Source organism: Castanea sativa, chromosome 6, assembly GCF_040712315.1.
Source record: "Castanea sativa cultivar Marrone di Chiusa Pesio chromosome 6, ASM4071231v1".
Classification (NCBI taxonomy): Eukaryota; Viridiplantae; Streptophyta; class Magnoliopsida; order Fagales; family Fagaceae; genus Castanea; species Castanea sativa.
Window position 1 is genome coordinate 55,942,736 of NC_134018.1, and position 72,089 is coordinate 56,014,824.

General features: G+C 34.7%; 3 protein-coding genes and 2 pseudogenes across 5 annotated transcripts; all 5 read left to right on the forward strand.

The window, feature by feature from the left end:
• The first annotated feature begins 597 nt into the window (after nt 1-597).
• LOC142640219 (short-chain dehydrogenase/reductase 1-like) lies at nt 598-6,192 on the forward strand (annotated as a pseudogene).
• A 13,553-nt stretch (nt 6,193-19,745) lies between these two features.
• Nucleotides 19,746-22,609, forward strand: LOC142640425 ((+)-neomenthol dehydrogenase-like). 2 transcript variants are annotated; one of them, XM_075814509.1, is made up of 5 exons: nt 19,746-19,893; nt 19,994-20,240; nt 20,612-20,659; nt 21,272-21,445; nt 22,076-22,609. In XM_075814509.1, the coding sequence occupies exons 1-5, from the start codon at nt 19,820-19,822 to the stop codon at nt 22,451-22,453; spliced, it is 921 nt and encodes a 306-aa protein (XP_075670624.1). In that variant the 5' UTR covers nt 19,746-19,819; the 3' UTR covers nt 22,454-22,609. The 2 variants fall into 2 exon arrangements, with proteins under 2 accessions (XP_075670624.1, XP_075670625.1); XM_075814510.1 differs by having other exon boundaries at nt 19,751-19,893; nt 21,245-21,445.
• A 10,540-nt stretch (nt 22,610-33,149) lies between these two features.
• On the forward strand, nt 33,150-43,258 carry LOC142640220 (uncharacterized). The gene is made up of 10 exons (XM_075814301.1): nt 33,150-33,229; nt 33,362-33,608; nt 33,981-34,028; nt 34,640-34,813; nt 35,446-35,818; nt 39,183-39,312; nt 39,393-39,639; nt 40,279-40,347; nt 41,016-41,198; nt 42,565-43,258. The coding sequence occupies exons 1-10, from the start codon at nt 33,210-33,212 to the stop codon at nt 42,943-42,945; spliced, it is 1,872 nt and encodes a 623-aa protein (XP_075670416.1). The 5' UTR covers nt 33,150-33,209; the 3' UTR covers nt 42,946-43,258.
• A 2,780-nt stretch (nt 43,259-46,038) lies between these two features.
• Nucleotides 46,039-49,002, forward strand: LOC142640423 (short-chain dehydrogenase/reductase 1-like). 2 transcript variants are annotated; one of them, XM_075814507.1, is made up of 5 exons: nt 46,039-46,161; nt 46,277-46,523; nt 46,962-47,030; nt 47,640-47,816; nt 48,414-49,002. In XM_075814507.1, the coding sequence occupies exons 1-5, from the start codon at nt 46,142-46,144 to the stop codon at nt 48,792-48,794; spliced, it is 894 nt and encodes a 297-aa protein (XP_075670622.1). In that variant the 5' UTR covers nt 46,039-46,141; the 3' UTR covers nt 48,795-49,002. The 2 variants fall into 2 exon arrangements, with proteins under 2 accessions (XP_075670622.1, XP_075670621.1); XM_075814506.1 differs by lacking the exon at nt 46,039-46,161 and having other exon boundaries at nt 46,168-46,523.
• A 2,287-nt stretch (nt 49,003-51,289) lies between these two features.
• LOC142640221 (short-chain dehydrogenase/reductase 1-like) lies at nt 51,290-69,910 on the forward strand (annotated as a pseudogene).
• The last annotated feature ends 2,179 nt before the right edge of the window (nt 69,911-72,089 follow it).

Here is a 72,089-nt window from a genome sequence, read left to right on the forward strand (position 1 = left end):
GTGGGTAGGTCAGTGTCAGAAAAATCTGATAGAATGACTTGGCGTTCCGAATGAATGCCTCTTCGTGAAAAGTTCTCCAAAAAGTCCTTGCGGGCTTTATCATCACGGAACTGAATATGAGATGGAGTGGGGTCGAAAGGAGATGAAGATGAAGATGCCCTGGAATGAAGAGGGTCCTGAGACAGAGTGGATTTACGTTTAGGTGTCATGATGCAACTAATGTAAGAGAGAGAGAGAGAGAGAGAGAGAGAGAGAGAGAGAGGGGGGAGACAATCAGAAAAGTACCAAGCAACACATATATCAAAATATATAGAATTGAAGGTACGTATGCATGAGAATTTATGAATATGTGACGTGCAAATATAAATTCATTATGGGCTCAACCCAAGCTAAACCTACCAGCACACAAAACAGCAACAAGGTAAACACACATCTAAAATGCATGAAACATTGTTATAATGCACATGTGATGCAATGCATGAAGTTTAAAGATCATTTTAACAAAAACCCATCCCAAAATTTTAACAAAAACTCAAAAGTTTTGAAAAATCTCAAACAATTTCAAAAACCCCAAAAGTTAGGTCAAAGATCATGAAAATGCATGATAAAGATGATGAAGGTATCATACCAAATGAGGAACAAGGATCTTGGGACTAAAACTGAAGTGAGGAAGAAGTTTGGAGTGCTTGAGAAGTGTTTTGGGAGGTGAAGAGGCTGAAGGTATTGAGAGAGATCGAGGGAATGAGATCTAAAATCGCGATGCCTCTTTATATAGAAACTTCATAAAGCTCGATGGATCGAGAGCTATCGAGCTTTAAAGAGGCATTTTTCAGCTGTCGAACCAGTTATCGAGGATCTAACGAGAGGTTTTCTCAACAAAGAAGCTCGATGGATCGAGGTAGCTATCAAGGAGGCAGAAAGTTTCTCGATTGATCGAACTAGCTATCGAGAGCTATCAAGATTGCAATAAAGAGAAGCTGAAGGGTCTCAATAGATAGCCTAGCTGTCGAGACCTATCGAGATTGCTTAAAAACAGTTTTTCATGGAAGAGAAAAACACAAATATGAATGTAATCAAACATGCTACTCAACCAAAGATCCAAACAGCATTTTAAGCTCTCAAAATCATCTCTCAATCAAGATAAATGTCATGCATTTAGATCCAAAACACACACACACACACACACACTAAACAAGTCTAACCAATTTTATATTTCAAAAACAAGTTAAGATAGTTTAGTGAGTATACATTAACACAAGTAAACCTTGTAATGACCAAATCACATTGTACCTGCACATGTATCAAGTGTAGCAAAGAACATTGCGTGTTGTGTGTGAAAACATTGCAAGATTGCATCAGTGTCAACATTGTATGACGACTTGAGATATGAGAAAATCACTTTAACTCACACATAATCAAAACTGTTTCATGGGGACTATCACCTTTGAGGTACATCCTATAACTCCCACATCTCCTAGAATACACACTTGCAATCATATATAAAGCATTTTGATCTTTTTGCTTTTATTTTTCTTTGCATGTTTTTCTTTTATTGAGCATATCATGCATAGGTATATAAGAGAGAGAAAAGAAATGCCCAATTATGTTAAACTTTTTGACATTGCACTTTTGCTATGCCGAAGCATACAGATGTCATTTCATGATTGGTGGGCAATAATGGTGATATGGTTATTTATGCCTTTCTCTTAGGATTTTCTAATCCTTCTCATCAAAAAGAGTGATATGAGTGTTAAGTACAAGAGATCACTTAATCTTACTCATCAAAAACATGAGCCACAAAGCTCACCTGCTTAGTTGTGCATATAGATGCTCATCTAAGCTATAAGAGATACAAAGTTTGCTTCAATGGCCATTCAAGGTACACAAGTACCAATGTACACAAACACACACTGTTTTTGTATTTTTCTGATTTTTCAATTTTTTATTTATTTTATGAATGAAAAACAAAATAAAAACAAAACTGAAAATAACCAAACAAAAACATGTCAAATAAAGCAATGCATAAAAACTAGACTGTCTCAAAATAAGAAAGCAAAACATACAGGTAATGCAAATATAACAAAAAGAGAGAGAGAAAGAGAAAAAGTGACATAATCACTTGGAGCCTTTTTCCTTCCATACTTTGGAGGAACCTTTCCTTTGAGCAAAACCTTGAACCGACGGTGAGGGGGAAGAATTGAAACCGTTTAAGTTTGAAAGGAACATGAGGGCTTTGAGTAGATATCTAAGAGGAGCAAGGGAGGATGGAAGTTGATTCTGGTTTCCCGACGAAATCATCCTGTTGCTCTATTGAATGGCTAACCACTTATAGCAATTAGGTCGAGTATGTCCAACTGCTCCGCAGTATAGACAGTGCTGCTGCTTCTTCTCTTTAGACTTTTGAGCATCACTCTTCTTAGCCCTAGGGTTTTTGGTTTCTTTTTTAACAAGCTTAGGAGGTGCTCTTAAGATAGATTTGCCCTTGTCTATGTTCTCACTAGCTCTTACAGCTTTAGCATCATTATTCTCAGAATCAATATTGTTAGCTGGTGAAACAAAAATAGTAGTACTAGAAGAAGAAATATTAGGAGAAGAAAAATCATACCCTAAACCAGATTGATCGGAGGCATATTTTTGCATGCTGAGCATCTCATCAAGCTTTGTACTTGAGGTCCTCTCCAACTAGGCTCTAACTTGGAACAGTTCCGCCTCAAGCTTCTTGATCTTCTCAGCCAAGAAATTGTTTTCAAACTTCAGTTCTCCAATAGTCTGATTTGCTTCATCAAACTTTGTGGAGAGTTGTTCTTGTTCAAGCTCCACATCACTGAGCTTCTTGGTGGCCAACCTATACAACTTCTCATGTTTTTTCGAGACCTTATATAACTTTGCATAGGCTGTGTGGATGTCATCTTGCTCAACCATCTTCTTAAATTTTGATTCCACCAAGCCTTCTTCTTCATCCACATCTTCCACAATCCCCTCAGTAGGATTGAAATTGGCGGTGAAGGCATGTAGAATTCTGTGATCCTCATTTTCAGAATCACCTTCAGGTTCAGTCTTGCTCAAAGTTGCAACAAGTGCCTTACTTTTCCCAATGGAATTGAGATAGGTAGGGAACTCTTGTTTCATGTGATCGAAACCTTGACACCCGAAACACTTGGGTCCTGAGGGAACAATGTACTAACCGCCATCCCTAGCATCCTTCTTCCCTTTGTCTTGGCTCTTAGACTGAGAAGAACTTGATTGCCTACAGTCCTTGTCGAAGCCCTTTGCATTTGCATTTTTCATGAATTTCTTAAATTCCTTAGTGATATAAAACTTCATTTTAGAATCTTCATCGTCGGAAGACTCGTCCGTATCACTGTTCTTGGCCTTCAATGCCATGCTTTTGCCCTTACTTGACTTGCCAATCCTTGTCAAACCTAACTCATAAGGGTGCAGATTACCAACGAGCTCTGTCAAAGGAATCTTGTCAATATCATTTGATTCCTCAATAGCGGTGAGCTTGGCATGAAATCTCTCGGGCAGAGATCTGAGAACCTTTCTCACAATCTTGGGTTTGGGAATGGTTTTCCCAAGATTGAAAGCTGAGTTCACTATGTTCTTAAGCTTGACATAGAACTCATCAAATGACTCATCCTCCTCCATCTTGATTTCTTCGAAGCTAGTAGTGAACCTCTGAAATTTCGAATCCTTGACAGCCTTGGTTCCTTCATAGGTTTTCTGGAGAATGGTTCATACCTCCTTTGTAGTTTTAGTGAAGGAGATCTTCTTGAAATCCTCATCTGTGACTGCACTGAATAAAGCATTCAATGCCCTACTGCTGAAGTTTGTCACCTTGATCTTTGCATCATTCCAATCGGCCGGCACTTCCTTCGGCTTGGTCCAGCCTATCTCCACAGCTTGCCACACTTTCTTATCTAATGACTGCAAGAAAGCTCTCATGCGTACTTTCCAGTATGCATAGTTAGTTCCATCAAATAAAGGAGATACGATGACAGACTGTCCTCTATCCATGACAAACAGAGGTCAATGGATCACATAGTAAAGATTAAACCCTAATCAGAGTGTGCCTGCTTTGATACCACTTGATAGGCCAAAAACATATTGACCCCTTGTGATAGATTAATTGATTAATTAGCCAAGTTTAATTAATTAATCAAATTAACAAGAAAAATACGCAGCGGCACAAACAAATCACCAAAAAACTAAATATATAGTGGAAATTAAATGACACGGTGATTTTTTTATGAATGTGAAAAACTTCCAAGGCAAAAATCCCACCAGGTGATTTTAAGGTCACCATTCCCGAGAATTCACTATTATCACAATAAGCGGTTACAAGTAAAAGAATCTCAGTACCTCATACCAACCTACAGTTGAACCCTTACCCCAATACCTAATTGAACTTGTTCTGTAGTGACAATCTCTCCTTGTATTGCACGGCTCCCAATACGTGACTAACCAAAAGATGAGCGGATCCCAGTACGCGACTTTATCACCAATTTGAGAAGGACATTGGCTGCAAAGTTCTTCTGTTCATCACACAATAAAGATCATGAAGTTCCTTAGTCACAAAACCCTACGGTGTATAAACACAATAGTTTCTTCAAGATGAACTAGGGCAACTAGGTTTCCAATCACATTTGTGGAATTATGCTCTTGTGCAACTATGCTCTTGACTGTACAACCTGTAACGGCCCTTAAAATAATCCTTATATATGTTTAGGCTTGTGAGAAAAGAAAACCCAAACACATACTCACGGATTGGATGAAAAACAGTTCTGAAAAATTGCGTTTCATAAACCTCAATTGATAGCCATCTATCGAGCCACGAGCTTCAGCAGCTTTTAAACCTCGATAGATACTAGCTGTCGAGATTTAAAATCCAGCACTTCCTTACTTGATTCTTGGACAAATTTGCATGGCTTTAACACTTGAACTTGAAACCTTGTTTCTTGAAGTATTAAACATATCCTAGATCTACCCAATTATAAATAAAGTGTGTTTTGTCAAAGGATTAGCCAATTACATTAAATGTTGACATATATTCCTAACATCAAATCACATATGTCCTAACACTTATCTTTTTAGAATCACAATATCAACGGTTGGCTTGGAGATAGTAGGTGATGAGGACAGATAGTAAGTAGACTGATAGTAAGCGGAAATAGTAGGTGATGAGGACAGATAGTAAGAGCCTAAAAAACCTACTCAAACATATGAGTCAGTAAAAGCATGTGTGGAAACAAACTACTATGGTGCTAAGAGGACAACAGAGGCTCTTATTCCCCTCCTCTAATTATTTGACTTGCCAAGAATTGTTAATGTGTCCTCCACTGCAGTGAAATTTTTGGTGGTATGTTAGCAACACAAGCCTCCATCAAAAATAAATTGTTAGCACCCATTGGTAGATCTAGGATTTGATTTTAGAAGAACAAAATTTTTATAACTCACATACAAATATTTTCATACATTTGCGGACACACAATATATTGTACATGATTACTACACATGACCTTGTCAAGAAACTTTATTGAGTTTGATAATAGTAGATTTCAAGGCTAATCCACTAGTATCAATTTTTACTATATTAATGAATTTGATTGAAATGCTCAATATTTTCATCAGTAATCTCACACAAACCTAGTATATATTTAAGAATTTAATTTTGAATTATATTCATAGAATAGTGGTTGATCTTAATTTTGCTTGTCCTATTAATTCAGGACATACCTAACGAATTGGCGAGAGGAGTATTTACTGATCCAAAGAGCCTTACAAAAGAGAATGTGGAAGAGCTTTTGAGTGAGTTTCTAAAAGACTTCAAGGAGGGTTCCTTGGAAACCAAAGGATGGGGTCATTCATCTTCTTATGTACTCTCCAAAGCAGCTCTGAATGCCGACATTAAAATTCTAGCCAAGAGGTATCCGAGTTTCTGCATTAATTGTGTCTGTCCTGGCTTCATTAAAACTGACATAAACTGGAACACCGTTATGGTACCTGTTGAGGAAGGTGCTGCAGATCCTGAGGTTAGCGCTACTGCCCAAAGGCGGTCCTTCTAGCCCTTTCTTTGTTCAGCAAGAAGTGTCACCTTTCTTATCCGTGATAATCCATTTATGTAGATTAATAAGAAAACACACAAGTTGTGATCTGCGGTTTTCAGTGAACTTTCCGGTAATTTATGTGTAAGATTACGAATTTCTTGTTGAAGCTAAAAGTACCAATTTGAGGGTTTTTCATATTAGAATATGTGATGTAATAAGCTTGCAAATATTTCCGTGGTGTGAAAAATTGTTGTTTGCGTGATACAGTATTAATAATGCTGAAATTTCTTTGTAACACTACTAGTCATGCAAGAATGTTTAGAAGAAAAACTAAGAAATGTTAGTGTTAGTGAGATGAAATTCCGTGAGCATAGAAATTACATGCATAAAGAGCTGCACTTTTTTTGAAAGGTTGTGGCCACATGGGCTGATATGGCCAAAATACAAAGTCTTTAGAAGAGTCATGTATGTAACTCCAAGGAGTTGGCTCATAATTAGTAATACCTCATTATATTCATGAGGTCATGTTTTCAAACTTTCTAGCTAGCATCTAGGAGTTTCTCACAAGGGATTTTTCCCTATAGTAATCTAGTGTATGTGACTATGTGGGACACCTGGACTACACACACTTGAAGGAATACTCAAGTACTCGAATATGTTTAAATACCGTTATCTTGAAGAGAAAAAGAAAGTGTCAAATATGTTCACAAGAGAAACTAAATGCAAGAGAAGTTATTATCATGTCTCTAAAAGAAAATGTAGGGTTTATTTATTTTTTGGAAAAAAATGTGTACGTTAAACGAACAGGATTTGGTACCTCCTTTGAAAAATGTGTGGGGACTAAAAGGACTTAAGCAAGTGTTTGGGCATTGGGCTTTGTTGATGGACGCTAGTTTGTTTAGACTAAAAGCCCCTTAGAACTGTAACTCGGCCCATGAGTCGATCGTCCGAGGACGAATATCACCTCGGACAGACCCGCGATGACCTTGAGATTCGCCTTAAAAGGGGGACTTAGGCGCCCTCCAGACACAACGGTGAGAGGGAAATATCTTATGAAAATGCTGCTACCTCCACATTAAAGACCCTACACCTGCCTCCTTGGCCGCATTAATGGGGAAGTGACCCCTGAATAGTAGAAGTCAACCTTCTTGCTATCATCTGAAGCCTTTCAGAGGGTGGTGGATGGGACAGGTGTCTAATATGGTGATTTGCATTACACGTGGAAAAAGAGGGAGGAAGGAGAAGTATTTAAGGAGGGAAGAGAGTAAAGAAAGGGGTGGCAAAAAAAACAAACCCTAAGAACTGTAACCTTTGAGAGAAAACAAAGAGAAATAATACATAAATCGTCCTCGGCTTACATCCGAGGAGGCTTATTTGCCTTATTCATCCGTTGTTTGCAAATACTGTTACAAGCTAGCATGTTCATCAAGCTTCGAATATCCTTGAACTAGATTGCGAGCCCACACTCTACAAATTTCATTGTTTAAGGCTCATTGGGCCTGAGCCCACGTGTGTTTTTGGGTCCAGGCGCAATTGTGCACTTACAATATGTATGTTGAATGTACAGAAATGTGTATATTCAACGTGCACACTTTTAAAAATTTACATTATTCTATATATTATTTGAAAATTTATGATCATTGAATATACACAATTTGATGGTACATTCTTTGAAAAAACTGTTCGTTGAATGTACTAAAACGTATACATTAAATATGAACCATGTTGTATAATGTATACAATTGTGTACATGCTATTAACATATAATTGGGAACATTTTTGTGAAAAAAATGTGTACACTGAATGTATAGACTTGTGTATATTGTTTGAGAAATGTGTAATTGATTTTACTGGATTTTGTAAATTCATTGAAAAAATATGTATGTTGAATGTACAAAATTGGGTACATTGAAAAATATGTACATTAAATGTATATATTTTATACATTCTTTGAAAAATTATGTACATTAAATGTGCAAAATTGGGTGTATTCTTTGAAAATTTTATATGTTAAATGTATAAAAATATGTATATTCAACATATTCCATTTCGTCTATCTTCACAGTAAAAAAAAAACATATTCCATTTCATAAAATGTAGACAACTCTATATATTCTTGGAAAAATGTGAACATTGTATTTACATAATTAGGAATATTTTTGTGAAAAATTGTATTGGTTGAATGTACAGAATTGTGTACATGGTTTGAAAAATGTATACGTTGAATGTACAGAATTGTATACATCCTTAAAAAAAATGTGTACTTTAAATGTATAGAATTGTGTGCATTGTTTGAAAATGTGTACTTCAATTTACAAAATCATGTACATTTTTTGAGAAATTGTATAAATTGAATATACATAATTGTGACATTGTTTGAAAAATGTGTAAATTGAATTTACAAAATTGTATATATTCTTTTAAAAAATGTTGAATGTACAAAATTGGATGCAATCTTTGAAAAATGTGTACATTGAATACATACAGAATTAATTGTATACATTGTTTGAAAAATGTGTACATTGAATTATAAATTGTGGAGGTTGAATGTACAAACTCGTGACACTGTTTGAAAAATATATACACTGAATGTTCAAAATTTGTTACATTCTTGGAAAATTGTGTGCTTTGAATATAAAGAAATTTGTAAATTCAACATATACAATTTTGAAAAATATATACAATTCTATACATTCTTTAAATAATGTGTATGTGCAATGTACATAATTTGATATATTCTTTGAAAAATTGTGTATGTTAAATGTGCAAAATTATGTACATTTTTTGAAAAATGTATACAATTCTATACATTTAATATACACAATTTTTAAAGAATGTGAACAGTTCTATAAATTCAATATACACATTTTTCAAAAAATACACACAATTTTGTACATTAAACATACATAATTTTTCAAATAATGTACCCAATTTTGTACATTCCACATACACAATTTTTTGAAAAATGTGTACGTAAATTTATAGAACTGTACACATTTTTAAAAAAATTGTGTACGTGGAATGTACAAAATTGGGTACATTATTTGAAAAATTATGTATGTTTAATGTACAAAATTGTGTGTATTTTTTGAAAAATGTACACAGTTCTGTATATTCTTTTAAAATGTGTACGTTGTGTGCATAGAATTGTAAAAATTTTGTGAAAATTTGTGTGTTTAATGTACACATTTCTATACATTTATGCTATGTTTGGATGTTGGGAGAAGGAGGGGGAGTAGAGTAGAGGGAGGGAGAGTAATTAAATTACCTTGTTTGGATGTTTTTTAATGAAGGGATGGGGAGGGATTTGGAGGGCTTTGAAGGGGTTTGAACTAATTCTAACCCCTCATTTTTAATTCCCCCAAAATTGGAGAGATTTGGAGGGAGAATGGAGCATAAAAATGTTTGACCAAATAAATTACCAAATTTACCCTTATTATATTAACAAAATTACAAATGAAAAGACTAATTAATCCCTTCCTCCTTACTTAATTTTAAAAACATCCAAATAAGGTGGAGGATAATCATTCCCCTTTACTCTCTTCTCCACTACTCTCCTCTCTCTCAAAACTTCTAAACATAGCATTAATGTACACAATAATAAAAAATTTAAAGAATTCTACACATTCTTTTAAAAAATTGTGCACATTGAATGTATAAAAATAAAATATACATTGAATGTTGGATATTGCCAATTTATTCCTCCCTTTTGAACTAGCAATCATCAAATAACTTTCATTAAGTTAGAGCATCAAGAGAGACCTCTTGATTTGGCCAGTCTGTACCAATGGCCAATACTCAGTGTGCTGGAGGTACCGAAATCTACAAGAGGACTAGGCAACACTGTGACTCTAGGACGTCAAAAAGATGAACACAATGTGAAAAGGAGTATGGTTCCTGAGAGTCTCAAATGAGGTCTAAGAAATTTTAATTTACAGCGTGTATCTGTGTATGCAAAAATGCCATCCCTACCCGAGTCAACTTTGTGAAGAGAAAGCTGCTAGTTGAACCAAGTTGTGAGAGCTACAAAGATGCTATAAATGGAGGACTCATTGCATGCATTGTGGTAAATGGTGTGAAGAGTACTACTAGAAAATTGAAACCTAGAGTTGTTTGCAACTATAATTTGAGCATTATGGCAAACAAGGAACCAAGCACATTTGCGCCAAATAATGAGTCCATTAGAGCAAGTGGCTCTGATAGCACGAGAGAACCTTCACATAAGTTTCTTTCTCATCGGATGCACCACCCTATTTCGTCTCTCAGTACTATTCATGCTTGTTAGAAACTACCAGATAAGGGGTATTTCAAAATCAATTTTGATAGAGCTCTATTCAAGGAAGAAGGAAGAGTAGGCTTGGGTGTTGTAATAGGAATTGACAAGGGTTTGGTAAATGCTACCATGGCTAAAAAATTACACTCCCACGCATTGGAGAGGAAGTTGAAGCGCTAGTGTGGTTGGACATGAAGGAAAAATTCTGGTTTTGTATCTCATACAAAACACACAGCGGAAGCAACGAACTAGGGTCTATTTCATTCATGATTGATAACGTGCACTACATAAATTTCAGAATTTAAGAACAAGATAGCATACCTTGGTGCGGAGAAATTCAAAACAAAGATTAGAAGCACTTGGAAACACTTTTAATCTTCACTCCAATTCCACTTTACGCCCAAGATGTGTGGTCTCTCAATCAGTTTTTCAAAGGGAGAATGAAAGTGTGTCTCACACTCTCTCATACACCGTTTCTTTTTCTTTTCTAATCTCACCTCATAAAAATTCTGTGTGTATCTCCCTTTATAACTAACTGATTATCTAATTGGGATGGCCTATTGGGCCTTTCCAATTGGGCTTTAGTGTGTGGCTTGGAGTGGGACCAAAAGGGACCAATAAGACACTAGCTCCAATGGGCCTTGGGCTTTTCCGTCAACTCTTGACAAGTCCAAAGTTACCATTAATTATATTTAATACCACTATATAAATATAATTGCACTCTAGGCCTTATTAATAAATTATATCCCAAGACTTTATTATACACGTAACCCCTTCATAAAATATTCGTAGTAACACAAAGTCATAAATGTAGACTGTCACTTTGTAAATTACTACATCTTATCCTTGAGTACCCGGTTTAATTCTTTAAAGTTATTCATTATATATTTATGAAATCCAATTTCATAAATATATACTTTAGCAATTTCTTACTAAAGTGGTTAGGCCTAACTCTCTGAATAACTGAACCATTAAACTTATCTCAAGGGAATATTTTATATCTCCATCAAGAGACTATGAATTCCATCTTGAGAATATATGTTCCATCAACACTGAATGTGGCTGCCCAACATACTGAGGTTTTGACCGTCACTTCAGATCTCACTCCTGATATATCAAAGCAACCTACATTTCATGATCAGGTCCATTATTCTCTTAGGATTAAGAGTTCATGCAAATAGAAGTCGTGAGTTTTATTATTCATTTGACAGTCGTTAGAGGAATAATAAATCTCACAGCGGTCCAGTTCAATATGTTTCAACTCTTAAAACATATCAACATATCAACTAGAAGTCTCCACTTCCATGATCAAGACAAATCATCGTAGTTGACACGTTATAGTCTTCGCAGATGAAATGCCCAATTTCATCACCGACTACGAACTGTAAATTCTGAGTTTACAAAGAACTTGTGATTTACATCTTCTGTGACTTTTCACATAAATCACATACAATGCATCTCATGGACTATATGATAATGTCCCATATTCATGTTACCATTATTTTAGATAATAATAAAATAACTTTATCAAATACAATATTAAGTCATACATCATGTCATACATAATATCATACATAGCATCATACAATAGGATTTAAGGGCACTAATCCTAACAGGACACGCACTTTAATTTGCAATAGAGATTGGTGTGGATAAAGGTTGTGTTGGAAGGAGACTCAGAGTAGATTATCAAGGCTCTTTCGGTGAAGAACAATCAATTTCCTAGTATGGTTTGGTCATATTCTTCAGGATGCAAAGTCTCTTGCATGCTAACTCAAGTGGTTACTAACTTACTATAAGTGCTTCCATCCCATGCTTAATGTTGTAACTCATATCTTTGCAAGACTAGGGAAATTCACTTCTAGTTTAACAATCTAGATGGCAGAATAAATTTCCACAAGACATTGAGAGTGTAATTCATGCTGATTTGGCTGCTTAATCGTTGATAATATTCGAATATTTCTTCTAAATTGAATTCTATAACATATAAGCAATTTTAAGGACTTAAGGAAATTTAATTCTAAAGAAAAAAGGACTTTAGAAAATTTAATTACCAAGTGTTGATGCCCATTTTGGCAAAGGGCCCAATGATAGAAGAAGGCCAACAATATGAAAAAAGAGTGAGGGAAGAAAAAGCAGCAAAGCAAGAAAATCATTAAGCCCGAATGACAGGAATAATGGTCCGCAGGCCTACAAGAGAGTAAAAGGACCCCAAAGAAAGCAAATGGGCCCAAGGGAGCCCCAAAGAATGAAATAGTAAGCCCACAAGAATCATAAGAAGTAGAAAAAAAGCAAAAAGAGGTTAGAGGGGCCCAAAGAAAGAAATTAGTAAATGAGATTGGTTCAAAGACCAATAACCCCAAAAGTAAAGGATATGGCAATTGGGTTGGGAAAACCCAAAGGATTTAGCAAAAACCCATGAGAATGCAAGAAGTATGAAAGAATGAGATGGGCAAAGGATGCCCTAAGGAATGAAACAGGCTGCAGATGCCCAAATGAATAAAATGGGCTGGAGAAGCCCAAAATGCTATAAGAACTGACCCAGCAAGAGTATTGGGCAACGTAAACTAATGGAAGGAATAATACATGAAACTGGTATTGCAGGCCCAGAGGGAGCCCATCAAACACAAGTTAAACAATATCATGGCAGAAACAATGTAGTGGTGTGGCAAGAGTACCAGTTAATTCATAAACTAGAAGTGAAAGGAGACAGGGGCTGAATTAAAGAAGAAAAAAACCCATACCCAAGCAATACCCAGCTCAAAGAAGAAGCGAGATGCAAAGAATGAAGACCCAATGACTCATCCACGTCACAAAGAGTTAAAGAAGTAGCAGAACACATAGCAGGACCAGACAAATTTGCAAGCAATGACAAAACGCGTGAACACCAGACTAGCAATGGACTCATATAGGAGTGGAGCATGCATAAGGCTTAGGCACCACCTACTTGTACCCAACCAATACAGGGGCGGTGGGTCATGCGTTAGAAATAAGAGAGGGTATGGTCTAGCGGTGGGGAAAAGGGGGAAGCCTATTCTGGGGTTCCCGCTCAAGGACTTTTGGGGGAAATGTCTTGCTGGGATGACATACCACCCAAAAGAGGCAAAGATAAGCTGGAAACTAGGTGTATGCTATAAGGGTTAGTAAGAGAGAAACATAGCCCTTATTCGGATGGGAGTGCCAGGGGAAGCAAGAAAACAAAACAAAACAACTTTTTTCTGGGAATGAAGCGTGGTGCGGCCAACGTAGGGTAGTGGTGGTGGCTGGGCAGCTAGCAGACTAGTGGGTAGTCTGGGAATGACACCCACAACAGGCCAAAAGTAGTTGAGGGGTAAAATGATAAATCTTATCATGATAGACAGTATAAAAAGGCCTTAGCCGTGCACGGTAAACAACAACAAGGAGAAATAGGAAAAAAATACAGAAAAACAGAGAAGTAGGAAACAAAGAAAATAAGATAACCGAGAGGAAGCAAATAGGAGTGTGAGGAATGGAAAGCATGCACCAATAGGCTACCCACTTCTCTCCCTCTCAATAGCCTACTCTCTAGCAAGTCAAGAATCTGAGTTTGGGCCACTTAGGTCAATTTTCTAAAGTAGGTAATTTTTATGGCAAGATCCCCCTGTGAGATTACCCACATTGGAGATTGATTCCCTTCTTGGACTTAAATCTTTCAAGGAGCCAACTTTAGCAGACTAACCCCCTTCCTTCTTTTATTATGATTGTTAAAGTGCTAATGTTATTTTTCTTGTTACTAATTCACTCCTGCCATGCTTATATTATCGCATTTGCCTTTTTGCAAAATTGTTTAAGCATTATCTTTGATTAGTGCAAGTATTTTAGTTAAGATATTTTAGCTATCCTGCTATATTGTGTTTCTCCTGCTATATCGTTTTTGTGATAGTATTTCCTGTCGTGGGCATATGACTCTATCAAGATTTCTACCAAGGGTTCTAACTTGCACACAAATTGGCCTAAGGTGAGCTTCAATTAAGCCAATCCTGACTCTCCTACCCAGAATCATTGGGTCGTAGTGCGGCAGGAGCAGCCTAGCCCTGTACATAAAAAGGCCCACCTCACCGAGTAATTGATAAATTTTTTACATGATGCTAATTGATATACTACAATATATAAAAGCTTTAATTTGAATAGAAAAATCTTAAGAATACCTTAAAAATAAATAAATAAATACAATTTCTTTAAGTAAAATAAATAAATTCGTTTTAAGAAGGAAAAAAAAAATAAAGACTTCACCGTAAAATATCATTTTGCATTTGAAAATAATTTTAATAAAAATATTTTAGTTTTTTGGTGTAACATACAATTTTTCCAGAACTAACCACCAAAACTAGTGCCTCTCGAATACCATCAACCACCAAACCATTGGCCCAATCCATAGGACTATAGTGACCTAGCCATCAGATGGAGAAGGAGAGTCATTGTGTGTTTTTGTAAAATATTTTATGAAGTTTTTGTTGGTAAAATGTTTTACAAAGAATTTTATGGTTAACAGAAAACACTTTCAAGTTTGACCAAATTTTATAACGAAACAAACATGGTAAAATACTCCCATAATAATAATTGATCATATCTCATTGCAATAATGCTAGGAATACAAAAAAAAAAAAAAAAATCATAGCATTCCCAAATTAGTCTATTGCTTCATATATGGATCCACTACAATTTGTAATTTAAAATTTTTTGGAGAAACAATTTATAATTTAATTTTTTTAAATGACATAAAATGCTAATTTGGGAATATTTTAAAACTATTGTGAATTTGTGTCATTTGCATGACTCATCCCGTCATACTTCAGTCATGCTCCCAAAATCATGCACTCTTGCAAGAGTGGATGCTTCTAGGCAAACCTCATGGTTGTCTCTCCACCACTATCTCCTTTATCACTTAGCGGTCATTTAGGGATTGGAATTTTAACATTTGTCACATTGCTCAATGCTTTACATTAATACATATGGCCTACTTAAAAAAAAAAAAAAAAACTTATGGTCCAATTATACGGGATATTGTCAAATGAGTGGACGCCATAGGTTAAAACTCTCTTAAAAAAAAATTAATGCACAAAATTTTCTCCAATCTTAATGTCTTTCTCATTGCTAAACGCATAACATTACTTCATATGGCCCAACCATACCGGATACTATCATGCAATGAATGCCCGAAATATTGTCTCCGTCCATTCCATACTAGTGGTGAAGTCAAGATTTCACTTTAGGGGGCAAGATTAAAAGGCAATATTTAAAAATATACTCCCAAAAAACATTAATCATACTAACAAAAAAAATAAATAAACAAATGTAATTGTTATACTAAATCTACCTAGTTTCAATAAAAATTTGATCTAGACTTTTTTATTACACTTAGGATTTTCTGTAGTTTCAATCAGAGACAAATATGTATTTCATATCATTAAAATAAAGAAAAACAAATCAATTCATAGTTTTTAATAATCAAGTAAGAGATTGGTCTAAATATTTTAAGTTTAGACATCTAATTTGATTCTTTAAATAAATTGAGAGAAATAAATCAATTTAAAAGTATTAAGAATATAGCAATATAGGTGCAAAGTTGTATACACATTACAATCAGTGTACATTTGGCTTCAAAGTATTTAAAATTAGAAAAATGCTAAAAGTACCATAAATTTTACTACATAAAACTTACAAAAACTAATGTAGTAATGAATGTAATTAGTTTAAAATTTTAGTTTATAACAAAATTCTAGAGTTTGAAACTGAAATTTCAAGAGACAGAGAGAGGAAAAAAAAAAAGACATTGAAGGCTTTAGGGTTTTTGTACTATACAAAGGACGTTAGGAAGGTTTTTATTGTTTTTTTTTTTTAAATAACAATAATTTGTGTAAAAAATATAAGACCCATCAATTGAAATATCGTGAGTATTTAAATATAGTTTTTTGTTTTGCTATCCATAAGATGGTGGGTCCCACTCTTGAATTTATTGTTTAGCTAATATTTTCTAAATACAGTTTTCAAAAAATATATCATATTTTCTTGATTTAGAACAGGATTTTGAAAACGGCTAAGGGGTGTTTTCAGGATATAGAAAATGTTTTTAATGACATAGTTGTAAATAAATTGAAAACAGTGAACCCCACATATTTTTCCAAACTCTTTTATCTCTTAAATTAATGAGCTTATATTTATCACAAAAAGAATTTACATACTTCAAATTTGAAATTTATTATTAAAAAAAAAAAGATGAGCTCTATTCCCTTATCATTATCCAAAAATAAAAATAAATTATAGATTCTAAATGTTACTTGTGGGGCCTTGGGCTTCAGCCGAGAGCGTGGAGCTTTCGCCGAGATCGTGAGTAGTTCGAATCCGAGGAGGAATATCTCCTCGGATAAGCTAAACGCGGATCGGGTATAGATCCTAATGATCAAAGTGACCTTCTAGGAAGTTCTAATGATAAGGACGAGCATCATGAACATACAAGAGGGATAAGGACTCAAAAATATCAAAGGGAAAGCTGCTACACCGCATTGAATGCCCTACAGCTAACTTTCTGACCGCATTTATGTGGAAAAGACCCCTGAACAGTGCTACCTCGGCAACCACAACTCACAGAAGGCCATAAAGGTATCTGATGGGACAAGCACTATAGTAGTGGCTCAAAAGATCAACAAATGTAGGATTAAGATCATCCAAAAGGAACTACATAATGGAAGAGGCCCTTCATGAAAAAGGGAGGGAAAAAGGAGAAGAGAAAGCACTGTAGCAATCTCAACAACTCCTGTAACCATTGTCATCCAATATATACTAGAACAGAGCTCCTCGGACTGTGCCGAGGACAAACTTTTTCGCACAAACCGGGTTCAATTCTTATTGGCTCATCATTCAAAACCATATTAACTGTTATCCATGCAAATCTAAAACCTAGCTCTTTGACCCACTCTCTACAAATTTATTGTACTGGGTTCATTGGGTCAAGATCCCTTGCATTTTTGGCTTGGTCTGAAAATCGTATCCCTACATTACTTTTTGTAAATATTTTTTTTTTAAAAATCTCAAATATAGAAATGGTCTTCCAAACAGTTATTTTTTGTTTTTAGTATTTTGAAAATTGATCTTAAAAATGAGATCCAAACACATAAAATATAAAAATTATTACCTAAAAACTAGTTTTAAGTTTAATTTAAAAAAAAATTATTTTTATACTGATTTAGAAACAAAAACAAAAATCCTCTTATCAATCCGGCGCTAAAAGTGGTGAGCATGACTTTGTTTCTTTTCTAAACACGTGACTAAGTGTGTGTTTGTTTCCACTTTTTGAGTTCGGTTATGCGCTTTTATGAAAAATAAAAACTGTTGGCGTGTTTGGTAACACATAAAATTTGGCTTTAATAAAAAGCGCGTTCTCTGATCTGAAGTAAAAGCGCATAAATTTTATGGGTGGAGAATGATCATAATTGAAAACATGGACTGCACTTTTACGAAGCTATCCATTGGACCACAGCTATTTACCCAATTGCCCTTGCTATCCCCAATCTCAAATACCCTGATTTCCTTCTCTCTCTTTTCTCACGCATTCCTCAGTCACAGAGCCTCTCATCTCTCATCTCTCTGCTCTGTGACCCATATGCAAACACACACACATCAGTAAACAAAGCAAATTGAGACCCATATGCAAACACACACACACCCAAATGCAAAATCGGCAGATCGGCGAAGGATGATGGATGAACGGAGTTGGGCTTCGAAGATGGGTGAGGAAGATGATGAATAGGGTCGGCAGTAGTGCGTGGGTTGGCTATGATGCGTGAGCTTTGGTGCGATGGTGCATGAGCTTTGGCGGCGGCAATGAGGATGATGATGAATCGGTGAGGATGATGGATGAATCGGTGAGAGTTTGAGAAGGATGAGAGCTTGATGATTAATCGGTGGAGAGTCTGTCTTCTTCTTCTTCTTCTTTCTTCGTCTTCTTCTTCTTCTTCTTCCATCTGGACTGCGTTGGGGACGAACTAGAATCAAGTAAAAAAAAGAGCGAATGATGAGAGCTGCTGGAATAATGTTCTCAGAGAAAAAGAAAATAAAAGAAGGGGGGTAGAGATAGGATAACGTGTGTGGACTATGGAGGAGAAAAAGAAGAAAAAAAAAGTAGAGAAAAAGAGCTGGAGAAAGAAAGACACAGAAACTTCTGGAATCAAGTGGAAGGTGTAGAGAAAAAAAAGGAGAGGAGGGAGATAATGGGTATATGTGTGTGGTGGAGAAAAATCAAGAGAAAAGAAAAAGAAAAAGAAGAAAAAGGAAACGTGTGGATGATAGAAAGAAAGAAAGAAAAAATAAAATTTAGAAATGCTATCGTAATATTTTCATAATATTTTCACAATAAATTTTAAGTAACATATTGTTATTAGCTAATATTGGTGAGTTAAAATATAATTTTAACGGTGAGTTCAAATTAGAATTAGTAACAACTTTTCACATAAATTTTGTTGTTAAAATATTGCGAAAACTATTGTGAATATTACACTATTTATTGAAAAATATAATTGTTAGGAATGAATATAAGAAGAATAAATGATGATAAAAAATAAAAATAAAGTTTTTAAGTTAGTACTATTTTTCTTTAGAAAAAAAAAATAGTACTATTGACAAAATATTTTTATAACAATTTTATAATAAAGTTTACATAGTAAGTTGTTATTAGTTCTCATCTAGACCTACATTTTTTTTTTCCTACCATTAACAACTTGTTATATAGACTTTATTGTGAAATTTTTGTGAAAATATTGTATCCATAACTTGCATTAAAAGAGGTAATTAAAACAAAGAATTCTATTTATATAGACATTGTCCTTTTAAGTAATTTACCCCTCAAACTGCCACTTTTATATGTGTTAGCCAAACACTCAACTTTTTCAAAAAGTATTTTTTAACAGTTTTTACTAAACAATCAGCTTTTTGAAAAAGTACTTTTTCATACTGTACTTTTTCATACTGCACTTTTTGAAAACTCCACTTTTTCAAAAAGCACAATTTTATAAGCTAAAACAAACTCACCGTAACACTAAAAAGAAGGCATGATTCCATGCATGAATAGCATGAAAAAGATTTAAAAAAAAAAATATATATATATATATATATATATATATATATATATATATATAATGCTTTTGACTCCAGTGTTGTATGGTCTGTTTAAATTGAGAGAGAGGGAGAGGAGGAGAGAGTAGAGTAGAGTAGATTTAGTACAAAATTAGCTTATTTTTAGCTAATTCTACTTTATTCCCTCTACTCTTCCTCATTTCCCTTCATCCAAACAGGCCATTACAGTGATAGGAAATCTTTTTATTTATTTTTTATTTTTTTCGTCTTATTAGGTGTCAAGAAAGTCTTATACAAATAGAGAAGGTTTTTTTTTTTTTTTGGACAAAAAATTGGAGGAAAAACAAATGAAAAGAAGATCTGAAGATGTTAAAAAAATGGTGGTAGTAATTAATTACCCACTCCACTAATGGATAGATTAAACATATCCTCTCATACCAAGTCCCAGCCTCAGAAATCATCAATGGCTGAAGAAACAAAGAGGTAGTCATAAAGCCCTTCCATGGTGTCTCTATGTATAGTCTATATACTAAATTTCCATCTCATCTTCTAACCACAAACATAACACCCATCTCATCTTCAGGTTTGCAGTTGTTACAGGGGCAAATAAGGGGATTGGATTTGAAACAGTTAGACAGTTGGCTTCAAATGGGTTCGTAGTGGTGCTAACAGGAAGAGATGAGAAGAAGGGTCTTGAAGCTCTTGGGAAACTGAAAGACTCTGCTCTCTCTGATCATGTGCTTTTCCATCAGCTTGATGTGGCTGACCCTGCCTCCATTACTTCTTTGGCAGATTTTATCAAAACCCAGTTCGGGAAACTTGATATCTTGGTATGATTCAAAGCTAATTTCTTTATAGATTTTTATCTCTTTAATTTGGATATCATTCATCTTGAAATTAATTCTCTTTGAACTTAAACTTCCCATGTTATTGTGAAACAAAATTACTTCAATTCCTTATAATGAAAAAATCAACTATAGGCCATTACCTCATATCTACTAGATATGATAGAGCTTGTGAGATTCATCATATTTTAATTCAGTGGATAATGTACAGAAGGGATAAGATTTGAGGACAAGTTGCCGATAATGAAATTCATTGATGTGATAACCTGACAGATTTAATAATGTTCCCTGTGTTCAAATCCAATTCTTGTTCGATGTAAACAAAATTAGTCATGTAGTGCTGAAACTATGTGCAGGTGAACAATGCAGGGATTAGTGGAGTCAAGTTCGATTCTGATGGTGGGGTAAGTATTTTATGGATGATTCGTCTTTGAAGCAGAATACAGGTGGGCTTGAAATTCATATATGCGTCTTTGGCAAAAAGTTCAATTTACAACAGTTGCAAGTGTCTTGTGCAGTTTGTTTTCACTTTTGACGTCATAGTTGGACGTCTTTATGTAATTTACTTTGAGATCATTGTTAATTTAGAAATTAGAACTAACATAGGGAATTAACATTGGGAGTGCAGCATAATCAGATTGAGCAAAGAACTAACATGGGGAATACTTCTATATCTTTCATGCGAAGTCAAAGACCATTGGGGAGGTTCAAAGAGAATAATCTTTCATACCTGTACTGTTCCTTGGAAAAATTAGCATCTATAAGTGCTCTGTTTTATAGCTTAACATGATGCCTATTTAGGCCAACAATCAGGATTATATTTGTTTGCCACTTAGGCTTTTTGAATTTAGAGTTACTTCTCTTTCATGATCAAGGGGTAGGATATTTACGTTAAAGCTATGGTATTTTTGTTCTGTTTTGTATATTAAAGTTCAGTAGATTGTATCATTCTACCTTGGGCTTGGAAGTATTTGGTGATATTTACCAAGTGGATTGAGTTCTTTTTACTGCTGCAGGAAGGAGATGGAATTGTTCAGCCTAAACTGATTCAAACTTATGAGTTAGCAGAAGAATGCTTGAAAACTAACTACTATGGATCTAAAAGAATGGCTGAAGCACTCATTCCTCTCCTCCAGTTGTCAAATTCACCAAGGATTGTTAACGTTTCATCCTCCATGGGTCAGCTAAAGGTATGGAAGTAACAAAATCCTTCTATAGAAATACATTGTCAGCACTCCCCTTGGTAAGAAACTTGGTTGAGTACTTGAGTTTGACACTAGTTTGGTAGGCTTGAAACTCGGGCAAGTTAGCCATAGAGCAGATGGCTCACTTTGAAGGTTAGACTGGCTTAAAATAAGTGAGATACAAACCAAATTTATATCAACTCCTCTCGTTAGTTGATCAAGCTGAGCCAACCAAGTCAAATCATTGCTAATGAGTTCATTTTAGAACAATGACAGAAATGACACATTTTTCAACTTTCTATCACTCTTTGGCTTGGACAACTTTCCTTAAGAAACAAGAGAGAGAGGGAGGCGTATACCATAATATCAGCAGAAAATGCCCTTCCCATTAAACATTGGATGACCTTGCTTGTTTTCCTTACTTGATTATGGAACACTTTTCCAACAATTTATTGTGATTGAGGTCTTCTTCTAATATGGTTAGGAATCTTATTATACATTATTTTTCCCATCTTGTTCACTCCAGCAGAGACTAAAATCTTGTATCCATATTGAATTTGTAATTGTATTCCAAGAAAGAATTTACCTTAGTTTTTATTGTCGACAACATTTATAAAATTTCTTGTCATGTTTCAGAACATCCCAAATGAATGGGCTAAAAGAGTGCTATGTGATGATGAAAACCTTACAGAAGAGAAAGTGGATGTAGTATTAGAGGGATTTCTAAAGGATTATAAAGAAGGTTCACTGGAAGCCAGAGGCTGGCCTACTTTTCTTTCTGCCTATACAGTCTCAAAAGCAGCCATGAATGCCTACACAAGAATTATAGCCAAAAAGTACCCTAACTTCTGCATCAATTGTGTCTGCCCTGGCTTTGTCAAAACAGATATAAATCGCAACACTGGCATCTTACCTGTTGAAGAAGGTGCTGCAAGTCCTGTGAGGTTAGCACTGCTGCCTGATGGCAGTCCTTCTGGCCTCTTTTTTGTTCGGCAAGAAGTTTCTCCTTTCTGATCGAAGACAACCCATTTATTTGGATGGATTATAAAACCACAAGGATTGTAAGTTTTGAATTTAAGTGTGTTTTCTCTAATGTACGTAAGACCTGTAACGCCAATTTGGGATTTTGATGCCAGAATATAAGCTAGTAACTTTTTATGTCATGTGAAATATATGGTTTGCACAATGCAATCTAAGTTATCTAACTAATGGTCAACTTTCCTGAAGTACTAATAATTCTGCAAGTACAGTGATGGAAAAAAATGAAGAATAAACTTAGCATTTGAGTATACTTAGAAAAGGGAGATATCAAGATAATTTCTTGCATACCATTGTTCTTCTTCTTTTGAGAGAAGCATCCTGTTGTTTTCAATGGTGTTACACTCAACAAAAATAGATATTAAATAAAAAGGAAGAAAGAGGTTTCCTGTTTCATACTTTCATGGTGAAAGGGAGCTGATATTATCTTTTAGACTTTAGAGAGAGAGAGAGAGAGAGAGGGAGAGAGAGATGGGACTATAAGAGTAAAATGAATTAGTAACGTCTTTTGTGTCCATTTGGCATTCATGTAGAAACTAGAGTTAAAACTATTAGAGTTTTTGCAATATAGAGCTTCAATGGTATAGTTCTTAACTATTTTTAGTGTTGGGCCTGTTGGCAAATTATAGTGAATGCTGAATAATGTTTACATTCTTGGCATTGGCATGCATGAGCTTATAAGCTCCAAAATTTTCAACTAACCTCCAAAATTTTTATTTTTATTAGTTGGATGTACAAATCGTGTACATTCTTTGAAAAATTGTGTGTGTTAAATGTACAAAATTGAGTACATTCTTTGAAAATTTTATACATTGAATGTATAAAAATGTGTATATTCAACATATTCCATTTCGTAAAATGTTTACAACTCTGTATACTCTTGGGAAAATGTGAACATTGTATTTACATAATTAGGAATATTTTGTGAAAAATTGTATAGGTTGAATGTACAGAATTGTGTACATGGTTTGTGTAAAGTTGTGATTTTCAACTATGTTGTGTTGGCTTTAATTTCGTGTCAAATTTGATTGTAATTTCTTTAATCATTTTCTCGGTATATATGTGGGATTAATTGTAAGGGATGAGTATGAGAGATCGATGAAGACTCAAGCTTCAAAGGATGTACAAGTGGATTTCGCGACCGGTTCCCAACTATCTCGCGAGTAGCTTACCCGCGAAAAGAGCCACGTGTAGAGCACATGACTGGAAGATGAAAAGTTGTGCCAGGCTATATCTTTCGCGAGTGTCTCGTGGGTAAGGCCACCCAGCGAAGGACCCACGAAACTTTCTGTTTGGCAAAAAGTTATTTTTTGTTTTACCATGTCTTTACTTACACAATATATACTCTCATTATCCACAAATTGAAAGGAGTGTTTTTCAGAGAGAAAACTCTAGAAAATACACTTGAGAGTTAGATATTGTCATACCCATAATCTACACATTTCTTTGTGGTTTTCTTCAACTCCTACCTCTCAATCTCTATATCTTTGAGAGGTTGCTAGCTCAAACACTTACCACATCCATTCTAAGTGTAAAGTGAGATTTTTGTGCTACTGGGAAGTATTGGAAGGAGCCATCCATTAGTAGATGCAATCGAGCTAAATTGCGAGATTCAGAAAGTTAGAGAAGATAAGGCTCCGAGAAGTCAGTTGGTAGCAGGAGCTTGAAGGGCTCAAGTACATAAGGTAGACTAGGGTTGGAGGGTCCTTTATTATTCGTCTACTACAACTTTATTCTTTAGTGGATCAATTTCGACCTGAAGGGTCGTAGAGAGGTTTTTTGTTGAGTTTTTCAGTTTCCTCTTCAATAACACGTTTCAATATTATCTTGTGTTTGCATCTCTCTTTCCTACTCTTTAAGTTTTCTGTTTATTGTTAATAATGGATGAATATGGCTTAGAGTAGTGATAACGGTTTTTTGCACTTATTTACTCTTGTTTCGCACTTTGTATAAGTTAAAGTAAAAGCTATCTAGCCATAAGTTTTAATTGGGGGTCTGAACAAGCTTTTGTGTTTTAGTACAAATCCAAGCTTTTAGTTTGAAAAATGTTTACGTTGAATATATAAAATTGTATACATTCTTTGAAAAATGTGTACTTTGAATGTATAGAATTGTGTGCATTGTTTGAAAATGTGTACTTCAATTTACAAAATCGTGTACATTTTTTGAGAAATTGTATACATTGAATATACGTATTTAATTGTGACATTGTTTGAAAAATGTGTATATTGAATTTACAAAATTGTATATATTCTTTTAAAAAATGTTGAATGTAAAAAATTGGATTCAATCTTTGAAAAATGTGTATGTTGAATATACATAATTAATTGTATACATTGTTTGAAAAATATGTACATGAATTTATAAAAACTGTGTAGGTTGAATTTATAGACTTGTGACATTGTTTGAAAAATGTATACACTAAATGTTCAGAATTGGTTACATTCTTGGAAAATTGTGTAAATTGAATATAAAGAAATTTGTAAATTCAACGTACACAATTTTGAAAAATATACACAATTCTATACATTTTTTGAATAATGCATGCGTACATGCAATGTACATAATTTGATATATTTTTTGAAAAATTGTGTACGTTAAATGTACAAAATTATGTACATTTTTTGAAAAATGTGTATGTTGAATTTACAGAATTGTACTCATTTTTTGAAAAATTGTGTACGGGGAATGTACAAAGTTGGGTACATTGTTTGAAAAAATTATGCTTGTTTAATGTATAGAATTGTGTACATTTTTTAAAAAATGTGTATATTAAATTTACAGAACTGTACACATTTTTTATAAGTTGTGTATAATAAATGTACAGAATTGTGTACATTTTTTGAAAAATGTTTATATTAAATGTAAAAAATTGTGTACATACAACATGCACATTTTTCAAAAAATGCACACAATTCAGTATATTCTTTTAAAAATGTGTACATTGTGTGTATAGAATTGTGAACATTCTATGAAAATTTGTGTATACTTAGAGTCCGTTTGGATAGAACTTATTGCTGAAAACTGAAAACTGAAAACTGAAAATACTGTACAAAAATAATTTTTTAATGTGTAAAAATGTTAATCAGAAGGCAAGTTTGTCATTGGCCTAAAATCACTGTTCATGGCCAATGAACAGTGACACATGCGCGTGGAAAAAAAAAAAAAAAAAAAAAAACTGGCCAGACGTGGACGCAGCCTCCTATCCAAACGCATTCTTAATGTACACATTTTTATACATTTAACAAATAAAATAATGAAAAATTTATAGAACCCTACACGTTGCATATTAAATGTTGGATATTGACAATTTATTCCTCCCTTTTGAACTAGCAGTCATCAAAAAACTTTCATTAAGTTAGAGCATCTAGAGGGGCCTCTTGATTTGGCCCGTCTCTACCAATGGCCAATTCTCAGTGTGCTGGAGGACCGAAATCTATAGGAGGACTAGGCAACACTGTGACTCTAGGATGTTGTTGGAGTACATTTCTTTTTACACCCAATATTATTTGAATATCACCTATTTATTTTCAAACATCACCAACAAATTATTGGGTTTCTTAAATTATTTTTTACCCTATTATTATTATTATACCCACAACCATTTTTCTGGCCACCACAAAATTGGGCTACAAATATAAAACGTTATAAGACCCAATATCTTTTGTGAAACTTATGATTCAAAATCCTCCCCCAAATTATTTTATCAAATGGATTCAAATCTCATCCTACTCAAAACCCAAAAATACTTATCAAAGCTCATGGTTTAAACCCATAGCAATTTTATTAATGGAATTCAAATCCATGACCAAAGCTCATGGTTTAAACCCATGACAATTTTCTTAATGGAATTCAAATCCATGACCAAAGCTAGTTCTCGCTAGCAGTATCAAAAGCCTAGTTTTCACTAGTAATATAAAAAAAACTCAATTCTCATTAGCAACATTAAAAGCCCAGTTCTTATTGGTAATATCAAAAAGCACAATTCTCATTAGCAACATCAAAAACCTAATTCTCACTAGCAATACCAAAAAGCCCAATTCTCATTGGCTACATTAAAAGCTCAGTTCTCGCTGGCAATATTCAAAACCCAGTTTTTACTAGCAATATCAAAAACTCAATTTACGTTGGCACTACTTTATCAAAAGCCCATGGTTATTGATACTTGGCAAAGTACTATATCATACGTATTTCACCTAAAAGTCCAACGATGAACAATGTTTTAATTTCTTAAACCACACCATAACATTACAAGCCCATAGGATCTATGACAATTATCTATTCTCAAAAACCCATGGCAATCATCTTATAAAAGCCCATGGAAAGTTATGATTATTTATCTTAAAATTATGACATTTATTTTACCATATTATAAGCCCATGGAATTTATATAATAAGAACCTATGGTCACTATTCATATCACAACATTTATTTTTCGAAACTCATGGTAATTATTCATCCTGCAAGCTCATCATTTAAATTATGGCGTGATTATTGAGAACCATAAACATTACTTATGCTATGGAATTTATCATTTCAAAGTAAAAAATATTATTAACAAAGCATTTTGAAATAATTAAGGCTCATGCTATTATTTTAAATATTACAAAATCATTGCCCAAAAACCCATTACAAGCATTTATCAAAACCCATACTACATTGAGTATCCACTAATAATAATAGTCCATGAGGGATGAAAACCTATGGCAATGTGTCATTGATGTCCATTTTGTAGGCCCAAATATGTGACAAAGTCCAAGTAAAAAGGGGCAGCCTAGCCAAAGGGTCCAACATGCATGAATAGGCCCACTTCAGAGGGTTCCGCTAGAGATAACCAAACCCCTAAGAATGAATTAAACGTTGTCCCATCAACTTTTTGCCATCGCTCCCATCACGTGCATAGCATTCAGAGGTTGTATTAGCAGCTAAAGTCCAAGGGGTAATGGGATTTCATCATCTTCCTCAAAGCTCCACTTCTAATAGAAGGGAGTCATAACCAAGTTACTCAAATCTCAACAAATCAATCCTATAAATGCCAAAAATGTCTATGAACTAGTTCATGTGCCAAGTTCATGAATCCTAAAGGAGAAAATTTGGGAACATGTGGTTTAGAGAGCATGAAGGGATCTCCAGCAAAACCCTTTGAAGTGGGCTTAAACTTTGACACTTGGCTTGGGGTGTTGAAATCCTACTTCCGAGGGTCCAAATCTCAGTTGTAGCACTAAGATTCTTCCTTAATGCCTGTCTTAAATTCATTGATTGAATACAACCTCAGAGATCCAGACATTTAATGCAAGATTGTCCAAATTTTTACCCATGTGTGACATTGCCCAAAAAAGCAAAACAGCCCAAAAGAAAATTTTCCATTTATGGCCGAATTCTAGGATGAGCATTTTGCCATTCTGCCTCTCGACCAGCCCTACGTTTTTGGATGCTTGCTAATCATTCCCTCCTTAAACTCTACTATAAAAGGGTAATCACATCAGCCCACAAAACACACACAAAAACCTTCTACAAAACTCTGTTATTCTTGTTATTCTGTCACATTTTAGCTTGCAGTTAGCTCCACTAACCCACAAATAAGTCATTTCAGTTCATACTCACTTAGCCTCAAACATTCCCTTCCATTTGTTTAGCATATTCTAAGTTCATAAATGCTCCCTAATTAGCCATAAACAACTCTCTTCCCCATTAAAGACTTAGTTGTACGTTTTTAGATCCCTTAAAATACAAGTTGTTTAACCTAGTTATTTAGCCAAGTGATTACTTAGTTAAATTATTCAGATCTAGGTTAACACAATCAAATCATATCATGTAAAGCAGTATGAAAAAGTAGATAACACACGATATGATAACCTAGAAAAATCAAACCGGTAAAAAATCTGGGGAGGATTTAACCTAGCTATCCTTAAGGTAAAACAGATCCACTATGAAAGAATTGAAGTTTTTACAACAGAACTTAGACCACTAACATTTTATTGCTACCTCGAGTAGAAAACTTACTACCATGACCACGTGACAACTCTGAGTCCATGGATTACTTCTTTCTTAGATCCACAGCAGCCACAAGTTCTTCTACTTGTGTTTTTCTTTAAGCTCTTGAAAACAGCAACTGAAGAGATCACCAAGTTCTCGACATTAATCTTGATCTTGATAACCCTAAGTGTGTATGAAGTTAAACACCTCTAGATCTCATAGAAGATTCGCACACACAGCATGTCAACAACCTCTAAAATGTGGCTAGAGTTTTTCTATGTATATGAGACATAAGACATAAAACGTAAAACCCTACACGTCAAACAGGCTTAGGCTGAGTTGAAAAATCTGCAGAAAAAACAATCTGCACGAGGTTTGATCGATCGGGTCTAATTTTCAATCGATCGAGCCTTGCAGATTTAGTCCAATAAATCCTACAGTACACTCGATTCCAACATTACACATAAACACACTTTGAGCAGCCTAAATCTAGACTCTAAGTTTTGATCATGGTTTGCCAACATTACACATTGAAGTTTTAATATATTTAGATCCTAAAGTCTTAGAATCTAACATTAGTTTTAGTATTTCCCATTACAAGCTTACACACTCACTCACTCAAAGCAACATTTATATCCCTCTCACACTCTGCATACATATCCCATAAGAATCTTGGTACAACATCTACTACACTGAGCTAGAATCTCTCTCTCTCCCTTCACTCCATGCCAAATAACCTTTTCCTTTTCACTATGGAGCCATTAGTTTTTACTTTTTGTTTTACCATTGAACGATATAATGTGTTTGTAATAATGGAATTCTTCCCTTATATTGATGTAATGATGACTGAAAGTACTTTAGACACTTCTGACCAAGTCACACAAGGACTTCTAGAAGTGAACACATTCTTAAATTTGTTCAATAATTGACTACTGGACCATAAGTCTAATTTTACCCTATCGTTGGAGAATTTTATTTTCATCTATCGTTGTAACAAGACAACTAATCAATTAATTAATCATTGTGAAGTGTTTTATTGGGCCTTATTGTTGTTTTTGCTAACGTGTAGCTTTTATTTCTTACTTGGATCGGCTTTTCACTGCATCGAAAGCCTTTGGGCATCATCTTCAGAGCTCATTGTTAAGTTTCAGCTTGGCTTTCCCATATTTCATTCAAGGACATCAATTTCCCCCTTAATAGACATAAAAAAGATGAACACTATGTGGAAAGGAGTTTGGTTCTTGAAAGTCCCAAACAAGGTCCAAGAACTTTTAATTTACAGTGTGTATCTGTGTATGCAAAAATGCCATCCCTACCCGAGCCAACTTTGTAAAGAGAGAGGTGCTAGTTGAACCAAGGTGTGAGAGTTGCAAAGATGCTATATATGGAGGCTAGGTCTCATTGCATGCACTGTGGTAAATGGTGTGAAGAGTACTACTAGAAAATTGAAACTAGAGTTGATTGCGACTATAATTTGAGCATTATGGAAAACAAGGAACCAAGCATGTTTGCGCCAAATAATGAGTCCATTAGAGCAAGTGGCTTTGATAGCACGAGAGAAACTTCATAAGTTTCATTCTCATCGGATATGCCACCCTGTTTCGTCTCTCAGTATTATCCATGCTTGTTAGAAACCACCAGATAAGGGGTATTTCAAAATCAATTTTGCTAGAGCTCTATTCAAGGAAGAAGGAAGAGCACGCTTGGGTGTTGTAATAGAAATTGACAAGGGTTTGGTAAATGCTACATGGCTTAAAAATTACACCCCCACTCATTGGAGAGGAATTTGAAGTGCTGGTGTGGCTAGACATGCACTTTAATTTGCAATAGAGATCAATGAAGTCAATTAGGTACCGTACCGTCCAATACGACCGAAATTTGTCGTACTGGTACCTTTGCTAGTACAAAAACAAGGTAGTTTCGTTCTGGTTTAAATACCGACCTTATTGGGTCGTTTCGGCAGTATTGGAGACTTATATCAAATTTCGGCCAGTAAATTCATACCGGACCGAAAAAAAATTCTTCAACTTCTCTGCACAACGTTGAGAGAGAGAGAGAGAGAGAGAGAGAGAGATAAATCTGTTGTGATCTGTTCTCAATGTCGTATGTTCTTCAATCTTCACGCAACAAAAAGAGAGATGTAAAGCATCTGTTTAGATCTGATCTATGTAGGGGAAAGAGAAGATAATGAGAGAAGAGGAGTAGAAGACGAAATGTAGGGGAAAAGAGAGTGAAGGTAGGTGGGGTTTGTTGAAAATTAAATGAGGATCAGCATAAAGAGTGAAGGAGAAAGTATCACGTGTTTTTTTTCTAGTAAACAGAGCCTTATGTTATAACTTTCTATTAGATGGTCAAATACAAATAGTAGTTTTTATTTTTATTTTTAAAGGGCATAAGTATTTGAAATTCATTAGAGTTATATCCACTGTCAGGCTAATAAAAAACTATATATACTTATATAATATGGATTTTTTTATGAAATATACCGTATAGATTAAAAAAAGAAAAGAAAAGGGATTTGGCTATTTTTTTTAAAGACTTTACCCTTTTATTAAATATATTAATTTAAATATATAATATTTATATATAATGCAGTAACTCTGAAACGATATACTGGTATTGACCGGTACCCGAAATATATTGTACTTATGACTAAACCAATACAGCCTCCAGTACGGTATTGACTTCCTTGATAGAGATTAGTGTGGATAAAGGTTGTGTTGGAAGGAGACTCAAAGTTGATTATCAAGGCTCTTCCAGTGAAGAACAATCATTTTCCTAGCACGGCCTAGTCATATTATTCAGGATGAAAAGTCTCTTGCATGCTCACTCAAGTGGTTACCAACTTACTATAAATACTTTCATCCCATTTTTGATGTTGTAACTCATATCTTTGCAAGACTAGGGAAATTCTCTTCTAGTTTAACAATCTAGATGGGAGAATAAATTTCCTTCAGACATTGAGAGTGTAATTCAAATGGTTTGGCAGCTTAATCATTGATAATATCTGAATATTTCTTCTAAATTTAATGATTTTCATTCTATAACATATAAGCAATTTTAAGTACTTAAGGAAATTTAATTCTAAATAAAAAAGGACCGTAGAAAATTTAATTACCAAGTAATTGATAATTATTTTTATAGGAATTGATAAATTTTTAAAATGATACTACTCAATATACCACAATATATAAAAGCTTTAATTTGAATAGAAAAATTTTAAAAATACCTTAAACATAAATAAATAAATACTTTCTTTAAGTAAAAAACAAATAAATACATTTTAAAAAAATAATAATAATAAAGAGTTCGCCAATGCCTCCCAAATACCATCAACCAATAATTTCAATAAAAAAATTTAGGTGTTTGATGTGACATACAATTTTTCCAGAACAAACTACCAAAACCAATGCCTCCCAAATACCATTGACCACCAAACCATTGGCCCAGTCCATAGGACTAGTGACCTAGCCATCAAATGGAGAAGGAGAGTCATTGTGTATTTTTGTAAAATATTTTATGAAGTTTTTGTTGGTAAAATGTTTTACAAAGAATTTTACAGTTAATGGAAATTTTTTTCAAGTTTGACCAAATTTTATATTGAAACAAACAAGGTAAAAATGCTTCCTTAATGATAATTGATCATATCTCGTTGCAATAAGGCTAGGAATACAACAAAAATCCACAACATTCATAAATTAGTTTATTGCTTCATATATGGATCCACTACAATTTGTAGTTTAAATTTTTTTGGAGAAGTAATTTATAATTTAATTTTTTTTAATGACGTAACATTCTCATTTGGGAATATTTTAAAACTATTGTGAATTTTTGTGGTTTGCATGACTCATCTTGTCATACATCAGTCATGATTCCAAAATTATGCACTCTTGCGAGAGGGTGGATGCTTCTAGGCAAACCTCATGGTTCTCTCCACCCCTATCTCCTTTATCACTTAGCGGTCATTTAGGGATTGAAATTTTAACATAGTCTCATTGTTTAAAATGCTTTACATTAATACATATAGCCAACTTAAAAGGGGGAAAAAAATCTTATGGTCAATTTATAAAGGATATTGTCAAACAATGAATTAATGCACAAAATTGTCTCCAATTTTAATGTCTTTCTCATTGCTAAACGCATAACATTACTTCATATGGCCCAACCATATAAGATATTATCATGCAATGAATGCTCGAAATACTGTCTCCATCCATTCCATATAGATACAATACAAACATACGTTCTAGTTAACTTAACTGATAAAATTTTTATGGTTAAATAAGAGATCTGAAGTTTAATTCTCGCCTACACCAAAAATCGATTGGTGTCTAGATTTAATGATAAAAAGTTGTTATCAAAAGTAGACGCTATTAATTGAAACTATTTTTTTTTTAAACAATACAAACAAAATTTTTTTTTTTTGGACAAAAAATTGGAGGGAAAAAAAAAAATAAATAAAGAAGATCCGAAGCTGTTCAAAAAAGGGAAGTGGTAATTAATTACTACGAAATTAATTATCCACTCCACCAGTGGATAGATTAAAATATACTAAAATAAGAAAGTGTACTTCCAGACGACAAAACATTTTCTCTCGAAGTCCCAAACTGACGAGGTAGTACATCGTGTACCCGGCATTTATGCCGAGTCTCTCTTACAGAGGCGGGTCCCACAGTACAAGATATAATTTTTCCAAACTGACACACATTACTTACTCCTACTGTCTCATACCAAGTCCAAGCCTCAGACATCATCAATGGCTGAAGAAACAAAGAGGTGGTCCTAAGGTCCTTCCATGGTGTCTCTATAATCTATATAATAAATTTCCATCACATCTTCTAACCAAAAACATAACACCCATCTCTCTCTTTTTTGCATTTGATTATTATATATTGTTGTTGTTTTCAGGTTTGCAGTTGTTACAGGGGCAAATAAGGGGATTGGATTTGAAACAGTTAGACAGTTGGCTTCAAATGGTTTCGTAGTGGTGCTAACAGGAAGAGATGAGAAGAAGGGTCTTGAAGCTCTTGGGAAACTGAAAGACTCTGCTCTCTCTGATAATGTGCTTTTCCATCAGCTTGATGTGGCTAACCCTGCCTCCATTACTTCTTTGGCAGATTTTATCAAAACCCTGTTCGGGAAACTTGATATCTTGGTATGATTCAAAGCTAATTTCTTTATAGATTTTTATCTCTTTAATTTGGATATCATTCATCTTGAAATTCATTCTCTTTGAACTTAAACTTCCCATGTTATTGTGAAACAAAATTACTTCAATTCCTTATAATGAAAAAATCAACTATAGTCTATTACCTCATATGTACTAGATATGATAGAGCTCGTGAGATTCATCATATTTTAATTCAGTGGATAATGTACAGAAGGGATAAGATTTAAGGACAAGTTTGCCGTTAATTAAATTCATTGATGTGATAACCTGACAGATTTAATAATGTTCCCTGTGTTCAAATCCAAATCTTGTTCGATGTAAACAAAATTAGTCATGTAGTGTTGAAACTATGTGCAGGTGAACAATGCAGGGATTGGTGGAGTCAAATTCGATTCTGATGGTGGGGTAAGTATTTTATGGATGATTCGTCTTTGAAGCAGAATACAGGTGAGCTTGAAATTCATATATGCGTCTTTGGCAAAAAGTTTAATTTACAACAGTTGCAAGTGTCTCGTGCAGTTTGTTCACTTTTTGACGTCATAGTTGGACTTCTTCATGTAATTTACTTTGAGATCATTGTTAATTTAGAAATTAGAACTAACATAGGGAATTAACATAGGGAGTGCAGCATAATCAGATTGAGCAAAGAACTAACATGGGGAATGCTTCTATATCTTTCATGCGATGTCAAAGACCATTGGGGAGGTTCAAAGAGAATAATCTTTCATACCTGTACTGTTCCTTGGAAAAATTAGCATCTATAAGTGCTCTGTTTTATAGCTTAACATGATGCCTATTTAGGCCAACAATCAGGATTATATTTGTTTGCCACTTAGGCTTTTTGAATTTAGAGTTACTTCTCTTTCATGATCAAGGGGTAGGATATTTACGTTAAAGCTATGGTATTTTTGTTCTGTTTTGTATATTAAAGTTCAGTAGATTGTATCATTCTACCTTGGGCTTGGAAGTATTTGGTGATATTTACCAAGTGGATTGAGTTCTTTTTACTGCTGCAGGAAGGAGATGGAATTGTTCAGCCTAAACTGATTCAAACTTATGAGTTAGCAGAAGAATGTTTGAAAACTAACTACTATGGATCTAAAAGAATGGCTGAAGCACTCATTCCTCTCCTCCAGTTGTCAAATTCACCAAGGATTGTTAACGTTTCATCCTCCATGGGTCAGCTAAAGGTATGGAAGTAAAAAAATCCTTCTATAGAAATACATTGTCAGCACGCCCCTTGGTAAGAAACTTGGTTGAGTACTTGAGTTTGACACTAGTTTGGTAGGCTTGAAACTCGGGCAAGTTAGCCATAGAGCAGATGGCTCACTTTGAAGGTTAGACTGGCTTAAAATAAGTGAGATACGAACCAAATTTATATCAACTCCTCTCGTTAGTTGATCAAGCTGAGCCAACCAAGTCAAATCATTGCTAATGAGTTCATTTTAGAACAATGACAGAAATGACACATTTTTCAACTGTCTATCACCCTTTGGCTTGGACACCTTTCCTTAAGAAACAAGAGAGAGAGAGAGAGGTGTATACCATAATATCAGCAGAAAATGCCCTTCCCATTAAACATTGGATGACCCTGCTTGTTTTCCTTACTTGATTATGGAACACTTTTCCAACAATTTATTGTGATTGAGGTCTTCTTCTAAAATGGTTAGGAATCTTATTATACATTATTTTCCCCATCTTGTTCACTCCAGTAGAGACTAAAATCTTGTATACATATTGAATTTGTAATTGTATTCCAAGAAAGAATTTACCTTAGTTTTTATTGTCAACAACATTTATAAAATTTCTTGTCATGTTTCAGAACATCCCAAATGAATGGGTTAAAAGAGTGCTGTGTGATGCTGAAAACCTTACAGAAGAGAAAGTGGATGAAGTATTAGAGGGATTTCTAAAGGATTATAAAGAAGGTTCACTGGAAGCCAAAGGCTGGCCTACTTTTCTTTCTGCCTATACAGTCTCAAAAGCAGCCATGAATGCCTACACAAGAATTATAGCCAAAAAGTACCCTAACTTCTGCATCAATTGTGTCTGCCCTGGCTTTGTCAAAACAGATATAAATCGCAACACTGGCATCTTACCTGTTGAAGAAGGTGCTGCAAGTCCTGTGAGGTTAGCACTGCTGCCTGATGGCAGTCCTTCTGGCCTCTTTTTTGTTCGGCAAGAAGTGTCTCCTTTCTGATCGAAGACAACCCATTATTTTGGATGGATTATAAAACCACAAGGATTGTAAGTTTTGAATTTAAGTGTGTTTTCTCTAATTTATGTAAGACCTTGACGGTGAGCTTAATAACACCAATTTGGGATTTTGATGCCAGAATATAAGCTAGTAACTTTTTATGTCATGTGAAATATATGGTTTGCACAATGCAATCTAACCGATGGTGAACTTTCCTGAAGTACTAATAATTTTGCAAATATAGTGAGGGAAAAAAAATGAAGAAACAAACTTAGCATTTGAGTATACTTAGAAAAGAGAGATATCAAGATAATTTCTTGCATTCCATTGTTCATCTTCTTTTGAAAGAAGCATCCTGTTGTTTTCAATGGTGTTTACACTCAACAAAAATAAATATTAAATAAAAAGGAAGAAAAAGAAAAAGAAAGAAAGAGGTTTGCTGTTTCATGGTTAAAGGGAGCTGATATTATATTTTAGAGAGAGAGAGAGAGAGAGAGAGAGAGAGATGAGACTATGAGAGTAAAACGAATTAGTGATGTCTTTTGTGTCCATTTGGCATTCATGTAGAAAATAGAGTTGTAACTATTATAATTTTTGCAACATAGAGCTTCAATGGTAAAATTCTTAACTATTTTCACTTTTTGTTTTTTTGTTTTTTTTTTTTAAATAACTATCTTTAGTGTTGGGCCTATTGGCAAATTATAGTGAATACTGAATAATGTTTACATTCTTGGCATCATGGTTGTCAAAATCTTGATTTGAATCCTTTGATTTTACGATTTTAAGATCTCATCTGCCTAAAACGATCCGGATCTTTTAAGGATCTTTGCGTTCGTTCAACATCGGTAGAATCGTACAATTCTGACGATCCCAAACGGTTCTAGTTTCTTATAATCTTTTTTAACTTGACAGAAAGCTCAGTTGGACTCAAATGAAAAATAACATCCCAATAGACCAAGTTTTACTATTCTAATGTAGAGAGATAGATGCCACGTTTGGAGGTTTTTGACATTTTTAAATGATACTTACAAATGGATGTAGTGATGTATGATAATTACATCAAATGGATACAAATAATTTTTGGTTTTTTATGAATGAATGTATAATTTATGTAATTATTTAACATACTAATGTGTAATTTTTTTTTTTTTTTTTTTTTAAAATAATGTAGAATCTTACGATTAACGATCCGATCTCACAATCCACAATCTCACCTACCTCTCACGATCCTACGTAGAATCCTGATTTTGACAACCTTGGTTGGCATTGGCATGCATGAGTTTATCCTTATAAGTTTCAACTAACCTTAAAGTTGCTTTTTAGTGTTAAGAGTCCTTAAAGCACTTTTTTAGTGGGTCAAAGCACTTTATAATTGCAAAACACAAACTCTTTGTATGATTCTTTGGCTTTTGTTGTGTTTCTCATGAATTATCTCCCATATGACCATATCCAATAGTCAATCCGCTAGAAGGAATCGAAAATGACTGGTAGCTTGGAATACAAGTCATTGTACCTTCGGCTTCTCAACTTGGAATTTATCAGATATTTTTGGGATCATGATCTTCTAGATATAAGCTCTTTTCAAACGTATTTATTCCGGGATCAGACAAATAGTTGATTTTTTTGCCAATTGTGCCGGTCTGAAAAATCAGTGTGATACAGTGATGGGTGTGGTTGTGCAAACTTGACAATTCAAAAGAAGAAGTGTTCAAGGAGTTCCCTTGATAAAAATTTCTGCGATAGCTAAATCTAGAATTAAAGAAGTCTGACTTTTTTTTAGAAGACTAAGGGAGTCTAACTAAAAGATCACAGTAAATAGAATTGAATAACTTACCCCCCAAATGAAAACAACAAAATTGTTGGAGGTGGTTCATATTTGTTAATCAGCCACTGATTTGGGAGCCCTATGGGTGTTGTAAAAGAGTGGAGTGGCATGAGTGGAGTGGAGCACAGCAAGCGAAACTGAACAAAGCGAAGTTATAATGGATGAGATCTTAAAAAAAAAATACTAATATATATTTAGTTTATATCAATTTTGCAAACTCAAAAACTAACCCCCTTCATTTCCAAGCAAACACGTACTATTTATTTGTCAAAACTCATACGAAGGCCTTCTAAGTTCTTCGAAATCTACCATGTTGTCTATATTTAAATGATTTGTGAATGACCTCTTATCACTGATGAATTGCACTGGTTGTCCTTATATATGAACTTGGTGCTCATCATTGTTAGAGATATATTAGCCCATTAGCATAAGTCTAAGCCTAATTCTACTTTGTGTGCAAGCCAAGTTTCCTACTTGTATTAGAAGTCTATTAGTTTAGGGTTTAGTCTACTATATATACACATGTTATGGTTCATTGTAACACAGGATTTATTCTACACTCTAATATATTATTGATGTAGCCCTTTAGGGTTTCCTCCGTGGATGTAGGCCGTTAGGCTGAACCACGTAATTTTCTTGTGTTATTATGTTCTATACTTTATGCTTTCGCTTCCGCATCCTTAATAACATATTCAACATGGTGTATCAATGCCAATATTTAACAATCATCTTTTACTGTAACAAAACGCTAACCTTACACGGATACCGTATGTTGTTCAACAGTAGAAACAAAAGTAAATCAACAAATGCAAATAGTAAACATAAGAATTTATGTGATTCGATAAAGTGCCTGCATCCGCAAGCAACAACAATGAGTAAAAGTCTTACTATAAGGAGTGTAACTTTCAAGTTTCAACAGCAATGACGAAAGATGGAGACAATTTGTGGTCCAAAACCACGCAGAAAATGCATTCTTTTTTATATTATTTTTATGATTAGAACGTGGAGGAAGCCTTTAAATGCACATACCTCACCCATGACGTCGAAATTTGTGTCCTCTAGGCTTTTACCTAAAACAAAACTAATCACTCAGGCATTATCAACAAAAAAAAAAAATAATAATAATTACAAATTAAAAAATTACCAAAAGCAAAAGACAAAGTTACTTTCGGCGGTTTTTTCAAAAAAAAAAAAAAAGTTATTTTCGGCGACCCAGTCATGATTATGGGGCAATATATTCAACCCACCCAGGAACATCTCTCACAAAAAACAAACTGAAATTCCTTTTAATCTTATAAATAAAAAATGCATGGCATATAAAATTAGATTATAATTTGTTAAGTTAATATTTTATTATTTTAAAATTAAAAAAATACTGTGGTAAATAAAAGGCAAAGTCAAATTTTCAAACCAAACCTGGGCATTTAACAAGACAAAAAAAAAATAAAAAGATGCCAGAGCAAAAGTGTCAAAATTGGGCATTAAAAAGAGAAAAAAGAAAAAAAGCCAGAACAAAACAAAAGTGTCAAACGGTGAGTTTTGTGGTTTTGCAACGATTGGACAAACCAAAATGTTACTGTTGAAAACGTATTGGCTCTTTTAAGCACAGCTTTCACTATTGCAAAAGTTTCCCAAGTCATATCATCAATGGCGGAAGCTACAAAGAAGTACTTTGCTTCTTCTTTCAGGGTGTTTTCGCAATAGTTCCATGACACTGTGTTTTATTTACACTTTTCTTTTTTCTCAGGTATGCAGTTGTTACAGGGGCCAATAAGGGGATTGGTTTCGCAGTATGCAAGAAGTTGGCCTCAAATGGGATCGTGGTGGTGCTAACTGCTAGAGATGAGAAAAAAGGCCTTGAAGCCGTTGAAAAGCTGGGAGAGTGTGGGCTATCTGACCACGTGGTATTTCATCAGCTTGATGTGGCGGATCCTGCTAGTATAGCTTCCTTTGCAGATTTCATTAAAACTAAATATGGGAAGCTCGATATATTGGTACTTTTGAAATGTTTCTTGTGGTTTAACTAGCCATTCGAATTACTATTTCGAAACCGAGATTATTATTATTATTATTATTATTATTATTATGTTATTAACATGCCTACTATATTTTGAGTCTATTGGATGTTATTTACTATACAATCCATAAAGTTTTGTCTTTCTTGCATAGTTTTAATATACAAAAACATGAAATTTAAGCATTTTATAGATGATATAGTCACTGACCTTTTATCTATACAATATGTAACATTGCTTAAAGTTAATCTTAAATCAACTCTTTGAATTTGAATGAGAGAGAAGAGGAAAGAGGGGCAGAGGATTTTGGAAATTTTAATATGATAAAAGTGTAGACTGTGGAGACTAAACAGAAAACACAACCTTGCTTTAAATTGCATAAAAATCTGCACATCAACTCCATCGATGAATTTTCAACAAGAACTAGAGCTTTGTTGTAAATTGCTCTTGTTATAATCCCATCTTATGTACAAATTTTAAATTTTCATGTGATTGGTCAATTATCAATATAATAGAGACTTTTGATAATACTTGCTTCGGGTCATCTTGTTCATGATCCTGATTTTGGTTTAATTACAAAATAAAATAAATGATGACAAATCTTAAAATTCTATGCAGGTCAACAACGCCGGGATCGCTGGATCTATAATAGATGGAGATGCTTTAGCCGCTTCAGGTCTTGGTAAGGTAAGTTATGAAAGTATGATACTTTTTCATTGCCAAAAAATAAGAAAAGGTTGAGTGGACTTGGATGTATCTTTGAGAAAGAGTGACTTGACTGTAACTTCAGGATTAGACATTATCTTGTTATAACTCTCGTTGATCATCGTAGTTAATTCTTAACAAAGTAAGAAGGAATCTTAAGCCAAATCATTATTATTCAGCCAAAGCCCTCTTGCAGATTGAAAGTAAATAACCTATTAGGTTGCGGTTTCGAGTCTAGAAATCAGTCTAGGACTAAGGTTATCTACTAATCACCTTTCTCAGACTCCACAAAAAGGGATTTTATGCATTAGGTATGACTTTTTTATGATATTGGTCATGTTCTAGAAAGAAAACCCATATAGAACCACGCTAGCATTAATTAACTTTGACTAAAGCGGCTTTAGTCAAAGTTAGCATATTGTGTCTGGTAGCTGATTAGCTTTTTCTAATTCCTTGTTGCGCTCCCTATGAAATCTTGCAATGTTTGGCCACAAAATTATGGATGCTTTTACCATAAGTATAGTGTGTTTGGGTCTTCAGACTGGGGTTGGGAAGCTAAGTAAGTACTGTTTTTAAGCAACCTGTTTCTGCCTACCATTTTCTTTGTACAATTTCTTGGAAGAGAATGAATTTTATTCTCATTGATGCAGGAAGGTATAGGTACCAATGTGGATTGGAGTAAAATAGTGACCGACAATTATGAGTTAGCTGAAGAGTGCCTGAAAACAAACTTCTATGGCGCCAAAGGAATGATTGAAGCACTTCTTCCAATCCTCCAGTTGTCCAATTCACCAAGGATTGTTAATGTTTCCTCTTCCATGGGACACTTAGAGGTATGAAACTGCAGATAAAATTTCTGGAACCCTTATTAGAACTTAGAATTAATTTTTATACAAGTTTTGATTTGGTTTTGAAATTTATTACTAGCTGGGATGCACGGACGCGGCACCGGAGGTGCCGCACCCGCGTCCGACGCGGCGGGACTCGCCGACGCGCGAGGGACGCCGCTGCTCGCGCGTCGGTGCGGCGTCCGGCCGCGTCGGCCACGTGGCATGTTATTTTTCCCGCCGACTCGCGCGGACGCGGCGCCGACTCGCGCCGATTCGGCCAGAATCGGCCAGAATCGGGCTGTTTCGGCCGTATCGGTACGTATCGGCCGGCGGCCGAAACGGCCGAAACAGGCCGAGAATCAGGTTGCAACAGCCGAAATCGGCTCTAAATGAGATCCAAAAACCCTAAATCTATCCTTCCTTAATTTTATTTTGAATATTTGTTGCTTCTTTTGTGTTTTCTTTTTGGTTTTGTGTTGTGTTTTGTGTTTCTTGCTTTTTTCTTTCTTTGTTTTGTGAATCAAGGCATAGTAAATTAGTAATATGTTTTTTAAAAATATTTTAATAGGAAAAATATATAGAAAATATAAATAAAAATATTTTTAATAATTTTTTAATTGCCGAGTCCCGCCGCACCCGCACCCACTTTTTTCAAAAATTGCCGAGTTCCGCACCCGTACCCGCACCCGCACCCGCACCCGCACCCGCACCCGCACCCGTGCTTCATAGATTACTAGCAAATGTCCTGGAACAAGCCAACACTAAATCCCAATCAAAAGTAGATGGTTCAACTTATAATTGGCTTAAGAATAGATCCATGTATCATTATTTGTTTCAGTGCACTTGAAACTTCACCACTTTGAGTTCCATCTAAGTGTTATGTACTTTTTTTTTTAATGGACTGGATAGTGGATACTTATGTACTTAAGCTATTTGTGGTTTAAGGCAGTTTCATTTCACGATCCAAAAAGTTGAACTTTGCCCTCCTGAGGTTATCTTTGTTGTGCTTCCATAACAAATTTCCATCCCAACAGTTAAAAAGTCGAAATAAACCCCTTTCTCTCTCTCTCTCTCTCTCTCTCAACACGCACACATTCTGCCATCAACCTCAAATGGCTGCCAGTCTGGAACCCAATGGCTGCCACTCTGTTTCTTTGTTGCTAATTAATCACTATTTCTGTTTTTTAAGAAGGTTACCACCTCTCTTTCTTACAAATTGATGGGACAATAAGAAGCACTCCTCTTATTTACTTTCTAAAAGAGGTGTAGAGTCTCTTTTCTTCTTCTTCTTCTTCTTTTTTCAAATTAAACTGTAATTCATTTTCCCATTAATCAAATTAAAGTGAGTTTTCTTCTTCTGCTGTTTCAGAAAATACCAAATGAATGGGCTAAAGAAGTGTTAGGTAATGCTGAAAGCCTAACAGAAGAAAGAGTAGATGAGGTATTGAATGAATATCTGAAAGATTTTAAAGAGGGTTCCTTGGAAACCAAAGGCTGGCCTAGACTTTCGTCTGCCTATATAATTTCAAAAGCAGCTATGAATGCCTACACAAGGATTGTGGCCAAAAAGTTCCCATCTTTCCGAGTCAATTGCCTCTGCCCTGGCTATGTCAAGACAGATATAAACTGCAACAGTGGCTATTTGACGACTGATGAAGGTGCTGAAAGTGTTGTGAAGTTAGCGCTCCTATCCAACGATGGTCCTTCTGGCCTCTTCTTTTATCGGAATGAAGTGACAACTTTTGATTAAGATTTTTCATTTCTACCACTTCTGAAAGATATAAATACTAATAAGTCTGTACTTTTCTTGGAATTGTTTACTTTCTATGTTTTGAATCTCTATTTGATAGGCTATTTGAAAGCGAATGTCTAACGTTGATGTCATAAAATGTATGCAAAGAATATGTTTTTTCACTTGGGGTATGTAATGTCAATTATATGCTTTTTGTAATGAAACTTTTAAAGAATCTTTTGTTTGTTGGTGTGGAAGAGTGTGATTCAAACACTTTTGAAAGCCAATGTCTAACGTTGATGTCATAAAATGTATGCAAAGAATATGTTTTTCACTTGGGGTATGTAATGTCAATTATATGCTTTTTGTAATGAAACTTTTAAAGAATCTTTTGTTTGTTGGTGTGGAAGAGTGTGATTCAAACACTTTTGCTCTTTGTCGGTGTGGAAGAGTTCACTTACGTGTTTATAAGTAATTGACAATGTTTTTTAATTTCTTGAAATAGTGGGCTTAGGACTTATACATGTAACTCATATGAGTGAACGGCTTGTCACAATGCATGTGTAAGATCCAACAAGTTTTGTTTTGGGCCTTAATTTTTGTCTCTTTTTCATCCGGTTAGTGTTCTTTGACTATTTGGATTAGTGGATTTAATGTGCATAGTGACCATTGAACTTTGGCCCATTGGAAACTCACTGGTCTATTTTTTTCATTGGCTAATATAACACACTTTTAGACCTCTTTTACTATGTTGAACATTTAGAGCTCGTTTGGTAATGTTATTCTAGTAATGTTGTTTAAGTGTCTTAAAAATTCGTATGGGTAAAAAAGTGTTGTGGAAATACGTGTTGTACTGTTTAAACAACGAAAACTGCTACTTAAATACACTTACCAAACACCCCCTTAATATCCAGAGTGACCGTTGGGCTTTAGCTGGTTGGAAACCCGCTTGTCTATTTTTCCTTGTCTAACATTATATAACACTCTTTCAAAATCAAATCTTCTATAGTTTTTAGGGTACTTTACCACATCATCTTAACCCTTCATTTTGAATTAAATGGTTGGTAGTATGCCATATTATTAAGGACAAAGTTTAGCTACAAAACCAGTTGTAACTTAAGACTACAAACTCCTCTAATAAACAAACATGTGTAACAAATGGCACGTGTATTGCACATGATTACTCAAGTAAACTTAACCCAACTAACCCTTCAAATACACCACTTATTAAAAAAATAAAAAATAAAAACTAAAAAACTAAAACACAAGTATTCTCTCTCTCTCTCTCTCTCTAACTTCATTATAAACCCAAAAAGACAGAAACCCAATCCCTCTTCTCTATAGCCCAAAAACCCAATCCCTTTTCTCCCTCCACCACCGGACCCAACTCATATATTTTAAATAGAAGAGACTTACTATTGTGCAATCATCAGAGAAGAGGGATTATCTGTAAGAATTATGAAACCAAAGCATTGATTTCCATACCTTTAAAATGAATTGTTGTTTGTACCTCATTAGAATCTTTGATTGGTTGGTTGTAGGTTTTGCACTTTTCTTAAGGTGGTGATTATATTTTATGGGTTGAAGCTTGTAATTGAATTAGTTTGGTCACAACAACGAGTATGCCATAGAATTTGATTGTTTTAATACTAATTTGAAATTTTATTGGAATTCTTGAAAGCAATTCCACGTGTGAGGGAGGATTTAACAAACAAACTACATAGACATTCTTCACTGTCAGGGTTTCAATGCCATTTGTCTCTTTTCTTCTATTTCCACCACCACAAGCACTAATGTTGAAACAATTTCAAGGCTAATCTGAAGTCATGACACAAACAAATATCTAAAGAAAATTAATTTAGATATTCAAATTAATTTCAAGGCTAATCTGAAGTCATGACACAAACAATCTTCCTTCGATAATAGTAGTTGTAGAATGGTGACTACAAAATGCCATAAAAAATTCCATAAATCCATTTGTGTTCCTCTGGCGTTTCATTTTGGGTGTCATGGCATCAACATACTATGTTCTTGTTCCAATTTACATGTGGATCAAAGATCAATTCGTGCCCAAAGGTCAACCAATCTGAGAGGGAATTTCATGGCTTCTGTACCTGATTCTAATATTCTATCTATATGATTTCATTTTCTTCCCTCATTTGTAAACAAGTCAGCACCTTTAATAGCCCTTTCCATGGTTTTGCTGATGCTCTTGAAAATAAGTTTGCACTAGAGTCTACTCTTCTGTAGTTTTATGTATCTATGTTCAGGTATTAGATAGGGATTGGGTTTCTAGGTTACAGAAAAGACGGATTAGGTTTCTACCTTTTTGGGTTAACAGTGAAGTCAGAGAGAAAGAATACGTATAAGGGTTTTAGTTTTTAGTATTTTTTTTAATAGGTGGTGTAGTTAACTAGGGTTAGTTGGATTAAGCTTACTTAAATACTCATGTGCAATGCACATGTCAGTTTATTAAAGCAGTTTGTAGCATTAGGCTATAACTAATTTTGTAGGTAAACTTTATCCTATCATTAATTTATTAATAAAATCCTTCAAAATACTTGTGTTAGCAATTAAAAACCACATCCCTTTTATTATATTCTAATTTAGTATTTTACATATGTTATCTTCTTATAATTTCGGCAGATATTATAAAAACTAACCAATTAAGCATTTAATATATTTAGTATATACTTGTTTTCAATTTTTAGCTTTATTTCAAGAAAAATAACAAGTAAACAAAGGAGATGGGGATGAAAAAAAAAAAGATGTGCTTACTGTTAGCCAACTTTAAGTCGGGTTCGTCGCCATCTGTTTTGATTAATGTTGAAAGTTAAACTATTAAACCTCACCTATGTTGCTGTGCACACCAATCAGTCAGACAATATCTACTATAAAAATGTTGTCAAAATTTGTGTCCTATGCTTACCAAAAACAAAAGCCAAAGCAAAATTTTGCACCAATCACTCAGATAATATCAACTATAAAAAAAAGGATTGGTCAAATTTTGTGTCCTAGGCTTACCGAAAACAAAAACAAAAGTTACTTTTTGCTAACCAAGTCATTATTATTATTTTTTTGACATGAACCCAGTCATTAGTATGGGGCACAATTCAACCCACACGTGAACATGTCTCGCAGCTGAATTTCTTCTTATTTAAGCAGTTTAGCACTGCTTTCACTTGTTACAAAAGTGTCCCAAGTTTTATCATCAATGGCAGAAGCAACAAAAAAGTACTCTGCTTCTTCTCTCATGTTGTTTTCGTAACAGTGCAATGACACAGCAATTTATTTTTACTTTTCTTTTTACTTGTTTTAGTTTTTATACTTTTTTTTTTTTTTCTTTCAGGTATGCAGTTGTTACAGGGGCCAATAAGGGGATTGGTTTTGGAATATGCAGGAAATTGGCCTCAAATGGGATCATGGTGGTGCTAACTGCTAGAGATGAGAAAAAAGGCCTTGAAGCTGTTGAAAAGCTGAGGGAGTCTGGGCTATCTGACCATGTGGTATTTCATCAGCTTGATGTGGCTGACCATGCTAGTATATCTTCCTTAGTAGATTTCATTAAAACCAAATATGGGAAGCTTGATATATTGGTAGGTTTGAAAATGTTCCTGGTTCTTAAGCGAGCCATTTGAATTTTGTAACTATTTGAAAGCTGTGATATGTGTTTTTTATTTATTTATTTTGAATATGAATGACATAGAATAGGAAAGAGAGGGGTAGAAGGTATTGGAAATTTGATATGAGTGTAGACTGTAGAGTCTAAACAGTTAACACTATACCTTGCTAAAAATGCATAAAAAATTGCACATTGACTCAATTGATGAATTTTCAACTAGAACTAAAGCTATGTTGTAGTCTGCTTTTGTTATAATCCCATATTATTTACTTCAAATTGAAAATTTTGATATGATTGGTCAATTATCAAAAGATTAGAGATTCTCGACAATACTTGCTATGAGTTATATCTTGTTCATAAGTTGAATTTACAATATAAAATAAATGATAACAAATTTTAATATTCTATGCAGGTCAACAATGCGGGGATTCCTGGAGCTATAATTGATGGTGATGCTTTAGCTGATTCAGGTAATGATATGGTAAGTTCTGTAAGTATGATATTTTTTCTTTGCCAAAAAAGAACATTGATTGGACTTGGATGTAACTTTGAGGAAGAGTGACTAGATTGTAACTTCAGGATTAGACATTAGCTTGTTGTATAGCTCTTGGTGATCATTGTTGTTAATTCCTAACAAAGCAAGAAGGAAACATAAGCCAAGCCAGTTTTGTCCAGCCAAGGCCCTCTTGTAGCCTGTAGGTTGAAAGTAAATAATCTATTTAAAACTCCCAAAGGAAGAATGTAATAAAAGTCTTATTATATTAGTCATATTCTAGAAAAAAGAAAACAGAAAAAACCATGTTGAATCATACAAGCATCAATTAATTTGCCTTCTAGACTTATTTGGTTATATGAAGACCTTAATGTCAAGTTTCCTAAAACCTATTTAGTCAAAGTTAGCGTATTGTATCTGGTAGCAATTTGCTTTTTGGCCACAAAATTATGGATAATTTTACTATTAAGTATAGTGTGTTTGTGTCTTCAGACTGGGGTTGGGAAACTAACTATTGCTGTTGGGAAAATTTTCTGGCTAACATTTTCTTTGTACTATTAGCTTGGAAGAGACTGAAGTTTCTTCTTATTGATGCAGCAAGGTGCCAATGTGAATTGGAGTAAAATATTGACTGAAACTTATAAGTTAGCTGAAGAGTGCCTTAAAACAAACTACTATGGTGCCAAAGGAATGATTGAAGCGCTCCTTCCAATCCTCCAGTTGTCCAATTCACCAAGAATTGTTAATGTTTCCTCTTCCATGGGGCATTTAAAGGTATGAAACTTATTACAAGTAGATGTCATGGAATCCCAATCAAAATTAGATGGTTCGACTTAAAACTGACATGAGAATAGATCCATGTATCATGATTTGTTTCAGTGCCACTTGAAAGTTCACCAAGTTGAGTCCTAGCTAAGTGTCCAATTAAGTAAAATTTTCTATCTTTAGGAAAAGGGATGCTTATGTACTTTTTCTTCTTCTTTTTTTCATGATCTCAAGAGTAGAACTTTTCTTTCCTGGGGTTATCTTCGATATGCATCCATAAGGACCATAACACATTCCATCCTAACAGTTAAAAAGTTGAAATAATCCTCTCTCTCTCTCTCAACACACAATCCTGCCATCAAACTCAAGTGGCTGCCACTCTGTTTCTGTGTTGCTTTTATAGGTTTTTTTAGGAAGATACTATCTTCCTTTCTTAACAAATTGATGGGATTATATGCAGCACTCCTCTCTCATTTACTTTCTATAGATGCAGAGTTTCTTTTCCTCTTCTTTATCTTTTTTCTTTTTTTCTTTTTTTCAAATTAAACCATGATTCATTTTCCCATTAATCAAATTAAAGTGAGTTTTCTTCTTCTGCTCTTTCAGAAAATACCAAATGAATGGGCTAAAGAAAAGTTAGGTGATGCTAAAAGCCTAACTGAAGAAAGAGTGGATGAGGTATTGAATGAATTTTTGAAAGATTTTAAAGAGGGTTCCTTGGAAACCAAAGGCTGGCCTAGATACACGTCTGCCTATGTGCTTTCAAAAGCAGCTCTCAATGCCTACACAAGGATTGTGGCCAAAAAGTTCCCGTCTTTCCAAGTCAATTGCGTCTGCCCTGGCTATGTCAAGACAGATATAAACCACAACACTGGCTACTTGACGATTGATGAAGGTGCTGAAAGTGCCGTAAAGTTAGTGCTGCTGCCCAACAATGGTCCCTCTGGCCTCTTCTTTTATCGCAATGAAGTGACAAATTTTGATTGAGATTATTCATTTCTACCAATTCTCAAGGATAAAAATACTAATGAATCTGCGCTTTTCCTTGCCTAGTTTACTATGTCTTGAACCACAATTTAATTGTCAATTTGAAAACAATGTCATAAAGTGTATGCAGAGAATAAGTGTTTTCACTTGGTGGATGTAATGTCAATTATATGCTTTTAGTAATGCAATTGTGAAGAATCTTTTGTTCTGTGCTGTGCGTGCAATGAAGCATGTTTTGATGGACAATGAATGGTGATTTGTGAACAAAGAGGATGGCTGGTTAGAAGCTGTCGTTTGCTTAAGATAGAACCCCAACTGTTGGATATTTTTATTAAAAAATATATATATATATATATATATATATATATATCATATTTATTTTAATACTCATTTATGTGAATTGAGGAAATCAATTATTCCTTAATGTCATATGCATTAATTGCTAAATTTTGAAAATTCAAAATTTGAATAGCTATTGTCAATGGTTTTAATTAGGAAATCTCTGAAAATTAATGTGAATTTTAATACCATATATTGTCAGCTTTTAGTGTATTTTCCATTCTAAACATTTTGTATTTAAACGTTCTTATTTAAATATAACATAATAACGTTATATATGCAAGAATCTTCAGCACTTAAATTTATAGCTATTGCTGAATTGTTTTATGATTAATAAGGCTGAGTTTGGATACGGATGAAAATTATTGCGTCCGCGTCTGTGCGTTTTTTTTTTTTTTTTTTTTTTTTTTTTTTTCGGCTGATGCACGATTCAGGAGGACAGCGGTTACTGTTCATGCATTGTGCATGAACAGTAGCCGATTTTGTTGACTTTTCAGCACCTTTGTGGGTCCCGTGTACTGTTCACGGAACCCACAAACTTCACTTTTTAGATTTTTTAAAATTAAAAATGGGACCCACGGCACTATTCACACATTTAAAAATTATTTTGGTACAGTGTTTTCAGTTTTCAGTTTTAAGTTACTATATATACATAAATATTTACTAATTGGCTTAATGGAAAGTGGTCAAACAGCTAGCAAATTTTTTGAGAGTAAACAGCTGTACAAACAGCTAGCATTTTCTGTAACATATATTTAGGAAGAAAGCTTTTGAAAAGGCATGGTAATAATGGGTAAATGCATGGCATTATGATACTTTCCTCTAGTTCTCAACGTACAAACTTTGGCTAAGGACAAGTTATAGGTCCGGCTATTTATATTTATATATATATATATATATATATATATGGAAAGAAAGAAGGATTTAGAGAGACACACACTTTTATTTTTGAATTACAAAATTGCAAACTTTTCAGAAACAATTTTTTTAAAAACACTTACCATTTTTTGCTTCTTATTACTCACAAAAAACATTTTATCTTTTACAAAATTTTCCTGGGAAAAGAAAGTACTATAGAGAGCTTATATCCTACGAGTAGTGTAGGCTCGCAAGGATAATCAGCAAAGGTGGCTGGACTGTTGTATCCTGTGGACAACGTGTAGAAACTATTTGTCTAACTATATCGGATATATCATAGACGGCACGATTTGACTCAAGACAGTGACTTGGTCCACGCCTCATCTCCGCCACCTCTTTTTGGTAAAATCAAATTGTGTAATTTCCAAGGAAAATTCAGGTATTATCTCTCATTTATTTCCAACACCAACTAACTTGGATAATTTGTGCATAATAAGTGTAAACTTTTCTAATTTTAGAATTCTAGAAACACATACGATGGGGGAGGGGGATATAAAAGACTACCCATACCAGTATATTGTACATTCTCTTCTCCCAAGTCGCAAACTCACGCCAAGTGACAGAATAGGTCCAATTAGTCCGAAATTGATTGAATAGAATGAAGTGGACCAAATTAGACCAAATAAATCTAAATGGACCGAAATGTACCGAACGGGACAAAATGGACTGAAATAGACCCTCTATTGTCACTACATTACATTAGATTCATGCATTCTATCACAAGAGAAGACAAACCCATATCCACATAGATTTCTCAAAAAAAATAAAAACATAGGTACAAGTTGTTACTAGAGATTAAAAAAAAAAAAAAAAAGATTTAGTCAAATTCTACCGTAATATCACAATATCCTAGTGCACACAACAACTTCAGCCCTTGTCTGATAGCCCAAAACTCAGCCAAACAGTAAGACGTTGCTGTGTGACTAAAGTCAGGAGCTAACGCCAAACACTATGTTGCTGTGTGATTAAAGTTAAAAGCTAAACTTGACTACTTAGTCCTTCCTGTCAAAATCTGACGGAAATCCATTTCATTTTGCGGTTCTCTTACTTCTAAGAAAGCCCCCACTTCATCTTCATTGGCAGAAGCACCAAAGAGGTATTTGCTGCTTCTATTTCATTGAGTTTGTACTTTGTACACTTCCCAACACAACACAGCCTCTAAACTCTAAAGTCTAACCAAACCATATAGTGTATATATAACAGAATAACACCCGTCGTTTTTGTGTTATTAAGGGATCATGTTTTTCAGTTACGCAGTAGTGACAGGAGGAAACAAGGGGATTGGGTTCGAAACATGTAGGCAATAGGCTTTAAATGGGGTCACGGACCTCACGGTGGTGTTAACATCAAGAGATGATAAAAGGGGCCTTGAAGCTGTTGACAAGCTCAGAGTCTGGCCTTTCTGACCATGTGGTTTTTCATCAGCGTGATGTCACTCACTCTGCTAGTATTGCCAGGGCCGGCCCAAGGCCTAGGCCTAAGGCCACACCCAAAAAAAAAAATCTTCTTAGAAAAAAATACCCCACTTTCAATAATTAAACACCCAAATTTTTATAAAATTATATATATATTTTAAAGGTTGTGCTTTTTTTTATTAGTGATGTTAAGGATACTACAATTTTTACTATTAACTTACAAATTGTCATGTTACTAATCATAAAAAAAATTATTGAAATATTCATTAGTTAGATTGATAAATTTCATCAATGAGAGTTAATATCACATCATATTGTGAACATTTTATAGTGCTTTAAGTGCATTTTTCGTTTTCATTTCTATTAAGACTCTCAATGTTTGAGACCAATACAACCTTAACCCAATTGAAACTCTAAAATGTTTCAAAAAAAAATGTTGCAAATGTGTTGAATCATCAATTATAGATTACTTTCTCCTAATAGTTTGAAACTTTAATTTTTGTAAATTAATATCCTACAAAACCACATGCCAAATAATATTGTGGGGTGTCCGAGGACCGAGAAGAATGAGAGGCAGGGTGTCATGCACCAAACCATTTATAAAAGCACATCTGACCTGAAAAGTTGGTCTACCTGAGAAGAGGATGGAGAAGAGACTTAGCATCTTGTAAGCTCCCGACTTGGAGGAACGAAGCTGTAAGAGAGGATCCGTATGGTGGGAGGAAACTTCCTGAAAGGGTATACCTTCCACTCCCGCATTGAATGCTCTGTAACAACCTTATTAGTTGTATTAATGAAGAAATGACTTCTAAACAGTGTTTGCATAGCTAGCAACCCCTTCTACCACTTTCAGCAGAACTTTGATGGGACAAGTATCTAGGGAAGAGCAATGGAGCGTACAGGTGGAGGGCTAGGATGACAAGAAGGAGGATATATAAGAGGAATGAAACCCTACAACAAGGGGGGATTTTTTGGAGAGAGAGAGAGAGAGAGAGAGAGAGAGAGAGAGAGAGAGAGAGAGAGAAGTGAACAGTGTATAGCTTGATAAAAACAAGAGTAAGACATTTATAAGAACTCTTCCTTGGAAGTGACCAAGGAGAACTTTTTTTTATCAACAACTATTCGGTTTGTTCTTCCTTATCTAAGAACCACTTCACTAGCCTTAGGATTAGCTTGCAACTATACCAAAATTGTCTTCCCACCTCTATACAACACAATTCTATTGTTTGGGCCTGGGTTAAAATGCAAGGCACTATTATTCTAAGTGCCATGGCTAACTTGGAGCGTAATAGGGAAGAATCTGTTGGTTCTTAGCGTGGAGATCATTTTGTTAATTTGAAACGACAAAGGGATAGGGAGAATAATCCCACACCTAGTGTTAGGGTAGAAACGCAACGTACAAAACATACTGAGAGGAGTTACTTTAGGATGGGGAGTCACATTTTGCACGAATAGGAAATGCGAAATTTGAGGTTGGAAATTGATCATTTGCGCAAAACACTGCGTAGGAGGGAGCGTAGGAGAGCTTTCACACCCCCATCACGCGAGGGGTCCGAGGAGAAGGAAGATAGATCTTATAGGCAGAGATCCCAAACCCCTCCTAGTGAATCTTTCTCTATGTCCTCACAGTCAGATGAATTTGAAGAGCGTAGAAGGGAGCACGACAAAGGGAAGCGAGGAGAATATTCATTCTCTCAGAGTATGGGGAATGATGCGATGAGTAAGGCTCTTTGACAAATTTCAAAATCACCTTTCGTGAGGAGGATTGACAAAACCAAGTTGCCCAAATGCTTTATGCAGCCTACGTTTACCATTTATAATGGTACAGATCTCGTTGAGCATATGAGTTATTTTAATCAAAGGATGACTGTTCACTCTAGAAATGAGGCTCTCACGTGCAAAGTGTTCCCTTTTAGCCTCAACCTGTTGCTATGAGATGGTTTGATGCACTGGAAGAGGGTTTAATAAAATCTTTTAAAGAGCTAACCTGAGCATTTGGAGCAAGGTTTGCAACATGTAGCAGAGTTCCCAAGCCTTTGGATTTTCTATTATCCATGGAAATGAGAGAGGGTGAGACTCTTAAGACCAACTCGGATAGGTATTAAGAAACATTTAATGAGATAGATGGAGATTTTGAAGATGTGGCCATAAGAACCTTCAAGGTAGGGCTTCCAACAGAGCGTGATTTGAGGAAATCAATGACAATGAAACCTGCTCGCAGCATGTGTTAACTCATGGATTGCATTGATGAGCATAAACGGGTTGAGGAAGACCAGATGCAAGGGAAGGGTAAGGCCAAGGTGTTTTTGGAGAAAAGGGATCCTTAGATAGGAGGATATAATCAAAATCAACATCGGAGGGATTTTTCTAACCAATCACCGAGAAATAATGCACCAATGATCAACTCGGTGTTTAAGGAGCCAATCTATTAAATCCTCGAGAAGATAAAAAATGAACCATACTTTAAGTGACCTAATAAAATGGGGGGAGATCCGTCCAAGCGAAATCAAAGCCTCTACTGTCATTACCATTAGGAAAGGGGACATACAATCGAGGATTGCAGGACTTTACGCAATTACTTGGGTCAATTGGTAAAGATAGGAAAGCTGAAACAATTTTTACATCAACCCGCAAGCTCGGTAGGGCAACCCGGAGCAAGGTTTCAAAGGGATGGTGCTCCTCGACTAGCACTGGGTACGATCAACGTAATTTTTGCTGCACCTGAGGGTGATGCAAATTTGCATTCTAGAGTTTTGGTTGTTGCTTTAAATTCAGAGCAAGGAAATCTAGCCCAGATGTCAAAAAGGGCTAAGTTGGAATTATTGCCAATCTTGGGCATCTCGGAAGAAGATAAAGTGGGAATGTTCCAGCCCCATAAGGTTGCTCTTGTAGTAACTTTTTGGATCGGGGGGTATAATGTGAAGAGGGTCTTGGTGGATTAAAGGAGGGGAGCTAAGATTATGAACCAAGATTTATATAGGGGGTTGAATCTTAAATCTGAGGATCTGGAGAGATATGATTCGCCTTTAATAGGATTTGACGGAAGAACTATAATTCCTCAAGGAAGGATTAATCTACTAGTGCAAGCCGGAGACGAGGAAGTGCAGGTTAACTTTATCATGGTGGAAGCCTACTCCCCTTACATGACTATTTTGGCAAGGTCGTGGCTTCATGCAATGGGAGCAGTATCGTCTATTCTACATTTAAAGGTTAAGTATCCCACACAGGGATGAGTAAGATCGTTGGAATTCAGGCAATGGCTAGATAGTGTTTGATAGCTGTTGTTAGGCAGTACTTAGTGGATGAAGCACTGGTAGGGGAAGCACTGGCTCCATAGCAATTAATTGACCCCGAGGAGGAATTTCGATTCAAGACAAAGGAATTGTTGTCTAAAGAATTACAGAAATTTATGATTGGTTAGGATGAAGACAAATACTTTCAGGTCGGGGCTCAGTTACCCTTTGGGGAGAAAACAGAGCTAGTGGCATTTTTGAAGGACAATGTGGATGTGTTTGCATGGAGTACTTATGATGCGCCGGGAGTTGATCCCGAGTTTATTTGCCATCAGTTGAATGTGAATCTTGGTGCAATACCGAGGAAACAACCACCATGACGCTCTTCGAAAGAGCACGCTGAGGTAGTTAAGGAAGAGGCAAATAAACTTAAATAGGCGAGGGCAATTAAAGAGGTCTTTTATCCTAAATGGTTAGCTAATACTGTAGTATTTAAGAAGAAGAACGGGAAATGGCGTGTATGTGTAGATTTCATTGACCTAAACAAAGCTTGTCCAAAGGATCCTTTTCCTATTCCTAGGATTGACCAATTGGTGAATGCGACGGTTGGACATCCTCGAATGAACTTCTTGGATGCTTTTCAAAGATACCACCAGATACCTCTGGCATTGTCTGACCAAGAAAAGGCGGCTTTCCGAGCCCCCACGGGCAACTATCACTATAGGGTAATGCCTTTTGGTTTAAAAAATGATAGGTCTACATATCAAAGAATGGTAACACAGATGTTCGAAGCACAGATCAAGAGGAATGTGGAGGCGTATATCAAAGATATGGTAATAAAAAGTAAACAAACTTCGGAAAATCTGGAGGATTTGAAAGCAATATTCTCGGTATCTAAGAGACATAGATTGCGCCTGAATGCGTCTAAGTGTTCTTTCGGTGTCAGTTCAGGAGAATTCTTGGGTTACATGATCACGCACCAGGGAATAGAAGTGAACCCCGATTGGATAAAGGCTATCAAAGATTTGCATCCTCCTTGAAATCCTAAAGAAGTGCAGAAGCTAACAGGGATGATGACTGCTTTGAATAGGTTCATTTCTCGGTCAGTAGATTGGTGTAGACTGTTCTTCCAGCTCCTTTACAAGTGAAAGAATTTTGAATGGACTGAAGTATGTGTAGCGGCCTTCGAGGAGTTGAAGTGTTATCTATCACGCCTACCTATCCTATCTTGACCCGAGAGAAAGGAAGTACTGTATGTGTACATTGTTGTTACATATCATGCAGTAAGTTTAGTCTTAGTTAAAATGGAGAATGGAATTCAGACACCCGTGTACTATGTAAGTAAATCCTTGTAGGAAGCTGAGACTTGCTACTTACCCTTGGAGAAGGCAATGTTGGCCATCATACACGCCACAAGGAAGCTCCCTCATTATTTCCAAGCCCACATTGTGGTGGTGCTCACACAGCTTCCTTTGCAAGTGTTGCTATGGAAATCGAATTACACAGGAAGGATTGCAAAATGGAGAACCATGCTTGGAGCCTTTGATGTTAAATATATTCCCCGTATTGCCATAAAAGGGAAAGTTCTAGCAGACTTTATAGTAGAATTCACTGAGGACGTTGGGGAGGATGAAAGGTGGGGACTAAGTACTTTGGTGGTTTTTGTCCCATCTTCTTCAACTTGGGAGGTGTACATGGATGGAGCAGCAAACCAAAGAGGCTCTGGAGTGGGAATTGTATTGGTGACACCCGAGAAGCTAGTAATAGAGAAGTCTTTGCGGTTGGGTTTCCTAGCTATGAACAATGAAGCTGAATATGAGACATTATTAGCGGGGATGGAGATGGTTGGCAGACTTGGGGGGGGGGGGGGGAAATCCTACACATATTCTCAGATCCCGCCTGGTGGTAGGGCAAGTCAATGGAGAATTTAAAGACAAGGACCAAAGAATGCAAGGTTATCTCTATAAAGTTAAGTGTGCCCAATTAGGTTTTAAAAATTTTACCCTAAGGCAACTCCCAAGAGGGTAGAACTCCCGTGCAGATTCACTAGCTATGTTGGCTACTTCTTCAGGATTAGGCCTACCCTGAGTTATAATAGTAGAAGATCTGATGTCTCCCAGTTGTGATGACCAAGATTTTGTCCAAGTAAATAGTATACAAGCAAGTTCAAGTTGGATGGATCCTATAATTTCATTTTTTAAGGAGAGGTTATTTCCTGAGAAAAAAGTTGAAGCTGAAAAAATACGTAGGAAGGCCCCACGATATTGGCCTTTCGAGGAGTACAAGTTGTAGAAACGCTCCCACTCCAGACCATATTTACTGTGCGTTCATCCAGACGCTGTGGAACCGCTGTTGGAGGAATTGCACGAGGTTGTCTGTGGCAGTCACACTAGGTGACAGTGTTTATCCCATAGAGCTCTCACCTAGGGGTATTGGTGGTCAAGCATGCAGAAGGCCGCACAAGAATATGTTCAAAAGTGCGATTAGTGTTGAAGATATGCCCATATGCCCCTTATAGTGACAATCTCTCCTTTTAATGCATAGCTTCGAGTATGTGACTAACCAATTGATGCATAGATCCAAGCACGTGACTAACACACCAACTTGAGAAGGATGTTGGCTGCAAAGTTCTTCAATTCATCAAACGATGAAGATTAAGAAGCTCCTTGGTTACAAAACCCTTGACGCAAAGATGCAGTAGCTTCTACAAAAAATATGATGAATTAGGGCAAATTGTCTCCGGTCATAATATGCATGAATAATCACTTTGCATCACAATTGCAACAACACTTAGACAGCCATTAAAAGAATCCTTATATATGTCTAGCGTTATGAGAAAATAAACCCTACACAAATACACTTGGATATGTGTGAAATCAAAACTGAAAATCTAAATTTTGTAGTTCTTGACGGATACAGCTACTGTCGAGCTACTGTATTAAAGCTCGATATATGTGATCTGTCAAGTTATCTGTTGAGTTTTAATGAACAACACTTCTTCACTTGTTTCTTGAACAGATTTGCATGACTTCAATACTAAACTTGAACTCTTGTTCCTTGAAGTACTGAACACATCCTAGATCTACCCAATTACAAGTAAAAAGCATTTTGTCAAAAGATTAGCCAATTTACATAACATATGTCTTTAACAATATCCACATATATCCTAACATTATATATATACCAATACACATTTTAGATACAATCACCCATCATCTATAACAAAAAATTTAGCACAATACTAATTGTTTTCCATATTTTTCAATCAAGCTCTAGTTTTCACCATTTTGAGAAGACATCAAGCATTAAGTGTCTCTTCATTTATCTACCGTTATGGTCTTTTCACTTCCAAAATTTCAATTTTTCACGACCTTATCTCTCCTTCACTCATACATTGATTATTTATTTAAGTTTTATAATATTTTATATATATATATATATATACCAATAGACATTTTAGATACAATCACCCATCATCTACAACAAAAAATTTAGCACAATACACATTGTTTTCCATAATTTTCAATCAAGCTTTAGTTTTTACCATTTTGAAAAGACATCAAGCATTAAGTGTCTCTTCATTTATCTACCGTTATAGTGTTTTCTCTTTCAAAATTTCAGTTTTTCACAATCTTATCTCACTCTCATTCATACATTGATTATATATTTAAGTTTTATAATGTTATATATATACCAATACACATTTTAGATATAATCACTCATCATCTACAACAAAACATTTAGTAAAAAACTAATTGTTTTCCATATTTTTCAATCAAGCTTTAATTTTCACCATTTTGAGAAGACATCAAGTATTAAATTTCTCTTCGTTTATCTACCGTTATAGTGTTTTCTCTTTCAAAATTTCGATTTTTCACAACCTTATCTCTCTCTCATTCATACATTGATTATTTATATAATTTTTACAATGTTATATATTCCAATGCACATTTCACAATCACCCATCATCTACAACAAAAAATTTAGCACAATATTAATTGTTTTTCAAATTTTTCAATCAAGTTTTAGTGTTCACAATTTTGAGAAGACATCAAGTATCAAGTGTCTCTTCATTTATCTACCGTTATAATGTCTCCTCTTTCAAAATTTCAGTTTTTCACAACCTTATTTCTCTTGCACTCATACATTGATTATTTATTTAAGTTTTATAGTGTTATATATATATACCAATACACATTTTAGATACAATCACCCGTCATCTACAACAAAAAATTTAGCACAATACTAGTTGTTTTCCATATTTTTCAATCAAGCTTTAGTTTTTACTATTTTGAGAAGATATCAAGCATTAAGTGTTTCTTCGTTTATCTACCATTATAGTGTTTTCTCTTCCAAAATTTCAGTTTTTCACAACCTTATCTCTCGCTTCTCTCACTCATAAATTGATTATTTATTTAAGTTTTATAATGTTATACACACACACACACACACACACACACCAATACGCATTTTAGATACAATCACCCATCATCTACAACAAAAAAATTTAGCACAATACTAATTGTTTTCCATATTTTTCAATCAAGTTTTAGTTTTCACCATTTTGAAAAGACATCAAACATTAAATGTCTCTTCATTTATCTACTGTTATGGTGTTTCCACTTCCAAAATTTCAATTTTTCATGACCTTATATCTCTCTCACTCATACATTGATTATTTATTTAAGTTTTATAATGTTATATATATACCAATACACATTTTAGATACAATCACCCATCATCTACAACAAAAAATTTAGCACAATACTCATTGTTTTCCATATTTTTCAATCAAGTTTTAGTTTTCACCATTTTGAGAAAACATCAAGCATTAAGTGCTCTTCATTTATCTACCGTTATAGTGTTTCCTCTTCTAAAATTTCATTTTTTCACAACCTTATCTCCCTCTCACTCATACATTGATTATTTATTTAAATTTTATAATGTTATATATATATATATATATATATATATATATATATATATATATATCAATGCACATTTTAGATACAATCACCCATCATCTACAACAAAAAATTTAGCACAATACTAATTGTTTTTCATATTTTTCAATCAAGTTTTAGTTTTCACCATTTTGAGAAGACATCAAGCATTAAGTTTGTTAGGACATATGTGGAACTTGTTATGAACATATGCCATTTAAAATTGGCTAATCCTTTGAAAAAACACACTTTACTTGTAATTGGATAAATCTAGGATGGTTTAATTCTTCAAGCAACATTGTGTGCAAGTCAAGAGTTAAAACTATGCAAGTCTGTTCAAGAATCAAGTGAAGAAGTGCTGTATTTTAAAGCTCGACAAATATCTCAACAGATTGCATCTATCAAGGTTTAAAAGGAGCTTTTAGCCTGATACTCGACAGCAGCTCGACAGATAACCTGTCTATTGAGGTTTACGAAAATCAGGTTTCCAGATCTGTTTTTCACACATATCCAAGCTATTTGTGTAGAGTTTCTTTTCTCACAACTCTAGACATATATAAGGATTATTTTAAGGGCCGACTAAGGGGATACAACTTGATGCAAAGTGATTATTCACTCAAATTGTAACCGGAGACAATTTGCCCTAGTTCATCATTCTCTTGAAGAAGTTGCTGCATTTGTACATCGTAAGGTTTTGTAATCAATGAGCTTATTGATCTTCATTGTGTGGATGAACTAAAGAACTTTGCAGCCAACATCCTTCTCAAGTTGGTGTGTTAGTCACGTACTAGGATTTGTGCAAAGGAGTAAGTCGCGCATTGGGATCCGCGCATTAATTGATTAGTCACGTATTGGGAGCCGTGCATTGAAATGAGAGATTGTCACTACGTTACAAGTCCAGTTGTGTATTGGGGTAAGAATTCAACTGTAAGTTGGTATAAAGTACTGGGATTCTTTTATTTGTAACCGCTTGTTTTGATAATAGTAGATTCTCAGAAGTAGTGACCTTAAATTCACCTGATATAGTTTTGCCTTGGTGGTTTTCCCAATTCGTAAACAAATCACCTATGTCAAATTTAATTTCCACTGTATTTAGTTATTTGGTAATTTGTTTGTGCTACCATATGTATTCCATGTTAAATTGATTTAATTAATTCACTTAACTAAGTAATTGGTTAATTTACCCAAGGGGTCAATACGTTCTTGGCCTATCAAAGTTTCTTTTCATTTATCTACAGTTATAGTGTTTTCCTTTCCAAAATTTATGTTTTTCACAACCTTATCTCTCTCTCACTCATACATTGTTTATTTATTTAAGTTTTACAATGTTATATATACCAATGCACATTCTAGATACAATCATTCATTATCTACAACAACAAAAATTAGCACAATACTAATTTTTCTCCGTATTTTTCAATCAAACTTTAGTTTTCATCATTTTGAGAAGATATCAATTATATTTGTTTGAAACTTTCAAAGTTAAGGCAACAATAGGAAGATCATTGAGGTAAATAAAACGCATAATAAAAAATGATCATTTTTTTTGGTTTTCCATTTTCCTTTCTTTTTAGTATTCTTGCATTTTTTGAAGTGATTCTGTTGTTTTCCTTTCCAAAATTTTCAATGATATTGACTTTTGTTATTTTTAATTGACTTAGAATTGTTAATGCAGTTTTATTTGGCCTATCATTGTTGTGGAAATTCCTAATGTTGATATGAAACATATTTATAATGAACATCTTTTGTGCTTATTTGTAGAGTGTCAAAAAGTATTCAGTGTAGTAATTATGTTGTTGTTGCATCTCATGTGTTTGGTAAAATTTCTTTTAGAAATCTTATGCGTCTTTCTCAAATCTATTTGTGATTTTTATTTTGTTCATTCTACTACAAATAATAGGCATCTCCACCATTAAATTTTTAGCTAATTTGAGCTTTCTTGGTAAGCTTTTAATTTGTTTACTTGATCATCTTTAAGGAAAAATCCAAAAAGAGAATAAAAGCTAATTTTCTCTAGAGCATTATTATGCTATTAATGTTTTTATGTATAGATACTTAAGGAACTTGATTAATTCTTTCTTAGAATTCCTATTACCCTTACGTCTAGCCTTTTAGATTAATTTTTGGGGGTTCAAATAGTAGCCTAGCAACATTCTTTATAGTGTTCCCTATTTGTGGTTCAAACCCCACCATCCCCCCTCCACCACCATCTACATATCTCTCTCTCTCTCTCTCTCTATATATATATATATATATATAATCAGCTATTCAAATTAAGAATTCTCATGTGTTACTCTTTAAAGATTTTATTAGATGTATAGATGGCACTTTTGGTTTATGAAACATGATCAACAAACTATGATTTTTATATAATTATATCTACACTATACTACAATGTCATGATGGATGGATTGGTCTTATTTTACTATAAAATCTAAGTAATCATGTGGCTTATGAATTTGAAGAGTTATATATTGCGGGATTTGTTCATATGATGAAATAAAGTTTGCTCTTTGCATTTTATTTTATTTTACATTTCCACTTTATGATATATGATTTATTGAATATGATCTATTGCACAGTTATCTTTATATATATATATATATTCACTTAGTTTCAATTGTATGAAAGAAAGAGACGTGCATCTATGTTTCGGAGAAAACCATACCTGTAAGTGTTGAATCGCATACATCTAGATAGTAATAAACAAAGTATACATGGTTACAACTTGGTCTAATAGTTCTCACACAGTAATTTTTTTTTAAATAAAAATTGATAGGCCAAAAACGCATTGATTAAAGATTTTCAAGAAGAGAAAAACACAGATATGAATGCAATCAATCATGCAGCATAGCCAATGATCTAACCAGCATTTTAACCTCTCAAAATCATCTCTCAAACAACAAAGAGTTAAGCATATAGCTCCAAACACACACACACACACACACACACACACACATACGCACTAAACAAGTCTAACTAATTTTATATTTCAAAAACAAGTTAAGAAAGTTTAGTGAGCATACATCAACACATGTTAACTTTGTGATGGCCAAATCACATTGTACCTACACATGTATCAAGAGTAGCAAAGAATATTGCAGTTGTGTGTAAAAAACATTGCAAGATTACATAAGTGTCTCAATGTTACGACGATTTGAGATATGAGAAAATCACTTTATCTCACACACTATCACAACTATTTGATGGGGACTATCATCTTTGAAGTACATTCTATAACTCCCATATCTCTTAGAAAACACACTTACAATCATATTTAAAGCATTTTATTTTTTTTGCTTTTATTTCTTTGCTTATTTTCTTTTTATTAAGTAAACCATGTATGAGTATACAAAGGAGAGAAAAGAAATACCCAATTATGTTAAGCTTTTTGACATTGCACTTTTGCCATGCCGAAGCATACATATATCATTGACATTGCACTTTTGCTATGCCGAAGCATACAGATGTCATATCATGATTGGCGGGTAACAGTGGTGAAATGGTTATTTATGCTTTTCTCTTAGGATTTTCTAGTCCTTCCCGTTAAAAAGAGTGATACGAATGTTAAGTACAAGAGATCGCTTAACCTTACTCATCACAAACAAAGAGCCACAAAGCTCACTTGCTTAGTTGTGCATAAGAATGCCCATCTAAGCTACAAGAGATACAAAGTTTAGAAAAATCTGTTTCAATGGCCATTTTAAGGTTCACAAGAACTGATGTACATAAACACACACTGTTTTTGTATTTTTCTGAAATTTTCAATTTATTTATTTATTTTTGAAACAAGACAAAATAACTAAAATTGAAAAACTAACAACCAAAAACATGTAAAACAAGCAATGCATAAAACTAGACCGACTCAAAACAAAAATGCAAAACACACAAGTAATGCAAAAACAAAAACAGATGGAGAGAGAGAAAAAGTGATTAAATCACTTGGAACCCTTTTCCTTCAACACCTTGGAAGAACCTTTCTTTTTCACAAACCCTTGAACCAACGGTGAGAGGGAAGAATTGATACCGTTTAAGTTCGAAAGGAACATGAAGGCTTTGAAAAGATCTCCGAGAAGAGCAAACGAGGACAGAAACTGATTTTGGTTTCCCGACGCCAATATGCTATTGCTATTTTGAGTGGCTAACCGCTTATAGCAATTTGGTCAAGTATGACCAGCTACTTCACAGTGATGACAAAGATGCTGCTTTTTTTTTTGTTTAGGCCTTTGAGAGTTAGTATTCTTAGCCTTAGGGTTTTTAACTTCTTTCTTATCCTGCTTAGGGGGTGCTCCTAAGATAGATTTACCGTTGTCTATGTTCTCACTAGCTAATTCATTTTTAACATTAATGTTCTCAATTTCAACATTATTGCTAGGAGAAACAAAAATAGTAGTACTAGCAGAGGCAATATTAGAGGAAGAGAAATCATACCCTAAACCTATTCGATCTGAAGCATATTTTTTAAAACTGAGCATCTCATCGAGCTTAGCACTTGAAGTCCTTTCCAGCTGAGCTCTAACTTGGAACAGTTCTGCCTCAAGCTTCTTAGTCTTCTCAGCCAAGAAGTTATTTTCAAACCTCAATGCTCCAATAGTTTGATTTGCTTCATCAAACTTTGTGGAAACCTCTTCACGTTCAAGCTCCACATAACTAAGCTTCTTGGTGGTCAACCTAAACAGCTTCTCGTGCTTTTCTGAGACCTTATATAACTTAGCATAGGCTGTGTGAATGTCATCTTGATCATCCATCTTCTTAAACTTGGCTTCCACCAATTCCTCTTCTTCATCCACATCTTCAACAATCCTTTCAGTAGGATTAACTGTGGCAGTGAAGGCATTCAAGATTCCGTCATTCTCATTGTCGGAATCATCTTTAGGCTCGGTGTCGCTTAGCGTAACAGAAAGTGCCTTGCTTTTTCCAATTGTCTTGAGATATGTTTGGCACTCTTGTTTCATGTGTCCGAAGCCTTGGCACCCAAAGCACTTAGGTCCTGTAGGAACAGTGTACTGACCGCTATCCTTAGCATCCTTCTTCCCTTTGTCTTGGCCCTTGAATTGAGAAGAACTGGATTGCCTACGGTCCTTGTTGAAGCCTTTCCCGTTGGCATTCTTCATAAACTTCTTGAATTACTTGGTGATGTAGGACTTCATCTTAGAATCTTCATCATCTGAAGATTCTTCTATCTCACTGCTCTTGGCATTCAGTGCCATACTCTTGCTCTTGCTCGTCTTTCCGATCCTGGACAAACCCAATTCATAGGTCTATAGATTTCCAACCAGCTTTGTCAAAGGAATTTTATCAATATCCTTTGATTCCTCAATCGCGGTGATCTTTGCATGGAATATTTCGGGCAGAGATCTGAGTACTTTTCTCACAATCTTGGGTTCTGGGATAGTTCCTCCAAGATTAAAGACAGAGTTCACTATGTCTTTGAGTTTTGCATAGAACTCATCAAACGACTCATCCTCCTCCATTTTTATCTCTTTGAAGCTTGTAGTGAGCCTCTGAAACTTCGAATCCTTGACAGCCTTTGTTCCCTCATAGGTTGTCTGGAGGATGGTCCATGCTTCCTTTGCAGTTTTAGAGGAGGATATCTTCTTGAATTCCTCATTTGTGACAGCACTAAACAACTTATTTTCAATGCCCTATTGTTGAAGTTCGCCGCCTTAATCTTTGCCTCATTCTAATTGGGCGGTGCTTCCTTTGGCTTGGTCCAACCAATCTTTACAGCTTGCCACACTTTCTCATCTAGAGACTGCAAAAAAACTCTCATGCGTACTTTTCAGTATGCATAGTTAGTTTCATTAAATAAAGGAGGGATAATAAGAGATTGTCCTTTATCCATGACAAACAGGGGCCAATGGATCACACATAAGGATTAAACCCTAATCAGAGTGTGCCGCTCTGATACCACTTGATAGGCCAAAAACATATTGACCCCTTGTGATGGATTAATTGATTAATTAGCCAAGTTTAATTAATTAATCAATTTATCATGCAAACATATGGTAGCACAAAAAAATCACCAATAAACTAAAGTGCAGTGGAAAAGAAATTAACACGGTGATTTGTTTACGAATGGGGAAAACCTTCAAGGCAAAAACCCCACCGGGTGATTTTATGGTCACCACTCCCGAGAATCTATTATTATCGCAGCAAGCAGTTACAAGCAAAGGAATCTCGGTACCTTATACCAACCTATAGTTGAACCCTTACCCCAATATCCAATTGGACTTGTTCTGCAGTGACAATCTCTCATTTTCAATGCACGTCTCCCAATACATGACTAACCAATTGCACAGATCTCAGTACGCGACTTCAATCACCAACTTGAGAAAGATGTTGGCTGCAAATTTTTTCAGTTCATCCTCACAATAAAGAACAAGAAGATGCTTGGTTACAAAACCCTATGGTGCAAAGACACAACAGCTTCTTCACAAAGAGATGAACTAGGGCAAACTTTTGTCTTCAGTCACAAATTGCTTGAACAGACTTTGCTCAATACTTGTGCAACTTGTGCTTACTTTGACGGTCCTTAAAATAATCCTTTTATATGTCTAGGGTTATGAGAAAAGAAGGCCTAAAGACATATCCCCGAATTGGAATCAAAATAGCACTGAAAATCTATTTTCCTTAAATCTTGACAGCTAGAGGTGTCGAGGTGTGGTCGAGCAGCTGTCAAACCACGAGGCTGGAACAACTTCTTAAAGCTCGATAGATGTAGCTGTCAAGCTTTAATGATAAACACTTCTAAGCTTGTTTCTTGGACAGACTTGCATGACTTTAACACTTGATCTTGAAACCTTGTTTCTTGAAGTATTAAAAACATCCTAGATCTACCCAATTACAAGTAAAGTGCATTTTATCAAAAGATTAACCAATTACATAAAAGAATGACATATGTTCAAATCAAGTGAACCACATATGTCCTAACAAAAATTATTGCATTGTATTTTCATACATATCTCACTATATATAATACTCAACTACAAAATATATTTAATTTGTTAGTTGTTACACCACAAAAAAACTTCTAATATAAAACATAATTTCAAATAACATATTGACTTAAAAAAAAAAATCTAATACATTAATTCTATAATTATCTAATAAAACATATTCATATCAATTTTTTCCACGCATCGTGCAGGTCTGCAACTAGTTATCATAAAAAGCCAGTCCAAACACAAACCCAATTAACAACCAAATAGTTCCCCTAGTTAGTAAAAACCATAGCAAAGAAATTGTCCAACAAAATCATAGGTTTCTTGTGGTGCTAAATAGGATCGATCAATTTAAATTGAGAGACTAAGCTTTGATCAAATACTTATTTAGATCTTTGTTTTTTTGAGAGGAAAATACTTACTTAGATTGATCACTAAAGACTACACATGTGGGCAACTATATGTTGATTCACGGTTTCATTTTCATTACGGGGAAAAAATGGAGGGAGAAGCAAAAGGTCCTTTAATATAATGAATCCTCCCTCTCACAATGTGTGGGCCTCATGGTTGTGTGGGACCCACATGTCATAAGAGCGAGAGTGCATAAGTCAAATGCATGAAATACATTCTCCGGTTGCAGATGGCGAAGCATGACCAAAATACTCTTAACTTTCATATGTGTAGAGAACATAAGAATGTAACCATGCTGGCTTCAACAAGTTCCAACTTTTTCCTATAATGATTTATCAATTCTAGAAATAAAAAGCAGTTTAGGAATTTAACTTGTAAAAAATTTAAAGAAATGTAATATACTACTGCTATTATAGACTCTTCTTATGTACTTACAATTGAAAATTGGAAGCATAACTGTGGTTAAATATTACTGAAAGGTCATATATTAAATCTAGATCACAATCTGTTTTCTTAATCAGATTTATAGGAATGAAAGATTGGAAATGATAGAATACTGTGCAGGTGAATAATGCAGGGATTCTTGGAGCCACTGGAGATACTGATACTATAAGGACTTCAGCTTTTAATGCAAGCTCTTTATATATGATTTATTTCTCTACCACAAACTAACGGTTTGCAATTATATTCAAATTTGAGGAAGAGAAAATTGCTTTTAGGTCACCGTTGTTAATGTAAAATTATGGGTAGCATTGTTAATGTAACTTCAAAACAAAGTTAAGGAGAAATCTTATCACTAATATGGGGTTGCTTAAATATTCATTTTTCTTCAGCCAAAGGCCGTTGGAGGTTGTAAGTGGTTGTTCTAGAGAAATTTCCAAAAACAAGACAAACAATTTACTAAAGAAAATAGATTCTTGTGAACTTTCAAGTTTCAATGCAATACATTCCTCTATTTCTTTCCAGAATTCTATTTGAAATCATTCTAGCACCTAGTAAGTTGCGTCAAGGACTATTTTTGTTTGATATAACTATTTGCATTCTTAAAGGGAAGGTTATTAAGTCAAATGTAGATACAATTTGTTTAGCTTTTCTTAGCTGCTTTACCAAATTCCTTGTGCTTCTGATAAGATCTTGCTATATTTAGCCATTTATTGGTGGGCTTTTTAAAAATATGACATGCCTGTAGCATTCTCCAAATAAAATTTGATTAGAAGGATGAAATCTATTCTTGTTATGTATGAGGTTGTGGAGTTAGGCATTACAAGGCAAATAGTCAATCAACAACTTCCTATCAAATATAGCCTTCACAGTATGGGATGTTTAACTTCCAAGAGGATTTTTTTTTTCCTCTCATCAATGCAGGAAGAAGGAGAAATCACTTGGAATACCATGGTGACTCAAACATACAAGTTAACTGAAGAATGTCTAGAAACAAACTATTATGGTGCCAAAAGAATGGTTGAAGCACTTAATACCCTCCTCCAGTTATCTCATTCACCAACGATTGTCAATGTTTCATCCTTCATGGGGAAGCTAAAGGTATCAGAAAGCATCATTTGCATATTTTAGTCACCTTGATGAAAAGCTCCATCAAGTCTTGTACCAGTTAAAATTTTGGTTTGAAATACAGTTATGTTGAATTGAAAGTGGATGATTCTGCTTGAGATTGGCTTAAATTGAGCTCAGAAACACATGATTTAATTCGATGCCACTTAAAATTTGACTGTCTTGAGTCTCTCAGATTAAAAAAAAAAAAAAGAGAGAGTAAATATATAGTTCTTTTTATAAATGGATAATTGACCACCATAGACTTATTGTTTCACCTTGGTTTACCCTTAATGTGAAGAGTGTTATTTGGATTACAAATCATCAACACATTAATAACTTAAAAAATTGGATTGCTGATATTGGTTGTTGCTAAAGTTAATAAATTACTATTGTTAATGTAGTGGATACTTTGAGATGAAAATCATGCATAACTGGACATAATTTGTTTCTATACTGGTAAACTAATTTTTTTTTTTTCAAAAAGAAATTGGTATTCTCTCAAAATAGCATTCATGGAATTATATGAACCACTCCCTATAGATATGGAGTTCATTTTTTAACATCAAATTCTGAATCATTTTCCCATTAAAAAATTAAACTCAATTTTGCTTCCAATGTTGTTCCAGGAGATACCAAATGAATGGGCTCAAGGAGTGTTAACTGATGCTGAAAGCCTTACAGAAGAAAAATTGGATGAGGTATTAAGCGAGTTTCTAAAAGATATCAAGGAGGGTTCCTTGGAAGCAAAAGGTTGGTGACGTAGGACAACCACAATATTCCAATAGAATAGAAAAATAATAAGATAAACCCTAGGAGTCAGTACCTAAGGGTTGCTTGGAGTCAGCACCAAGCAAATTGGAGTCGGTACCAGTATAAAAGAAAACACACGTTTTTAATAATTCTCAAAAGCTGTCTTACAATAATCAGAAAAAGTGTTTAAATAGCTAACAACAAAATGCATAAAGAACCCTAATTATTAAATGCTCGGGCTTGCTTAATCTCAAGCCCAATAACTAATAGGCTTCATCCATAAGGCCACAGGTTGGGCTGTCTTCTTTTTGCTTTTCCTCCCATACATGTGTATAATTGGGGCCTGTATCTTGTGTCCGCACCAGTTGGCCTGCTTATACATCTGTTTATATAGTCTCCAAAGCAGTTTTGAATGCCTACACAAGGATTCTGGCCAACAAATACCCATCTTTCCACATAAATTGTCTTTGCCCTGGCTATGTCAATATAGACATAAACTTCCACCTTGGCCCCTCAACAGCTGAAGAGAGTGCTAAAAGAGTTCTAAGGTCGGCACTGCTTCTGAGTGGACGTCCTTCTGGCCTCTTCTAGGGAGAAGTGACACCTTTTTAATTGAAGACAATCTGTTTCTATAGACTTATCAAAATATTTGGCTCTCTAATGTTCATGCACTTCCCCTTTGGCTTATGTTCTCTGCCTAGGATTTGTGATGTAATAAGGATATGCCACTGTTAAGTCTCTTATCAATACGGGCTCTTTAATGATGAATCAATGTGTTTCTAGTGCTTCTTGGAAGCCAATATTAGTTCTTGGGGATGATATGTTTCAAGAGAAATATTTTTGGTTTGCAAGGGCTGTCACAAACATTAGAGGGATATTTCTCAGTTACACTAGCTAAAATCAGATTTGTGATGGTTAAGAAAAGACTTGATAGATTAAGGAATCTTCAAGTTCTATTGGCTTCAGAAAGATCTATTTGTTTAGGATATAGCATGGTTCAATGTATGCTATAACAATGCTTCTTTTTTTCTTTTCTTCTTTTATTATCATAATGGACAAAGTTTGGCTCCAAACTTGCTTGAAGCTAAATTTTCCAACCAATTATATTCTGAATATATCCATTGGAAATATTAGAAAGTAGAAACTCTTACAACGTTATACTGCCTAATAAATCTTAAGTTAATCTTTGGATTATTTTGCTTGTCTAAAAATTTACTAAATAAATGAGTTTAAAAGTTTCAAATTAGATAGTAAACAACATTGAATTGAAATAAAATCTCCATACATAACAAACATATAAGGGGCATAAAACCTAACGAAGGACTTGAAAAATATTAATCTAATTGAAAAATTTTTAGAGATTAAAAAAAACCCCAAAAAGTCACATCTAAGTGTAAGCTATTGCATTTGAAATAGGAACAAAATAAAACCTATAGCATATGCCACGAGGAGAATGATATATCCTGGCCTCTTCTCAAATAAAAGGCCAAGCAAGTCCCCAAAATGGACAATTGAGTAGGATCTGATAGCCCAAAAGGCCTTTTAGAAGAACCAAAGATAGTCCCTTGTGGGTTCTGAGAAATTTCCTCCCAATGGAAAATTAATGAAGAAAGTGTTGATCAATTTCCTGGTGGTCCAAGTCCAACCAAATTTTGGCTGACTTTTAGTGGACTCATCCAAATTATTGGGTTAAAATGAATTGACCCCTTACAATTAATTAATTAATTACCCAAGTTAATTAATTAGATCAGATTTCATGCAATAGCGTAGCAGCACAAACAAATCACCAATTATACTAAATGCAGTGAAAAATACATTTGACACAAGTGATTTGTTTACGAATGGAGAAAACCATTGAGGCAAAACTCTACTGGGTGATTTTAAGGTCACCACTTTCAAAAATTCACTACTATCAATCACAAGCAGTTACAAGTATAAGAAATCTTACCAAACCCTTTGGCCTATCCCGGAATACCAACCTACAGTTGAACCCTTACGCCAATACCCAATTGGACTTGTATTGTAGTAGCAATCTTTTTGTTCAATGCACAGATCCCAGTACGTGACTAACCAATGATGCACGGATTCCAATATGTGACTAACTTCAGCAACTTGAAAAAGTTGTTGGATGCAAAGTTCTTCAATTCATCAACAATGAAGATCAGGAAGCTCATTGATCACAAAACCCTTGGCGTAAAGACGCAGTAGCTTCTTCAGAGAGAATAATGAACTGGACATATTTTGCATGTATTATTTTCACATTCACTTCTGAGATGGCTTTTAAAATAAGCCTTATATATATGTCTAAGGTTGTGAGAAAAGAAACCTTACACAAATACATAAGCTTGACCCGAAAATCAAATCTAGAAATTCTGATTTCGTAAGTCTCGACAAAAACAACTTGTGTTTCTGTCGAGCTTCAACATTAAATCTCAATAGAAAGGATTTTGTCGAGACTTTTGTTGAGCTTTAGTGAACAGCTCTTTCTTCATTTGTTTCTTGGTCAGATCTTCATAATTTTAACACTTGACTTGAACACTTATTTCTAGAAGTACTAAACTCATCCTAAATCTACCAAATTACAAGCAAAGTGCATTTTGTCAAAGGATTTGCCAATTACATAAAATAAGTTCCTAACACAAACTTTACACAGCAATTGGAACCAAATTTTGGCTGACTTTTAGTGTTATAGACTTGTCCAAACTTTACATAGCAATGCTCCCGTGAATAAGTGTTTTGGATTGCGAACCATCCATATATTGGAAAGGTATCACAAAATAAATTTTCTATT

What these genes read in the sequence shown, in the direction of transcription:
- LOC142640423 (XM_075814506.1), top strand. Translation starts at nt 46,203, where the DNA reads ATGACACAGCAATTTATTTTTACTTTTCTTTTTACTTGTTTTAGTTTT. An exon ending in ATGGGAAGCTTGATATATTG is followed by an intron (nt 46,524 to 46,961) that starts GTAGGTTTGAAA and finishes TATTCTATGCAG; the next exon opens with GTCAACAATGCGGGGATTCC. An exon ending in CTGATTCAGGTAATGATATG is followed by an intron (nt 47,031 to 47,639) that starts GTAAGTTCTGTA and finishes TTATTGATGCAG; the next exon opens with CAAGGTGCCAATGTGAATTG.
- LOC142640220 (XM_075814301.1), top strand. Translation starts at nt 33,210, where the DNA reads ATGGCTGAAGAAACAAAGAG. An exon ending in CCTCCATGGGTCAGCTAAAG is followed by an intron (nt 34,814 to 35,445) that starts GTATGGAAGTAA and finishes GTCATGTTTCAG; the next exon opens with AACATCCCAAATGAATGGGT. An exon ending in TCGGCAAGAAGTGTCTCCTT is followed by an intron (nt 35,819 to 39,182) that starts TCTGATCGAAGA and finishes TCAAACGGTGAG; the next exon opens with TTTTGTGGTTTTGCAACGAT.
- LOC142640425 (XM_075814510.1), top strand. Translation starts at nt 19,820, where the DNA reads ATGGATAGATTAAACATATCCTCTCATACCAAGTCCCAGCCTCAGAAA. An exon ending in TCGGGAAACTTGATATCTTG is followed by an intron (nt 20,241 to 20,611) that starts GTATGATTCAAA and finishes AACTATGTGCAG; the next exon opens with GTGAACAATGCAGGGATTAG. An exon ending in CCTCCATGGGTCAGCTAAAG is followed by an intron (nt 21,446 to 22,075) that starts GTATGGAAGTAA and finishes GTCATGTTTCAG; the next exon opens with AACATCCCAAATGAATGGGC.